At 41.3% G+C, this 72,089-nt stretch overlaps 4 protein-coding genes across 6 annotated transcripts in view; 2 read left to right on the forward strand and 2 right to left on the reverse strand.

Annotated features, from left to right (window-relative positions):
- The first annotated feature begins 1,371 nt into the window (after positions 1-1,371).
- LOC135932651 (tripartite motif-containing protein 16-like) lies at positions 1,372-2,841 on the forward strand. Its single transcript, XM_065470173.1, has one exon. The coding sequence runs from the start codon at positions 1,372-1,374 to the stop codon at positions 2,839-2,841; it is 1,470 nt and encodes a 489-aa protein (XP_065326245.1).
- A 6,974-nt stretch (positions 2,842-9,815) lies between these two features.
- LOC134616569 (tripartite motif-containing protein 16-like) lies at positions 9,816-13,245 on the forward strand. Its single transcript, XM_063461444.1, has 2 exons — positions 9,816-10,370; positions 10,632-13,245. Exon 2 carries the CDS (start codon positions 10,665-10,667, stop codon positions 12,339-12,341), a length of 1,677 nt encoding a protein of 558 aa, XP_063317514.1. The 5' UTR covers positions 9,816-10,370; positions 10,632-10,664; the 3' UTR covers positions 12,342-13,245.
- Positions 13,246-29,938: 16,693 nt separating this feature from the next.
- On the reverse strand, positions 29,939-59,797 carry LOC134624467 (insulin receptor substrate 2-B). The gene is made up of 2 exons (XM_063469443.1): positions 54,934-59,797; positions 29,939-35,685 (listed from the first exon to the last, which is right to left on the reverse strand). Exons 1-2 carry the CDS (start codon positions 59,165-59,167, stop codon positions 35,681-35,683), a joined length of 4,239 nt encoding a protein of 1,412 aa, XP_063325513.1. The 5' UTR covers positions 59,168-59,797; the 3' UTR covers positions 29,939-35,680.
- Positions 59,798-69,203: 9,406 nt separating this feature from the next.
- gc2 (guanylyl cyclase 2) overlaps positions 69,204-72,089 on the reverse strand; it is an 18,485-nt gene continuing 15,599 nt past the window's right edge. For 2 of the 3 annotated variants that reach the window (XM_063469444.1, XM_063469446.1), the window contains one exon: positions 69,204-70,822. In XM_063469444.1, the coding sequence (XP_063325514.1) occupies positions 70,678-70,822 (145 nt within the window). In that variant the 3' untranslated portion in view covers positions 69,204-70,677. The remainder of the gene's footprint in view (positions 70,823-72,089) is intronic. The other variant, XM_063469445.1, reaches the window with a different exon arrangement.

Here is a 72,089-nt window from a genome sequence, read left to right on the forward strand (position 1 = left end):
TACTTGACAATTTTTGCATCAGAGACACATGAAAAGCTACTACTTTTTTCCTTTAAAATGTATGGGGTTTTTTATATTAAAAAAAGCAGTGCATCAGTCATTACTTCAATCTGCTTTCGTTTCTGCATGAAATCAAATACTGGATGATCTCACTAGGCGTGGCTCAGGGTGATGTACCAAACCCATAATGGTATTTCCTTTTTTTAAAATGTTCATGTCACCTCAGCCCCCATAGAGAACGGAGTGGGTAGTAGTCACACTAAGGAAAACTGGGCAAAATATGAGAATTTTTCATTCTAAAATTGGTGCTGCACTTTTACTGAGATGCCCAACAAAACACCTGCAAAATATAAAGTGAATCAGGTAAACGGTTTTTCTGGGTTTTCTGAATAACTGTCAGTGTTTTCACACCTATTGTTCATATACTCTGGTTTGAATCAGTTAATGAGTTTAGCAGGAGACACAAAAACGGAGCTGTTCTGTCCTTAATTTGTGAATAACAATGAGAGTTTATATTCATTTCCAAGCTAGTTGCTGTAGTTTGAGTGCATATCCCAGAATATGTAGTATACCCGCCTGTGGGAAGGCAGTTTTTTCGTATTTGCAAAGTATGCTGTATGGTTTCTTGGGCTTTCTGGAACCAGAACCTGTTGGAGAGATTATATGTCTTGTGTGGCCTGAGAATACTTTGGGATCCCAAAGAAGGAACTGAACTAAAAGTGCTGCTTGAGAGAATGACACCTGGAATAGCCTGCTGTCACTGTAGACCAACTTTGAATAAGCAGAGGTTGTGGATGGATGGACAGATCAGGGGATGGTTGGCTAACTGGATAAACAGTTGCTGTGAGCGGTGAACAGCAGATGGACAGACATGCAGAGATCTTGGAAATTATTTGTATGACAGTCAATTTACGTTTTGTCTCTGATTTTTTTTTATTACTTTTTATTGTATACTTTTCTTTGCTATTTAGTGTTTCCTTTTTTTTCAACTTGTACAGTTTTAGTTTACACCTATAATACTATCGGTGTATCAAATACTTATTGGTTCCCACAGCTTAATTTGCTGCATATTCTTGCTGTTCAATGACAATAATTAAGAGTGTGACGTATGCCTTACTGGAATGACGCATAACCTGATACATACATCTTCTTTTCACAGTGGCATTTGGCATTCACCTTATCACACAGAATGGCACAATAATGAAGCAAGTCAGTAAAATTCCACTGTTCAGTCTGTCTGGATCTACTGAAGGAGCCGGTGACTATTCCCTGTGGACACAACTACTGTGTGAGTTGTATTAAAGGACAGCCTACAGCTGTCCTCAGTGCAAAAAGAGTTTCATATCGAGGCCTGATCTGGAGAAAAACACCATGTCAGAAGGGTTAATAGAGGACTTGAAGACATCTGGACACCAAGCTGCTTCAGCTGATCTCTGCTATGCTGGACCTGAAGATGTTTCCTGTGATTTCTGCACAGGAAAGAAGCTGAAAGCATTGAAGTCCTGTCTGGTATGTTTGGTTTCTTACTGTGAGCAACACCTCCAGCCTCACTATGAATCCTCTGCCTTTGACAAACACAAGCTGATCAAACCTTCCAAGGGGTTGAAAAGTAACATCTGTTCAACTCATAATGAGGTGAAGAAGATGTTCTGCCTTACTGATCAGCAGTGTATCTGTTATGTCTGCTGCATGGACAAACATAAACGCCATGTAACAGTTCCAGTTGAAGTTGAAAGGGCAGACAAAGAGAAAGACCTTAAGGTGAATCTGCAGGAAGTGCAGAAGAAAATTCAGACCAGAGTGGAGGAAGGTAAAGTCCTTGAGAAAGAGATGGAGGGGATCAAACTGTCTGCTGATAAAACAATTGAAGACTGTGAGACCATCATCAATGAGCTGGTGAGTTTCATCAAAGAAAAAGGCTCAAATCTAAAGCAGCAGATTAAATCCCAGCAGGAAACTGAAGAGAGTCGAGTTAAAGAGCTTCAGAATAAACTGGAGCAGGAGATCACTGAGCTGAGGAGGAAAGAAGAGGAGCTGAAGCAGCTTTCAGACACAGAGGGCCACACTGAATTTCTACTAAGTTACTCCATGATGTCAAGACTCAGTGAATATACAGACTCACCAAGCTTTAAAATGTGTCAAGTTAAGTACTTTGAGGATCTGCAAACAGCACTGTTAGAAGCCAGAGAAAATCTCAAAGCATTTCTAAGTGAGGAATGGAGGAAGATCATTCTGACAGTGAGATCAGTGGATGTTTTATTGCCACAAATTGAACCTAAGACCAGAGATGAGTTTTTAAAACATTCATTTCAACTGACGATGGACCCAGATACAGTTCACAAAAAACTCTTCCTATCTAATCAGAACAGAACCGTATCAGACAATGCTCCAAATCCAAATATCTATCCTGCATATAAAAAAAGGGACAGGTTTTCCATCCAGCAGCAGGTCCTGAGTAAGGAGAGTCTGATTGGACCTTGTTACTGGGAAGTGGAGATGAAAGGGAGAGGCCTTTCAGTAGCCGTGACATACAAGAATAAAGATAACTTGGATCAAAGTGATTTTGGAAGTAACAATAATTCCTGGGCATTAGAGTGTTATGGCGACTGCTACAAATTCAGACACAACAAAATCACAACTTCCATCGCAGGCCCTCTGTCCTCCAAAGTAGGAGTGTACGTGGATCCCAGAGCCGGTATTCTTTCTTTCTACAGCGTCTCTGACACCATGGCCCTCCTCCACAGAGTCCAGACCACATTCACTGAGCCGCTCTATGCTGGACTGTGGATTTGGAAGAGTTTTTGGGCAGACAACACTGCTACATTTAATGAGATAAAATAGGCTGTCTTCATTGGTTTGTGAACCCATCTTGTTCTTTTCTTTACTCACTGATCAAATGCCAATCAAACAGAGTTAGTGGGAGTGCCACATATAACATGTCTAGATAGGTGTCACCTTTCTTTCAGCCAGGTGTCACGGTGAAATATGAAATATTGATTAAAATCTGATATATTTCTTTGTGCACAGGAACTAGAAATCAGTAGCAGCTAGGTATGATGAGTGCCAGTGTCTGCACATGTATCATTAATCAAAATGTAAAATGTGAGATTTGTTTTGTACAGTTTATACTGTTGCTGTGAGGTTTTCTCTTTTACTGTATGAATCATTCATCAACTCTGTCAGGTTGACTAATTTTAATAATGTCTTCAGTATTTATTGTATCGGTGCAGCTGTTACATGATGTCATTAAATTCTTTTTGATTTTTTTTTTACTTTTATTGACTCCTTATCATGTTTGTAACATTTGTGATGACCACAGGTATGACACGGTGTTCTAATAAACATGAATTTCATTGTATTACATCCACCTTTTCACACCTTGAATATTTATATAATTCAGTGGAATAATTTTATAGTGAGCATCTTGGAGTATAATGCAGATTTTTCTCTCACCACACAAAAACTGAATACAAATGTTGAGTTCGTTTTTTTATTTTAATGCACTTTTTAAGGATCCTTTTAAACAGCTGATTATTTGTCGTGCCCTTTTGTACATTTTTTTCTTCAAAATACCAACTTTGGTTTTGAAACTGTTGAAATACATACGACAAGACAGGCTTTATAATTCCCATTGTTGGGAAATTCTCATTGAAACAGTGATTAACATTCAGATAATATGAATTCAAACAGAAGTGTCAAGCCTCATAAGATGTTTTGTGTCCTTTTCTGTGTGCTTGTGGGTGATCCACTGGGCCCACACTGCCACCTCATGGTAAGTCAGAGTATTTGCATTCTAAACCACTACGTCTCGTGTCCTTCCTCAGGTAAAGATGCAAATTAGCATGTTGGAGCTTGTTTAATCTGTTTCAAAAGCAAGAGCAGCTCAAAGCAGACTGTGGGTTTCCTCCAGCCCTTACCAGTTTCTAGTAGGTCCTGGTTGCATATAACTGTTCTTACTGGCCTGGCCCACTCCAAAAGCAGTCATTCTGTTAGTCACGCCATCCCATTGCCGTAGATTAGTGTTTGTCAAAGAGTTATGCGCGTACCACTAGTGGTACTTGGGCTCTCTCTGGTGGTACGAGGGAAATCTCTAAATTTTTTTTTAAGATTAAATAATATACCATTGTGGAGTTATGCAAAGATGACACAAGAGTTCCCGGGGCCCTTCTGGGAGCCGGAGTCAACCAGAAAACGTGTCCCCGAGCGTGAGTCCTCTAAAGAGTAGCCTTATCGCAAGTGGTCACGGCCACTACGGAGCGCTGGCGGGTTTGTTCCCCTGCAAAGGCGGCACAGCGCTGTCACGCTGATGGTACAAACACAGCCGTTTTCCGCCGTGCTGCCATGCCGCGATCCCAGCCACCATCGATGAGTTGGAGGCCCCCGGGAGAATCGGTGGGGGCACGGGAGATGCCGTCGGTGAGTCGGGGCTCAATCGCCTGGATGCCAAAGCTCCTGGTAGCTAGGAGAATGCGATCCGCTTCTTCTGCGAGTGGTAATCCTTCCCACTGCTCTGCATCGGAGAGGTAGCAGCGCCGCAGCAGCAGCGCCTTGACAGAGGTTTATTTCCCTTGGGTGAGGGGATCCCAGAGGAGGGTCATCACACAGCGGGTGGACAGCTGATCCAGTGAGGCCACCACATGATGGTATTTCGTGTCGTCGGCTGAAACGCCACGAAGAGCAAACTGAGTTTCGATGTGCACGAACCATGAAGGAGGGTCGTGAAGCCAAAAATCCGGCAGCTTAACCACCTTAAAAATTAAAACATACAGCTCTGCTATCACAAAACTAAACAGCAGTGACGTTTGTAGGGTTACTGAAGTTGGGCTAACTGGTATATAATGATGTGCTGCGTGGTGGCTAGCTACACAGCTATGGTAGGCATAATATAAACACAATGAAGCTGGAGGATGAACGCTAACTTTTTTCCACTTAATGAGGGTTCGCGATGGTTAGGAACAAATGTAACTGCATGGCAGGATGCTGTTAACGGACCAAACTTCAGTCAGGAGAATAACTGCAATATAATGTTAGTCATTAATATACTGCTGCATGGGCTGAGCTGTAGCTACATTGTAAGGTTTTAAAAACTGAGCTTTAAAATGAATAGTGATGATAAAAACCGAGAAAGGCTGACAGTGATCACTGACTTTTTTAGGGGTTTGTTGAAATTAAATAGAACAAAATATAAAACATTAAAACATGTTAAAAACACAACAGCTTAATAAATGCAGAGTAGTTTGGACCCAGAAGCAGCTTTCATCAGGTCATCACTTAAAGATTGGATATCCCACCTGCTGTGAATGTTTTAATGCGGTACAGTTGTTATTATTATCACTTGTCACATCCTGTTTATGACAGTTAAAATAAATAACATTCATATAAGAAATAAAAATTGTCTCGTGTAAACTGTATGTGGTGTTAAATAGGCCTATACTACTGTACTTTAATGTCGGTCATAAGGGTGGTACTTCAAGAGCCATATATTTTATGAGGTGGTACTCATTGTGAAAAGTTTGAGAACCACTGCCGTAGATAAACTCCTCACAGCCTCTGAAGCAGGTTTAAGAGTAAAACATACATTTCGTCTCATGGTATTCCCAGTAAAGGAAAGAAACTCTCTGACAGAGTGCCCCTGTTGATAAAACAGGTCTGTAAGGCCTTCTGCTTAGCCTTAGATAAAAGCACCCCTGGGGGGTGAAGTCGTAGATAATCAGCTAGGTGCTATCCTTTTTGGAGGATTTATTTATTTGTTTTAGTTACAAGTGAAAGATGGCCATTTAAATGTGAGACAAGCAAACTGTTTATGTAAAAAAAAAAAAAAAAAAAAAGCTTTCACAAGATAGCGCCTGTGTTTGGCTTCGCCACTCGTGCAGCTTGCTGGTATTGTTTTTCACTGGTCGCTTGCAATATTATTTTTAATTTTTTGTGTCTAGACTTTGTTTTTGCCGGTAGAATTTACGATCGGGGCACGCTGTTGCACATTAAAGATTCAATGGAGAGCTACTTTGACAGCTGGGACAGTTACAGGAGAACTTTTCCTCCCCCTTTTGTGTGTTCCTCGCCTGAGTGCATGCCACTGTACATACCGGTGGGACTCAATCAGAAGAAAAGGAAAAGGGGAACCAGGGCCGGTGTCCAGGTGAGACTGAGAAGGTACCAAAGGTTAGCTTCTTGGCTGTGGGTGCATGCGACCAGTTCATCTATTGTCATCTGGTGGGGACGCTACCCTTAAGTCTGCAGCCCGGGATCCATGGCTTAATTGCAGCATGCCCATCCTACGTCCCTCATCTGTCCGGCATTTTACCAACACTAGCGATGTACCATCATGGATATTAACTTCGCCTAGCTTCGCAATCACCGCCCGATGTGGCAGGTGTACAGGTGTGCACAGGTGCTTAATTCAAGTGCCATTGCAGTCAGCTGTTGAGTGCGCCAACCAAATGTCATCGATCCGGTTTGCCCTGCTTAACGCTCGCTCAATAACAAACAAATAGTTTATTTTAAACGATCTCTTCATGAAGGAATCCCTAAACTTCATGTGTTTAACTGAGACGTGGCAGCAAAGCATTGATTATATTTACTTGAAGGAAATCTGCCCGGCTGGCTGCTCCGTCATCGGAACTCCACGTCTTTCGGGACCTGGTGGAGGTCTCGCTGTTGTGTACCAGGACAGATTCACAAGCAGGCTGATGAACTCAGACTCCTTTTCTTCATTTGAGTTGCAGATGATGAAGGTCGGTTCTTTGCAAACCTTTTATTGTACTTTAATTTACCGACCTCCTGGACCTGCCGGCGTCTTTTTAACTGAATTTAATGACCTTCTGACATCCATTATTAAATTGGAGAAGGTTGTAATGTTGGGAGATTTTAACTTTCATATTGATGATGCATCCTGTAACATGGCTACTGAATTCATCATTATCATGGAGTCTTTTAACTTTATGCAGCATGTTTCTGGCCCTACACTTATAAAGGGTTACACATTGGATCTAGTCTTCTCCATGGGTTTAAATATAAATGATGTTCGTGTGGAAGATATCCATGTGAGTGACCATTGCTGCGTATTTTTTAATTTGTCGTTTTATTTGGATCTTCCGGCTCCTAAATTGATGATTCAAAGGCGAATTATAAACCAGGACACTTCTGAAAGGTTCTCTGCCATGTTTGATGCTGACATGACTTGCAGTGATGTAGACTCACTTGTTTCATCTTTTAAAAATCAGTGATACTCCATTTTAGACATAGGGCAGTACTCTTTTTCAGAGGTGCCACTATGTTTGATAATCTCGTCCTTGGATAAATGAAAACATTCGTAATTTTAGGAGATACTGTTGCAAGCTAGAACGTTTGTGGAAGACTTCCAAGCACGAGGTTCACAGGTTACATCTTAAAGAATCTATTTTCATACTAAATGACATGTGGAAAAATGCCAGAACAGAGTATTTTGCACACCTTATAGCTTGCACACCTTATTATCATTAATATTATTAATAATAATAATAATAATAATAATAATAATAATAATAATAATAACAATAACAATAATAATAATGAAAGATCTAACCGGTCATAAATAAATCAATGTTTTGGACACTCAATGATTCTTGTGTCAATGCAACAAGTAGATGATCTATGAAAACTCCTTCTGCGTGCTCCCTTTGTCACAGGAGTGGCCACAACAGGTCGGTCCACATTTTTCATTTAACACTGGTTGCCTTCCTGACTTCCTTCTTATCTGGCAAATGTGTAAAACACCACTTAAAAGAAACATTAAGTTTGACACACTTATCCAATATACAAACTGAAAAAAATATGGTCTCTTATTTTTATGCGGACTGAAAATGATTGCATTGCCACATTGCCTGTGGTTGAATAAAATCAAAGTCTTTAATGTTTTAATTATGTTTTACTTGTTAAATATTAGCATCAGAGACCCATGAACAGCTACTACTATTTTACGTTAAAATGTATGCTTTTTTAAAACAAGCAGTGCATCAGTCATCACTTGAGTCTGCTTTCGTTTCTGCATGAAATCAAATACTGGATGATCTCACTAGGCGTGGCTCAGGGTGATGTACCAAACCCATAATGGTATTTCCTTTTTTTAAATGTTCATGTGACCTCAGCCCCCATAGGCAACGGAGCAGGTAGTAGTCGCACTAAGGAAAACTTCACAAAATATGGGAATTGTTCATTCTTAAATTGGTGCTGCACATCGATGAGTCGGAGGCTCCCGGGAAAATCGGTGGGGTGGCGGGAGATGCCGTCGGTGAGTTGGGAACTATCGCCTGGATGCCGAAGCTCCTGGTAGCCAAGAGAATCCGATTCGCTTCTTCTGCGAGTGAGCGGTAATCCTTCTCTGAGTTGCTGTCGGATTAAGACGTGAGTGAAGAGGAATCCGCCATCATCCGTAGCAAGGACAGCGTGCTCTCCATGAGCTCGAGAGCGGTACCATCATCCAGGCCCGAGAGAGAGAGGAGTTTCTCTGCCCACTCAGCATCAGAGAGGGAGTCGTGTCGCAGCAGCAGCGCCTTGAGAGCGGTATATTTCACTTGGGTGGGGGGATCCCAGAGGAGGGTCATCACACAGCAGGTGAACAGTGGTTCCAGCAAGGCCACCAAATGATGGTATTTCGTGTCGTCGGCCGAAAACGCCACGAAGAGCAAACTGAATATCGACGTGCACTAACCATGAAGGAGGGTCGTGAAGCCAAAAATCCAGCAGCTTAAACGCCACAGTAAAAATTAAAACGTACAGCTCTGCTATCACTTCCGACATAAATGAAGACAGAAAACTAAACAGCAGTGGCGTTTGTAGGGTTGCTGAAGCTGGGCTAGCTGATATAATGATGTGCTGCATGGTGGTTAGCTACACAGCTATTTTAGCATAACATAAACACAGTGAAGCTGGTGGATGAACGCTAACTTTTTTCCACTCGAAAAAGTTAACGTGAGGGCTTCTGATGGTTAGAGACAAATGTAACTGCAAGCTTCAATCAGGAGAACAACTGTAATATAAGGTTAGTCATAATATACTATTCATTTTAAAGCTCACTTTTTAAAACCTTATGATGTAACTACAGCCCAGCCCATGCAGCAGTGATGATAAAAAACCGAGAGAGGCCGACAGTGATGACTGGCTTTTTTAGGGGCTTGTTGAGATTAAATAGAACAAAATACAAAGCATTAAAACATGTTAAAAACACAACAGCTTTAATAAACGCAGAGTAGTTCGGACCCGGAAGCAGCTTTCATCAGGTCATTACTTAAAGATTGGATATCCCACCTGCTGTGAATGTTTTAATGCGGTACAGTTGTTATTATTATCACTTGTCACATCCTGTTTATGACAGTTAAAATAAATAACATTCATATAAGAAATAAAATTGTCTGTGTAAACTGTATGGGGTGTTAAATAGGCCTATACTACTGTACATAAGGGTGGTACTTTAACAGCCATATATTTTATGAGGTGGTACTCATTGTGAAAAGTTTGAGAACCACTGGTGTAGGCTACTCTGCATATCCCAGAATATGAAGCATACCTGGCTGTGAGAAGGCAGTTTCTTCAAACTTGCAAAGTATGCTATATGGTTTTTTTGGGCTTTCTGGAATAGAACCTGTCACGGTCGGACAGTCCTCCCCGGACGACCTGCTTGTTTATTTGTGATGTGTGTGTGCCTTCCTCTCTTTTCTCTCTCTCCCTCCCTATTCTCCGGGCCTGGCTATGCCTAGGAGCGGCGCCTCCGAGAGAGTGAGAATGGCCGACCCCTGACCCGGAAGTGTAATCTTCCGCTCCAGCTGCCGCTAATCATTCCTCACGAAGCGGAGGTATTTAACGGTGTGTCCAGACAGCAGTCGACGCTGGATTGTACTCGGAGCTCGGTGGAGAAGTACGGGACGGAGGAGTGGAGAGAAAGGACTCACTGGTGTTTTCGGGAGGAGGAACTCACACAGAAGGAGTGCACACAGACTTCACGGGGAAACTCACCTACACCACTTTTGGGAATTGAGAGAAAGGACATTTTTGGATATCACGCTGTTTAAAGACTGTATTTCAAGCACTGTAAATAAATGCACTGTCTGCTTAAAACCCAGAGCTCCGCGCCTGAGTCCACACCTTCCATTAGCTGTGACAGAACCAGAGCCTGCTGCAGGGATTATATGTCTTGTGTGGTATGAGAATACTTTGGGATCCCTCAGGAGGAACGGAAAACCTGGAATAGCCTGATGTCACTGATAACCAACTTTAAATAAGCAAAAGTAGTGGGTGGATGGACAGATCAATGGATGGTTGGCTAACTGGATAAACAGTTGCTATGAGCATTGAACAGGAGATGGACAGACATGAGGAGATTTTGGAAATTATTTGTATGATAGTGCATTTAAGTTTTGTCTCTGATTTTTATTATTACTTTTTTTTTTTTACTATTGGGTGCTATTTGGCGTTTCTTGTAGTTTTTAATCTTGTGCAGTATTAGTATATAATATACTGTCGGTGTATCAAATGCTTATTGGTTCCCACAGCTTAATTTCTTGCATATTCTTGCTGTTCAATGACAATAATTAAGAGTGTGACGTATGCCTTTCTGGAATGACGGATGACCTGATACATGCGTCTTCTTTTCACAGTGAAACTATTTGGCATTCACCTTATCACAACGAATGGCACAACAAGGAAGCACGTCAGTAAAGTTCCACTGCTCAGTCTGTCTGGATCTACTGAAGGATCCAGTCACTATTCCCTGTGGACACAACTGCTGTATGAGTTGTATTAAAGGACACTGGAATACAGAGGATCCAAAAGGAATCTACAGCTGTCCTCAGTGCGGTAAGAGTTTCATACAGAAGCCTGATCTGGAGAAAAACACCATGTCAGAAGGGTTAATAGAGGACTTGAAGCCATCTGGACACCAAGCTGCTCCTGCTGATCTCTGCTATGCTGGACCTGAAGATGTTTCCTGTGATGTCTGCACAGGAAAGAAGCTGAAAGCAGTGAAGTCCTGTCTGGTATGTTTGGTTTCTTACTGTGAGCAACACCTCCAGCCTCACTATGAATCCTCTGCCTTTGACAAACACAAGCTGATCAAACCTTCCAAGGAGTTTAAAGGAAACATCTGTTCAACTCATAATGAGGTAATGAAGATGTTCTGCCGTACTGATCAGCAGTGTATCTGTTATGTCTGCTGCATGGATGAACATAATCACCATGTAACAGTTCCAGTTGAAGTTGAAAGGGCAGAAAAAGACAAAGACCTTAAGGTGAATCTGCAGGAAGTCCAGAAGAAAATTCAGACCAGAGTGGAGGAAGATAAAGAGCTTGAGAAAGAGATGGAGGGGATCAAACTGTCTGCTGATAAAACAATTGAAGACTGTGAGACCATCATCAATGAGCTGGTGAGTTTCATCAAAGAAAAAGGCTCAAATCTAAAGCAGCAGATCAGATCCCAGCAGAAAGATGAAGAGAGGCGAGTCAAAGACCTTCAGAATAAGCTGGAGCAGGAGATCACTGAGCTGAGGAGGAAAGAAGAGGAGCTGAAGCAGCTTTCAGACACAGAGGACCACACCGAATTTCTCCTCAGTTACTCCATGATGTCAAAACTCAGTGAAAATACAGACTCACCAAGCTTCAAAATGTGTCAAGTTAAGTACTTTGAGGATCTGCAAACAGCACTGTTAGAAGCCAGAGAAAATCTCAAAGCATTTCTAAGTGAAGAATGGAGCTATATCACTCTGACAGTGAGATCAGTGGATGTTTTATTGCCACAAAGCAAGCCTAAGACCAGAGATGAATTTTTAAAACATTCATGTCAACTGACAATGGACCCAGATACAGTTCACAAAAAACTCTTCCTATCTAATCAGAACAGAACCGTATCAGCCAGTGCTTCAAATCCAAATATCTATCCTGCATATAAAAAAAGGGACAGGTTTTCCATCCAGCAGCAGGTCCTGAGTAAGGAGAGTCTGATTGGACTTTGTTACTGGGAAGTGGAGATGAAAGGGAGAGGCCTTTCAGTAGCCGTGACGTACAAAAATAAAAATAAACTGGATCAAAGTGAATTTGGAAGTAACAATAATTCTTGGGCATTAGAGTGTTACAAGGACAGTTATAAATTCAGACACAATAAAATCACAACTTCCATCGCAGGCCCTCTGTCCTCCAAAGTAGGAGTGTACGTGGATCCCAGAGCCGGTATTCTTTCTTTCTACAGCGTCTCTGACACCATGGCCCTCCTCCACAGAGTCCAGACCACATTCACTCACCCGCTCTATGCTGGACTGTGGATTTGGAAGAGTTATTGGACTGATACCACTGCTACATTTAATGAGATAAAATAGACTGTCTTCATTAGTTTGTGAACCCATCTTGTTCTTTTCTTTATTCGCTGGTCAAATGCCAATCAAACATCTTAAGCCAGGTCACGGAGAAATATGAAATATTGATTAAAATCTGATAGATTTCTTTGTGCAGGAACATGAACTCAGTAGCAGCTAGGTATGATCAGTGCCAGTGTCTGCACATGTATCATTAATCAAAATGTGAGATTTGTTTTGTACGGTTTATACTGTTGCTGTGAGGTTTTCTTTCACTGTATGAATCATTCATGAACTTTCTCAATCATTTTCTCTGTCTTCCTTTCACTTTTAAGCATTTTAAGAAAATAACTGTAATGATGCGTTCATTACACCCATAATAATATAAAATCAATTTTACATTCTTAAAAAAATCATGTTTAACAGTAATTATTGAATGTTAAAAATGAATTAGTGAAGACAGTGGCTTAAACAGGTTGACTAATTTTAATAATGTCTGGCGTATTTATCGTATCAGTCCAGCTGTTACATGATGTCATTAAATTACTTCTGAATTTGTAACTTTTATTGACACGTTATTGTGTTTGTAACATTTGTGATCAACACAGATTTATTTTATTGCATCCACTTATTTATATAATTCAGTACTGGAGTATAATGCAGGATTTTTCTGTCACCACACAAAATCTGAATACAAATGTTTTGTACTTTTAAAGGATCCTTCTATAGCGTCTCTGACACTGTGATCGTCCTCCACAGAGTCCAGGATGTTTACTGAGCTGCTCTATGCTGGACTGTGGATTTGGAAGAGTTGGGCTAGCACCACTCAATGACATAAGGTTCACTGGTTTTATCAAAGACCTGATGAGAAAAATGTGTGTCAAGTATTTTGTTGCTTATTACTCAATAAAATGATATCTGACCAGTTTCCAGTGTGGGCCGGGCTGTGAGTTCTTTTATTTCCTGTTGATTTAATTTATTAGGATTTTAAGAAGCTGACTCCTCAGGCTTTAATTAGTGAGTGACATTTGAATTATATCCATATAAAAATGTGAAATGAATATGTATTCATAGTTTATATCTATGTTGTTTCTGTATGGTATTTCTGTTCTACTGCACGAATCATCGATGGAGTCCGTCACTCTTTTAAGATGCTGAGAGATTTGTTGCTAACATAAGGTCAATACTGTGATAATCAATAAAAACTCAAGTGTATATTCTTCTTTTAAAATTGTTTAACAGCCATAACTGAATATGACAAAATGAATGCAGGGATGGAAAAATTGCTTTACAGACTGCTAATGTAACAAGAGTGTATCTACTTTGGTCAAAAGAATCCACGCTTCGTACTGATATCTACATTTCTTTTTCATTCCTCTCACAATCATGGAGCACCGTGAAAACTAGAAACTAGTAAAATAATAACAATAGTACATATGACATCCAAGTGCTTAACAAATTAACCAGCATAATGTTTTTACCGTGTACGCCTTGTAAAACCAGCAGTAGAAAAGTATGGGCTCAAAATGTGGTCATAAATATTATATAATTGTAAATCAGTTTTGTACTTGTAAATCAGGATTTGTATGTGTAAAAAGAATTTGTGTGTGTGTAAAAAAGATTTGTATGTGTAAAAAGAATTTGTGTGTGTGTAAAAAAGATTTGTATGTGTAAAAAGAATTTGTGTGCGTAAAAAAGATTTGTGTGTGGACTTAGCCAAAAAAAACCGTGTGAATCTCTGCAAGTTACAAGTACAAATTTTTCTTCCTTTCATCTGATTGGTCAATGTCATGTCAATCACAAATGTAACAATCCAATCAGAGAACAGATGGGTTTGGCTGTCGGAGGGGCGCTTTTTTGAACTGCAGGTTCAAATGGATATATCCATTTGTCATATTTGTGGCCTCTGCCTACAGTTATTTCCTATCCAAATTCCACTGGACTGTCAAAATCACTGTTATAGTGTTTGGTGAGTGGCCGTTTCAAAAATGAATTAATGTTAATAGTGTTAAGTCAAGGTAAACTCAAGAGTTTCCATATATGACCAGCAGATGGCAGCATTAACTTACAGACAGACTTGTGTAAACTACTGCTGTAGGTGCACCTCGACTGCCACAATGTCTGCGTTATGCTATGTAACGTCAATGAAGAAATGAGCAGGTCCTCTAACCTACTGATAAGGTGTCTGCTGTTACAACAAATCTCATCAAGTTTCAGAAATGCAGAGAAATACATAAAAAACATTAAAAAACAAAAGTGGGAAGGAAAAACTCTCTTTTAACAGGAAGAAAAGAAACCTCCAGCAGAATCAGGCTCAGGGAGGGGCAGCCATCTACCAACACCGGTTGGGGGTTAGGGGAGGAAGGATAAAAGACATGCTGTGAAAGAGAGCCAGAGATTAATAATAAGTAATTGTTAAAAGCAGAGAGGTGTATTAGGACATAGGGAGTGAGAAAGGCGACTGAAGAAAAAACGATCATGGCATCATGGGAATCCCCCAGCAGCCTACACCCATTGCAGCATAACTAAGGATTCAGTGTCACCTGGTCCAGCCCTAACTATATGCTTTAGCAAAAAGAAAAGTTTAAAGCCTAATCTTAAAAGTAGAGATAGTGTCTGTCTCCTGAATCCAAACTGGAAGCTGGTTCCACAGAAGAGGGGCCTGAAAACTGAAGGCTCTCCCTCCCATTCTACATTTAAATACTCTAGGAACAACAAGTAGGCCTGCAGTGTGAGAGCAAAGTGCTCTAATAGGGTGATATGGTACTGCAAGGTCATTAAGATAAGATGGGGCCTGATTATTTAAGACCTTGTATTAGTGTGTGAAGAAGACTCTCCATTTACATGAACAAATTGGAGTCTATTAGATAGATATGATACAAACCACTGCAGCGCAGTACCTGTAATACCTACAGCATGCTCTGATCGCTCTTATAGGATATTATGGTCGACAGTATCAAACCCTTCACTGAGGTCTAGCAGGACAAGCACAGAGATAAGTCCAGTGTCAGAGGCCACAAGAAAAAGAAGCTGTTTCTGTGCTGTGATGGGCTCTGAAACCTGACTATGATGATTCATATATGTATATTAAATGTTGTGATGTGTTTCAGTCATGTGCATTAAGCTGTATTAATTGATGCAGACATGCCTTGAAAGACAAAACACATGAATAGATAAATATGATAAAATCCCACCAACACATTACTTCAAGTATTCACATCATTAAGCAGTTTCTGTGATAATAATGCAGATTTACAGGTGTGCACTCAAAGAGAAAACACATTAAATTATTCTCTGACTTATATCTGTGCAAACAGAATATTACTATATGTAAATTAAGTTGATAAATAACTCAGAGGGTTTCTTCTTCTCTTCTTTTTTTTCCAAGCGGTAACTCCAGCTATTGTTTTGTTTTCATAAGCCATTTTAGGCTTTAAGCTGTCATGACTAATCTACTTCCTGATTCTCTCTGGCTGAGCTATAGAACAAGAGAGGATCGGAGGTGAGTTGAGGTGGTCTGTGTGTCTCAGCTGCCTAAGCCTTTTAGAGCCACTGCTGCTTCTCGGAAACGCACACTGATCTTTTTATCTTTTTACAAAGGTAGGTTTGGGACGCACAATCAAAGACAAAGCACTGCTGTGTCAAACGCCTGGTGGTAGCTGGGAGACTCCCTGGTGCTTTGAGAGGCCATCCCATTACCAAAAAACCGATTAAAAGTTCCCTGCTCTCAAAGGCTGAGGTGTCCTGCCAAAGTGGCCTTAAAGCAGGAGGCTGAAGCTCTGCTCAGAGAGTGCTTCTCTCAGGACAAGTGCAGCAGCTAAACGTGCTCACCTACAGGATTTACACATTACATCAATGTAAGCTCACAGTTTATATTCACAGAATGTGACGATCTTAACAACAATCTTAACAACCACTAATTCAGGTTTAATGTCCTGTATTAATTACTTCAGTGAACTAAATCCACACTGCGGGTAAAAGTGCAGCACGTCTGATGTTTTGTGATTAGTGTGAATGGTAACAGCTGACAAAACAAAGAACAAAACAAGCTGTTAATATGATCAAATTGTAACAGAGAAGTGCCCGTTTTGAGAAAGTGTGAGTGAGGTTGTGTTTTTTTCCAGCTACAATTTACAGATTTCCTCTAAACATGCCGCACAAAGGAAGTCTTTCAGCTACTGCTGAGAAAAGAAGGACAGCTTAAAAGATACATTCGCTAAATATGTGTGTGTGTGTGTGTGTGTGTGTGTGTGTGTGTGTGTGTGTGTGTGTGTGTGTGTGTGTGTGTGTGTGTGTGTATTCAAGATTGTTGGTCCCAGCTCTTCCTGTCATGGGCCCTGTGTTTTGAGGTTTCACAAGCTGCTGTTTCTCTTGGATCGTGAGAATGTTTTATGTTTAGGTTTTGTTATTCGTCTCTTTGGTGTATTAGGCTGTCAGCTTCATTGTTATTTATTATTACTTTGCATGCAAGCCTGTTTGAATTTTGCTGAAATTATTGAAATCCTGTATTCAGGTGATCCCTGGTGGCTGAGTTTCCATATTCCTTTGCTTTTCTCTATCTTATGCTGTGTATAGGTTTTGTTTTATAGCCTGTTTATTGTTGTTTTGTTATAGAAATAGAGATAAAAGTCTTAATATCATCCTCTTCTTCTTCTTAAAAAAAATCAGAAAACATTTGTTTCATAGATTGAGAATAGTCTGACTCAGCTCTTTAACCCGTCAGCTCCATGGTCCAAAGTCCTTGTGACTGAGATCATGTAAGAAAAGTACCAGCAAACAATTTGCTGAATTCACAGCTAGTGAGTGGACATCATGTTCTACCCATGCAGCTCTCTCACCTAAACCACCAAGTATCGAGTATATCCAGTAGTATGAATGCATCATGTGAGAAAGGCCAGACTCTTCTAACACTCGTGTGCAGAAGCAAAATATCAGATTAGCTTCAAGACTGAAAACCAAAATGTCAGTTTCTCAGGCAGCGACTAAGTTCATTCATAAAAGATGGCATCGCTGATGTTTGCAAGTGGAACCATTAGTGAAATTCCTGAGAACTGCTCGTGGTAAGATAATATCCTTTGTAATTACATGGATACCTGGAAAGCCTTCTTACTGCTGCCTAAATAGGAAACATTCGAGGACATGAAGAGGAGGGAAAGCCGAGGCTGTCGATGGAGTCACCTTTAAAGATGAATGCTGTTGTTGAGCGTCAACGAGGTCAGGCATCCCACTGAGGTCCCGCCAAGTGACACAGAAATGAGGTGCAGTCAAATGAAGCTCTGACGCATCATTTCTCATTAGAGAAAGTATCTGTGTGTGTGTTTGAGTGTACTTGCGTCTATGTGTGAGGGGTTAGTGGTTGGGATTCCAAAGGCTTTTGGTAAACTGACTGACGAAGATGCTAATAGCTTCTCTAATAGCTTTAAAGCCGTGTACATGAGACATAGGATCCAGTCGGGCTCAAGTGAACTCCAAAACTTTGCCCTATATCATTCTCATAGGCACATATGCACTGAAAAGCACACACACACTGGGTTGTTTTGAAACTTTAGCACCCGTCTACATCCCCAGTGAGCCCAAAGCGTCGTCCATCTGTGATGAAACCTTAGCGGGTCACATGCTGGTGTTGAAATACCCCCTGCTTGGTCCACTGGCCTGACTCTCATCATCCACATACACACATCATACCTCTCTGCTCCTCCAGACCTCACTGTGGAGGCGTTGTCAGTCAGCGGGGAATCAGCGGCCGCTCCTCCCCAAACAATCAGAGCTTGTGTAGAATTACAGGCTGTAGTAGGAAGCGTCCCATCACCTAAATGTCACAGTTTCATGGTGTAACAGCTAAACCTGCTCCATCAACTCCTGAACCTTTTCTCACATTCTCGCCGAATGATGTGAAGGACTTTATGCCCCTTGTGAATTAGGCAACTTAACTGTCGTAGCCATTTTGAGCAGCTTTGATGCAGCTGCTCAGTATAGTCAGCATGTGTTTTAGGAGTTTTACCTACTTATCTTACAGCTTATCTTCTGCAATTTAATGATGAACAAAAGTGGATTTTTAACAGTCACGTACTCCTGCAGTGGTGCTTTTAGTAGACCGCTACAAGAGGAGAACAGCTATGGTTGCACATGAGTTTGCATTATTAGTGAGTTAATAAAGTCGTAAATTGTATTTCAGCGGCAGGTTCAACACTTTTTGGATGTACTGTAGTACAGCACCCTACCAAACAATAGTCCCTGCTAGGGGGCAAGGGGACTAAGGTAAATTAGTCCTAAGAAGGGAGCTCATCAGCAACAGTCTGGTGGCTGTGCCTTGACCCATGCAGCTTGAAATAAGCCAGAAAAATAACATCTGCCACTTTGTGGGCCCATCATCCATAGGAGCAGGCATTGGGGTGGGCTGGATGTAAGGCAAAAAGAGGGGCCTGGGCATTTTGACCGTTGGCATTGCAAACTGGTGTCTTCCTTTTGAGGTTTTCAGGGAACACCGAGGTAGATCCAGAACCAACTTTCATCTCATCTGGTCTGGGAGGGCCTTGGGATCCCACAGGAGGAACTGGAAAGAACGGCTGCCACCACAATCCAGCTTTGAACAGGTATAAGAAAATGTATGTATGTATGGATGGATAGCTAATTGCAATTCACTTTCTTTGCTATTCTCCTGCAGGAAGAGCACCCGTAATACAAGCTAATGGAACCTACTTGCATCTTGAGACATAAGGCCACAAAAAGCAGACTGTAAGACAGTCTAAACCCAAACCTGCTGCATACATCAGCATGTTTCAGGGTGATGAGTCCCCCTTAAGGTAAATCCTTGTAAAAATTTCCCCACAAAACCAAATCTGAACATCAAACCTTCTCCCCATTTCAGCACCAACACTGATCCATAAATGCCACAAAGACCTCATGGGTTCAAAAAAGATAAGCTGTTTCTAACAGACTGTCCTATGTGCCTATATACCCCAAAAGGTTGATTCTGTTCATCTGGTTGTAGCGTTTTCAGTGGGAGAAACGTTTCGTCATTCATCCGAGGCACACCGTCCAGGCAGCAAAAAGTCCCCAAGATGCCCAAACCCCTTCCGCACCCCGCACCCCTCCACATGCCTGATGATGATAACGCTTTACTTTATACATATAAAAAAAAACCTCAATACATACACATATACACAGATGCCTGCATAGAAATGTACATTAAAATATGAATAAACTTCAGCAACTCAGGTACAATAATACAAAGAAAACAGAGAAAACATTGAGAATCCTATGACCCCATATGACTCCCCTTTAACATGAAGAACCCTCCAGCAAAACCAGGCTCACAGAGAAGCAGTCATCTGCTGCGGCTGATTGGGCATGAGGGGAGAAAGACAGATTAATAATAACTAATGATTAAATGCAGATATATAAACACACAGTGAGTGAAGAAGAAAACTCACTGCATCATTACAAGCCCACAGAGAGTGTCTGTGTATTACAGTAGTCATAAATAAATAACAATAAAAATAGTAAATGCATTAACTAGTTTTCAAAACATCATTTCAAAACAATGCTGGTATCAGCAAGGTATTTTCACCCAGAGAAGCGGTGCTCACTGGATAGTTTCTCCTTGGTAAACCTCAGAGTTGATGGTGTGGGAAAATCCCAGTAGATCAGCATTTTTTGAAATACTCAGACCAGCCTGTCTGGCTCCAACAATCATGCCACATTGACTTAAATCACCTTTCTTCCCAATTCCGATGCTCAGTTTGACCTTCGGCAGGTCATCTCAACCATATTTACATGCCTAAATGCATTGAATTGCTTCTCCCTAATAAAGTGGCCATAAGTGTATATCCTGAGCTCCATCACAGCTGTTTGGGAATTTTTAATTTTACGTATTACATATTTGAAGTATTAAAAAAGTAGAGTTTACTGTAAGTTGTTCACAGTGTCTAAAATGCCTGAAATGACCACATTTATGAGAAAGGCTCGATATCCCCAAAACACTCAGCTGACGTAGTTAAATGTCGCCACAAAAACTTACTAATTTAACAATCTTAGTGCAATCAGAGGGGAGCTGTACAAAACATATTGAAGCCTGAGCCATACAGTTTTATGTTTTTTAAACTAATGTAACTGAACTCTGATTATATGTGCAGGAATCAAATGTAGCATTTTAAACTAATAACTTCATAGAAGTCCTTTGAGTTTGACTGCCTCCTGACCTTCGTGGCCACAAAAGCCTGCAGTTTCTTGAAGGTTGTTAGTCAGAGATAATCATATTAGATTAACTGATTGCCGCTGATCAGTATTGTGCACCCTTAGGCTGAACCTCGGCACTTCAACAGGGTGCAGAAAACAAGTTTAGGGGGAAATTCCCAGCACAATTTGACACTTAAGTCATTATTTTGCCAAAGTGCAATTTAGACTGGTTTGGCAGCATGTCTTTAAATAACATAAACAGACCCAGAGGCTATCACCATCTAGCTGAAATCTTTGAGAGGCAAGCAAGGGTCAGTAACAGTTTGACTCGTAGGTGACTCTATGACAGTTTTAATTTCATCCAAGAGGCTTGGGGCATTGCATTTAAGCGCTTTAACTGCTGAATAATAACATCAGATGCCTATTTATAACCCCCCAAACTCGATGCACCCATCAAATTATGAAATAACAGCAGACAGACTATTGACTTCTTTTCTCTTCTTATTACATGATGTCAGTCAGTTGGAGTTTATCGCTGGAAAACTGTTTGGCTGAGTCTAAACCCTGATGTCTCTTCTATGAAAATAAAAAAACTTGTTATTTGCAAGACATTTGTCAAGAATAGACTCCATGTAGAGCAACAACATAAAACAGCTTGCACTTAAATTTAAAAAAAATGTTTTGGAAATCACTAGTAAGGAGGAATAAAAAGTGTCTGTTAACCTGCTTGAAAAGCCATAAAATGTTTGTTTTGTTTTTTTGACATTTTAACCATGGTGCTTCATGGGTATTTTGTGCAAATAAGGTCAAGAAAATGTCAAAAACGGGTCGCCTTGTCTGAGCTAAAATTTGCCTTGAAATGTTCTGAATAAAAAGTTTAAAAGTGACAAGAAGACTCTTGTTTGAGCTCTTTTTGATGTTTGTGGACAAGGGAAATCGCTATCAACTGCACCCAATGAACTGTTTGAACTTGACACAGTGTACTTTCGATGCTACTGAATGGCAGTGACAATTAAACTTAGACGGCAAATTCGATGTCCTTAACACAGAAAATAAAACCATAAAAAACTGTAGGTTTACGATGCCTTAAGGCAGTAAAAACAGCAAAATTACACTTCAAAGAAAAAGTAAACACACCCATACACTATAGTGAGTGCATGTACAGATGTAATTGTTCCAAAGAAGGGGACCACAGTAACTGAAAGCACCCTCAGCAGACTGAGGTCTGATTCTGGGAACAGTTAAAAGACCTGCCGCCGATGACCTGATAGGTTCTATAAACTAATAGAAGGATTTTAAAGGTGTTGACCTGAGATCCAGTGAAGTGCCTTCGGTACTGAGGTGATACAGTCAAATTTCAGAGCTGGTGTTGTGATGACTTTGATAATCCAGCAAACTGAGCATTACAATAATCTAATCTTTGTGATATGATTCCATCAACAAATTTCTCAGACTCAGTTCGAGACAGAAATTTTCTAACTATTGATTTATTTTTTAAGATATAAAAAGGAGCCCTGGTGACCTCATTGAAGTGATTATAAAAACTGAGATCACTGTTCAAGATAATGCAATGTTACTTGTTTACTGTGTTTTAAAGACAGGGATGAGGAATATGAACACATTTTGCGCCTCTGACTTTTACTGCAACCGTCACTGTGAAGTCAACAACAAACTAATGACACTTTTGAAAGTTATTAAAAACCCTTCAAAGGTACTTAATGTGAGATCAGGATTTTATTAACAGTATAAAAGTGCTTTATGTAATTAGCGTTTAACCACAAAGGGACCGTGAGTATGTTAAGCTGTTTTCAGATGTGTGCTGCTATTTAACCCTCCGCACCCCATAACAGCAACGGACAGCCAGTAGTTTTTGTAGGTGAATAACATCAACATTTGACAATAATATTGCTCGGTTATGATAGTGAGGTGAGCTGTTGAGGATATCTGTTGGTAGGTGCTGTTCCTGACAATGTAGCTGCTGTTAGCAGAAACTTGTATAAGCTTTGGAAGTAATGCCACCAGACTTGGTCAATTACCCAGAAAACAATGTGAGACTATAATAAAACTTGGGTGCTTGCAATGTCTCATTGAGAATTATTTTCTAGTTTGGAGGAATTTGGAACATCCTAAAAGGATTCTCAGGAATCTGGAACAGTCTAAGAACGCTCAGGAATCTGGAACATTCTAATAGAACTCTCGAGAATTTGGAAAATCCTAAAATAGCTCTTGTGAATTTGGAACATTCTAAAAGAATTCTCAGGAATAGAGGGTTAACTTTTGATACTTCTTTTTAAATACTCTCATTTCTACCTTTCCCTAGCCCACCGTTGTAAATAGGAATATCTTTGTAATGACTTATTTGGTTACCTTGTGGTACAAATGTAACACAAGTTTGTGTCACATGAGACTACATTCTAGCCCTAGTTCCATTTCAGTTAATATCTGTTGAATACAATTTACAGATGTTCAAGAAATGAAACTCTTAAGTCCAATCCACTTTAAGTCCAACTTCAATAGAAGAATCAGAGCTTTCCAGAGACGGTCTCACAGTCTCTCATGGTCAGTGATTTTGACCTTTCACTAATGATGTTGAAGGACAGGCAGATAGGCAACAATAGCTTCAGCTTTTGTAAGGTATCAGTGGAGAAGAAGATTAACAGAAGAGTGAGCAGGATATTGTTTGTTTTTAGCCTAGCACTGCCACATTTGCTGCATTCCCAGCAAACCACTTAGGATTTCCCAGAGGATTTAAAGCCAGGCCCATGCAGCAAAGCAAGATCTTGTAGGACCTCCACTACATGTTTATCAGGCAGTGGTAGATGCAAAGGCTGGTTGATCCAATGTCCAATTATTGCAGAAATATAAGAACATTAAAAAAAAAGCATGAGCATCACCACCTAGAATTGGGAGAAAAGGTAAACCTCTTCTAGAATGAGGTACTCTACATATTGCACCTTTAACATATATATTTTTTTTTTTCATAAAAAAAATTGACTGTAAGATAATAAAAAGCACACCACGACAGGTTCAAAATTTAACAAGTCATAATGAGTTCAACACTGGGCAAACCTGTCTTCTTATATATAAATCAGGAGGCGCAGCTGCCCTTTAACAATACAGTGGCAACAAGAATAGATTCAGCCTCAAGGTAATGAAGCTGAGAAAAAAAATGCAGTCTTATGATCAAATACACTTTATTCAGGGCCTTCTGGCTATGTATCATACAAGGAAAAAATAAATAAATAAATAAAATAACTAAAGGAGACAGTATTGCAACAGTCTTAGATCAATGGACTTGGTGGTCAATTTCAAAAAGCAGCTAAAAACATTTAAAATTGCTTTTGTAGAACATTTTGTCTTCATGTTCTAGTATTTTTGTTCTGAAGCACTTTGTGATATTTATCTTAAAGTAGTATAGAAATAAAAATTTACTTACACTGCCTAACAAATTAATTAGACCACCTGTCATAAAAACACAAAACAAATAATTAGGCAAAGGAAAACTGAATTTACTTTAAGACTCACTGAAGACAAACTTTAAGACAAACTGAATTTACTTTTACCTCCTAAGACCCGAACTTTTTTATGGCATGTATTTTTAATTTCTCTTTGCTATTTGGGCTAATTGGGCAAAATGTAGTATTGTGGTCTAGACAAACTAAAATGTGATGTCCACATATGTGGACTCCAGGTCCTAGCAGGTTAAGAGACTGGTATGTGGGGGGATGTTGTTTCTTTTGTATTTTTAAAATAAAACCTTACATTTAGAAATTATTTTAGCATTGTTTAACTTTTGGAAAATTACCAATACAGTTAATTTAGGGCAGCTGTGGCATAAGCCTTACACCTGGTGGTGGTCTAATAGATTTGTAAAGCTCTTTGCTTACTTAATTACTTACTTCTAGTTTAAAAAAATGTTTTACACATCCATTACGTTTCACTTTTGCAAAGTGAAGTAGAAGGCACTGGACCAAACCACTGTGAGGCACACTATGTCCACTTTTAAAAACATTTAAAAAGTGTATTTTGCATAATAATCACAAAAGATTTGAGTGCATATTGTTATATAGTTTCACAGAAAATATTGACTCCATCCTTGGTTGCACTGATATGATAATTTTGGGAATTAACGAATGAAAACTAATTTCAGGAAGGGCAGTAGCACCCCAGATACCCTTTTAGCTACACTTCTGGTACAAAACTGGGCTTTTATTGCAAAAGTAATTGTTGTCATCTAGGTATTCTTTTTCCCTAATTTGATTCATAATGAGTCAGTGCCATTCAAAACTGGTGGAAAGAATTCATCTTCGTTAGCTAATTGACTTACAAAACGTAAACCAGTGGATCAAAACTCAGCTGACCAAACCTTATGACCAAAGTGGACTTTGGTTTGTTTTGACAGTTGGACTTTGTGTTGTTGAGGCGGACACCTCAGTTTGAAAAAAGCGCTTGTCATCCTTTGAAAACCTCTCATCTGCAACAAGAGCTTCAGGAATGAGGAAACAGACGCTTGTTTTCTTGTTGGCACCTATGTTTTTTAAACAGAGTTTAATGGGGTGAAGGGTCAATGATTATGGAGCTGTATGCTGGGGTGAGAAAAACAACACCTCTGCAGTCACATGGCTCAATAACAGCATGAATGTCTGTATGCATTCATTCATTCATTCAAAACACAATCAGTAACTATTTTATGACAAGGTTTAATCTGTATTCCCCCAACAATAAAGACAGAGAGATTTGAGTTTATGGCAGGACACTAAAACAATTATATCACCATATTACCAAGAGATCATGTGGGCGATGACTGAGATTAACCAAAGCTCATTCTACACACAAAAACAGTACAAATGATTGTAAGTCTTGAACTGTTTAAAAGGTTGCCAGCTGCTTACTGGGTTTTTGGTATGTTTGTGACAAATTAAACATCCTGTAAAGTTTGGGAAGTGCTTTGAGTAAACCTGAAAAGTTGGTTAGGGAAGATAAAGGAACCACAGAGCACACATTGCAGGGGTCAGTAACCAGGTTCAGCCACAGGCCAGTTTTTTTCCACACTGCCTAACAGGGATACCGTGGTAGTTACGCTCACAGTAGAAATGTACATATCTGCTCTATGATGGTTTGAATTATATCGCTTAATACCTACAGAAAAATACTGCGTACAACTTTCTTATTGTTGACTCAAATATAGATATTCCTGCTTGAAATATTAACTTTTATCAATGTTGCAAGCTGTATTCACTGGGATTTACACCAGGGGTCTCAAACTCAAATGAGCCGCGGGCCACTGCTGACACCGTCATCTCATTGGAGGGCCACTTTAGTGTTCAAGTAGTACAAAAAACAAACAAACCAGAAAACACCCACTAATATTTCCTCAAATGTTGTGCTTTGTTTGTTTGCTTGTTTTTTAAAATTTCAAATATTGTATAACAAGACAAAACTGCAAACGTGAACGTAATTTTTTCTCACTCTTAACTAACTGAAGCCTTGCATTGAACTACCATATAAACACATTGGTACTCTCTTTCTGGCCAGACACATGGCACCACTTTTGCTATAATTCCGTTTGTATTTAAGAAAATAAAAATGCAGACATAAGTGCATACATTAGTTTTTGACTGCTAGCGAAAATTGTTTTCTTTTTGTTTGTACTCTCTTGTTACCTCGGCCAGTTCTGCGGCTCCGAGCCGTAGTAACCTCTGGCTAATATGTCGTGTTCCGTGTCGGGCTCGTAGCTGAGAACTAGCTTTACTGTCTGGTAGTGGTGCAACGGATCAAAAATCTCACGGTTCGGATCGGATCACGGTTTTAAGTCACGGATCGGATCAATTTTCGGATCAGCAAAAAAAGAAACAAAGACAAAATTTTAACATTTACTTATTAACTTATTTAAGTTTTTTTTTTGCCTATTAAAAACATTCAACTCAAGACTTATTCCACGCAATTATTTAAAAACAAATTAAGGTGCAATATAAGGCAGTACAGGGCTTTGTATCTACCACTCCGCTGTGATATAATGAGCGGTCACGGTCACGTAGCTTTCCGTTGCCCTGGAGGTCCACACATTTGTAGTTGGGCAACAGAAGATGCCTGGGACAGTTCAGCCATAACTTTAAACTTTTCCTGCTCATACATGCCTGGGTACGATCTTGTCACTGAAGTGGACGCGCAACGGGATATCATAGCGTGGCTCAAGCACCTTCATCATAGTTTAAACCCCTTGTTTTGCACAAGGGATTACGGCCTCCCGTCTGCAGCTAAACACCCCAGTAGCTTTTGTAATAGCTTTAGCCCGGTCGGACTGGGCAGCAAAGGGCTGCTTAAATGCCGCAAACTCCTCTGCTCCTCCACTTGGACCACCAGCACTGGCCATAACTATCGCTTGACAGACTGACCACGCGCACCATACACATACTTTTTTCCTTCTTTTTCGAATCTTCGGATCACGTGCGTGCCGAACCGTGGAGTGGGATCGGTTCGGATTACGGATCAACCGTGATCCGTTGCACCACTACTGTCTGGGTCAACTTGGCTAGCGAGAGACAGAGAGAGGCGTTCTAGTGTACAGTCAAGTCTTAACAGTTTACTTACAACTGGGCTCATCAGGCACTGCAGTGGTTTTTACTATATTTACATGCTTCCATCTCCCGTTTCTGCTCGGTGACAACTCGTACTTTTCGACTCTCCTTTTACTCCCTCCCTCGCGCTCACACACATAACAGGAGGGGCAGTCTCACACATTCTCACTGCAGCATGGACTACATTGCCCATGAGGCTACATTCTTTAGGGCTATGCTTGTTACACTCTGCTCATATTGCCTTCATATTAAATAATTTTTTGAATAATAATTTAAAAAAAATATTTCTTCACATCAATACGTGAACCGCAAGTGGCCCACGGGCTGCAAGTTTTAGACCCCTGATTTACACAGTTGTCATTTTAATGTTTTTTTTTTTATCATATAAAAAAACTGAGACGTGCCATTAAAATTGCACTTTGTTTTTTCTATATGAATGTATCTGAGGGATTAAATGCCTCTATACTGACAGAAAGGAGTTTCACTGGTCTAGCCCACTTAAGGTCAAAGTGGGATGTATGTGGCCCATGAGAAACAGAAACAAGCTCTGGTCCCGTGGATACATCATCTCTTTTCTGGTCGACTGGGGAAAGCTTTAAAAAGTGTGTTTTGGGCAAATATTGAAGAAGATGGTGGTGAAAACCAGTTCTGACATGAAACATCTCCTTTTAATCTACATATCTGATACCAGTCTCATCTTCTAGCTGTAGTTCCCGCTAATACACCCATGACCTACACTTGTAAGTGTAGGTCATGGGTATGAAGTGAACAAATAACATTGGTGTCCACGTGTTAGTTTAGATGTAGCACACTGATCAAATAAGTTTGGTTCATGAAGAAATTTTCCTACTCCCTTCCAGGGTCTGGATTACACAGCTCAGGAAGTAAAGCAGGTAATCTACTAATTGGAAGGTTGGTGATTCAATCCCTAGCTGCTCCAGTCTGCATGCCAAAGTATTCCTAGGCAAGACAAGGAAAAAGTGCCTGTGTGAATGAGGCAATCTGTATAAAGCGGTTTGAGTGCTCCAGTAGAGTAGGACCACACTGCATAAGAACCAGCCCATTTACCAGGTCTTGGGACCGATTGCAGTTTCGTAGCCTGTTCGATTTATTTTGGCAGGAGATGGCATGTCCCTTTAATTTACTTTACAAAAAAAGGGAACATTCAGTTACTGACACTTGTACTCATCACATTTAAGCATGCTTTCATTTAACACACTGAAGTTACTGTCTGGTGGGGGGTCAGCTTGTGGGAGGCATTATACCTCCCACTGCAGGCTTACTTGTTGTTCCTAGAGTATTTAAAAGTAGACTGGGAGGCAGAGCCTTCAGTTTTCAGGCCACTCTTCTGTGGAACCAGCTTCCAGTTTGGAATCAGGAGACAGACACTATCTCTACTTTTAAAATTAGGATTAAAACTTACCTTTTTGCTAAAGCAAATAGTTGGATCAGGTGACCCTGAATCCTCCCTTAGTTATGAGGGCACCTGCTCATGGGGTGGGAGTGGGGTAATATGATTATTGGGGTTTTCTTTGTTTTCCTTATATTATTATAGGGTCTTTGTCTTACAATACAAAGCTCCTTGAGGCAACTGTTGTTGTGATTTGGCGCTATATAAATAAAACTGAATCGAATTAAGTTTGTTTTTTAACATTTCTGAAATTTGTTGTAACAGCAGACGGCTTATCAGTATGTTAGAGGACCTGCTCATTTCTTCATTGACACTCCACAGCACAACGCAGACATTGTGACAGCCCAAGTGTCAACCCAGACATGCTACACATACAGCAGTAGTTTACACAAGCCTGTCTAGGCCATTATGCCCATGATGCATGAGTTTTCCCGTCAGTTACCTTTTTTTCACTCACAATGTTTTAATTGTTATTATCAATCTCTTCCACAGCATGTCTTTTGTCCCGTATGACTCTCCTAACCCCAAATCAGTCATGGCAGATGGCCGCCCCTCCCTGAGCCTTGTTCTTCTGGAGATTTCTTCCTGTTAAAAGGGAGTTTTTCTTTCCCACTTTTGCCAAAGAACTTTGCTCATAGGGAGTCATATGATTGTTGGGGTTTTCTCTGTATTCTTTGTATTACTGTAAGATCTTGTAGTGCTCTGAGGCGGCTGTTGTTACGATTTATGCGCCGTGTTAATAAAATTGAATTGAACTGAATGATGCGACTTATCCTGGAATCTCCCAGTAATAAAAGAAGCCTAACCCTGACACACAAAGGATTAAATACCTTTTAAAATATGACAGTTGCATCAATTTCTTGTTTGAAAACAATGATTTAAAAAAAGTCAGCGTGAGCATATGTGGTCCCAGTGTGTGCTGCTTACATTTCCTCTAAATGAGTTTGGAAATTTGGCCTCCCTGTGGGGGTCAGGAGGTTATTAAAGACAAGAGGACTTATCGTAATCCCGCTTGCTGACGTCACTGGTGCATTCTTTTAGACATAATCACAGAGGTTCTCAAAGAGGTTTTTATCAGACTCCAGAGTTATCAGGGAATTTCTCAACCTCGTGGCCTTTCAGAGTGCCCAGAGGAAGAAAGAAAAAATATTTCCTTCATCAGATGGTTGAAATGATTTAGCTCACACTTCATTGGCTCCTCCGGGTGGGTGTGTCGCAGCATATTTGAGAATCACGTGCATCAGTGTGCTGAGCAAACCCAGACACAAGCAGATACATTTATTTGGGTCTTTAGTGACGTCAAAGTCCTGTTTGTGTTTAGAAACTGAACTGTTGTGTAACGTAAGACAAACACAGATCTGCAAAGAAACACTCAACCAAGGAAAAAAAAGAAAAGAAAAAAGGAATAAAGAGAGGAAGGAAGACAGCCGAGACCAGGGCAGCTACATGAACACATTTTTATTGCAATAGCTCTATCGAAAGCAAAAAAGTTTTGATAAATATAAACACTATGCCGATGCTCAAATCGCCTCCGAGTACCCCCTCCGACCCCCCTTTTCCCTCCGCGAGGAAATAAAATAGACAAGGAGAAAAGGAAGTTAAAAAAAAAAAAAATGGGCGAGGGGGCGGGGCACCTGCAAGGCGCCAATCATAACATGAAAAAAAGCAACAACTCGAGTTTTCCTTATTTACACAAGGAGGATTCCCACCAGTTCTCTCTTTCTCTCTAAATTTTAAGCTCTCTTCACCCCCCCGTCTTTGTCGCATACAGGACGCTGAAAAATAATGCACGTACGAAGGATACACACCTCCACAGTATTGTTTTTGAACTCTTTCCTGTAAAGCTAATGAACAACAGCATTCAACTTGGAAAAAATAAAATAAGAACACAGGTAGCGGGGGTGAGAGTGGGATTTTTCCTGACCCACGCCTTCGTCTTCTTAGTTCGCCACTGACAGCATTTTCAACTGTTATAACTGTACTACACAGCAGCAAAAAAACCCAAAAGAACTGTGATATAGTTACAAAAAATAAACATTAGGCAGGTTGTAACCCATTTCTTTATACAAATAACTGCAAAAAATGCCTATGTACTCTTAAAAAAACCCAAAAAAAACCCTCTATCCTTGTGTCGCTTTGTATTCAGAGAAGCCTCTCCGATGAGACAAAACAACCAGGAATAAGATGAATTCTTCCCTCTGTAAACTAGAATATAAAATAAATCAAAGGATTAGAGGAAAAACAGAAGTTTGCATAATGATGCCGTACCCTAAGTCTTCTCTGTCAGGATTATATATATATATATATAGATATATATGTATGATGTAGGTCTTATTTCTTTCTTAATTCTCCACCCTAAACATGAAAACAGGACAGTTTTGAGGTTGAATTGTTGCCAAAATAAACACAGATTCTGTGTGAATTAATTCAGTTATAACAAAGAATTAAACAGGGGATCAAGTCTGACGTTTACAATTTTCAAATAAATTATGTGGGGGGGAAAGAAAAAAACTAGCTCTACCATTTAGCATGAAAACCCCAAAAGCAACACATTGCTGTAGCAAAGTACACAAAAAAGAAAAATAAACAACCAAAAAGGAAAAAAAATTCTCATTTGTCTCAACGGGCCACTGATTTAACTCTTTGTTCACTCAAAAGGAGAAGATGGGGTGGGGAGGTGGGGGTGCGAAGAAAATCGCTTAAATTGTTCACATAAGACACGTCATGTTTAAAAAATAAAAACAAAATAATATCTGAAGAGCATTTTGTGGATTTTCGTATGTGATCTGCTGTGGAGCGACCGTGCTCATTTTCAGGGGTCTGTCATCATCATTGCACGAGTCTGAAAACAGAGCCAGGGGTGTTGGGAAAGCGTGGCCACGGTTTTTTAAATGTTTGTGCTAATCGAGACACGTTTGCTAATTGCAGGATGTTAGGAAGTTGAATCCTCCTGATTCCACGCTGTATGCTATGAAGGATCCTTGCAGACTGTGGAAGACTCGCTTCATCTTTGGCCACTTCTCTCTGCGTGTAAATGGAAACGTAGCATAGCAGAAAGAGCGTTTTAAAGTGGACCTCTGTCTCGTTTGTACTGGGTTAAATCTTGAATATTCATACTGAACACCGACAAACTTCCAAATATTGAGATCAGACGCTCCGTTGCAAACCAGCGTCTCTAGTCTTGGGTCTGTGTGATGTCACTGAGTAGAGAAACCTAATACAGCCATCTCAGACCAGAAGCCCTATCCAGTTGCTCACGATGGGCAGCCAATCACACAAAAGCTGGATTAAAAACAGCTTGCGTCAGACAGTGGATAAAATTAGGGGCTCCACCAAGGCTTGTTATTTTGATCTGTGAATCATGCTAAGCTACTCTAATAGACTAATAGATATGCAGCTAGAAACTAGCAGAAACGGGCTTGAAGTAGGAGAGATGTAATGCTGCTTTACACCAGCTGTACCGACTGATCCAGGCCTATCGCCTAATAAGTTTACATTTAATGAAACACGTTTTTCTGTGTTTATCCCTATTTGCAAAGAAATCATTTAAAATTCGTTGATAGTTTCGCACACCACTATTACATTAAATTAATTTAAACACTGATATCCATTCAGAATGTCACTGCATTTAAATAGATGAGAGGAAAAGTAAGTTTAATCACAACTCCTTCAGTGAAACAAGATCAACTAGAATGCATTAAAAAAAAAATGATATTAGTGACGACTACAACAAGGCATAAGAAACGAAACCCTTCAGAACTTCAGTGAACAAAGCAAGCAGCTTTTTTATGGGAGCCGACCTGCACAGGTTTTTAACTTTGAGGAGAAGCTTCGACAGTCTGCATGGTCAAACGGCTACAAGTCAGCATCAGGTATCAGGACAATGAGAGCAAATTGGAGCAAAGATTATTCAGTTAAACTAGTCGAGGCTGCTTTCAAAACCAAAGTCAAACACGCCTTCCCTCGCTCCTGGCTCTGCTTGGATAACAGTGATGATGCATCGTTAAACAAGTAAATTCCAAAACATCAGGAAAGGTGGGATAACAAAAAAGAAAAAAAATCATAAGAAGAAAAAAAAACACAAAATCAGGATGAAGATTGCATTAAATACTGAAAGAAATCATTGAAATTCTGTGGACCAGTCTAGCTGTCAGTCTTTGAGTTTAACCACATCGTGGGAGAGCAGCGCAACTATAAATGCTAAATACGCGTGTATTAGTGTGTGAAGGTGCCAAAACGAAAAGAGGAGGCAATTTGTGCGCCACTATAAGTGTGTGTGGGTTGGGGTGTCACAGGGCAAGTATGTCCAGTGCGCTGCACCTGGGGCTGGAGCTCCGGTTACTGGAAACCTCTTTACGTCACGCGGAGCCGCTGACGAACACCCCGGCATTCATATGTGCGAGAAAAATCCCGCACGTCATCAAGAGACGCTCACAAAGGGCCGAAACGGAGACGCGCAGGAGGTACCCTCGACTAAAAAGGGCTGCATGACTCCTCTGTGCCCGTATGCAATATGAGGGCGTGTGTGGAGGGGGGCACATGACCGAGATATGTGTCTTATTGACGTACGGGTATGCGTGTGTGTTTGTGTGTGTATGTACATGCCACTGCTTACAAAGTACAGTAAATGGTTCACTTGCATTTCATGTGTGTGTGCATTATTCCTGTGTTTGCATCTCAGTGTGTCAATACTGTACTTTGTGCTTTTTACCTTTCACAGCGTTTTGTCTGTGTTTGCTTTGGCGCCACTCTCCCTCGCTAATCTGAACTGTGCTACGGACCGCATGAGGTAAAACTGAATGAAACAAACAAACACCTACTACTTGGATCTACTCAACAGTTATTTGTGCAGAAAACTGAGGAAGATGAACCAAGTGAAACAGCAGGGCGGGGGGAAAAAAACAAAACAAAAAAAAACAAAAAAACAACAAACCCGTTTTTTTGTTGTTGTTTTGTTTTTTTCAGCTGAATTTTCGAACCACATAATCAGATTTTCTTGCTGAGAGTTCATTAACAACACCCAGATATCTGTGAAGGCAGCTGGTTAGCTTAGCTTAGCATAAAGACCCGAAAAAAGTAGCAGACCTATCCACATAGATAAAGCCCGTGTTTAAACTGGTTATATATTCTTTAAGGAACAGTCATGACATAATGGCCTAAAGCTGCTTTTACAATTTGGTTTAATGTGTCAAAGTTGATCTGTTATGCTTTTTCTTATTTTCTGTCACATATGCACACAGTTATGAGGATGAATGCTTATTTTAAATGGAACAAGGTTTCTATCCTGTGTGTATGCAGCTCTTTGAAAGTCAAAAGCTCAGGCTTCAGACTGCTCCAAACGCCTGGTTTCAGACACTTTTTTCCTACTTTTGGCTCTCCATGATGCCATGGAAACCAGACAAAAGCCCCACTTAATTGCTTCTTAAACCTATTAGAGGGGCACCCAATCAGAAGTTACTTAAATCAAACTAAAATGGCTTTTTTCTACTTTTAGCTCTCTTTGATGTCACAGAGAGAAGACTTCTCTTATACAGTCATTTCAGGCACAGGAGTCCCATCTATCTGCTGAAGGGCATCAATCAGGAGAAAGTTGGTTTAAAGGGAGCTAAAATGGGTTGTTTCAAACAGGATGATGTAATAAGGATTATTGCTAAGTGGCTCTAGTAGAATCCAATTAACCAAAATACTGAAACAGAAATTAGCATAACAGGCCCACTTTAACAAGATGGCATGTACTGTTGTATCTCTGTATCTTTATTTATGGCCTTGTTCATATTAACAACACTTTTATATTTTTAGGTGTATTTTTTTTGCCTTTTAGTGATATACATTTCCATTTTTGTGCAAGTAGAACTAAAGAACTGCTATTTTAGTGACTTTCTGTGCTCTGTAGTGCAATATTTAAACACCTAGCCAGCATTAAATGGATATAAATTGGGTTTAAAATTTAAAGTTTGAGCAGAACAATTTCTTTTAACTGGACTTTGTGTAAAATTACTTTTGAACACCTTTTGGCTCCTGTTCTGAGTTTCTATGCTACTCTTTGCTAACCGACTGCTAGCTGTAGCTTCACTTTTAAGATTATCAAACTTCTAATGAGTGGATTGTAAATGACACCGAAAACTTTGCAGTGTTCGACCAGTGGCCATAACAATTCCCTGCCCTGCTGAGTACCATCAGTCAGAAGAACAAACAAAGTGAAATGTACCGAAACATTTGTACCTGCATTAACATATAAATAATCAGCACTATATAACATGAGGAGTAATGCTTTAAGGTTGCATTGGTACTCTGACAAACCCACACTGGCGCAGTACTGCAGCTGATTTTAGCCCTTTGGAGCAGGCCCGCTCAGGCAATAGGTGCTAACGTGTCGCTGAGGCGCAAGCGCCCTGCTACATGATGATCCAAAGGGTGCCGGTACTGCGTCGTACCTGGGATCAAACGCGATACTCGTACAATGCCACTCTGAAACTGAAACGGGCCCAGCCGCGAGTTTGTACCATTAAAGGGGGTTAAGGAATTAAAAAAATAAACACTTTATCCAATATGTAATAACTATACGGCATTCAGGATGGATTACACAAGGGGTTAAAAAAATTAGAATAATAATAGTAATAATAATAATAATAAATGATGAATATTTAAATTCAAATCAACATAAAAAAAAATCCAAGTCTGTGCCGTAATGCCTTTGAATTTCATTTTCCCTTTTTTCTTTTTTAATACTATATGGAGAAGCAGAACCATCTGATACAAAGGCTCTGTGCAGATGCAAGGACGCCCCTCAGCCAAAGTTCACCCTCTGTTTGTTGAATAAGTACGAGCCCAACTGTCTCTGAGAGGGGGCGGGGAAGCAGCGCACGCTGGCAGCGTCGGTCAAGAGAGGGAGGATTATTTGTTAATTTAAAAAAAAAAAGAAAAAAGAAAAAAAAGGGACGATATGCATATAAAACAGAGGAAAAACAAAAAATGAAAAACACTTTTTAAAAAACTGCAAGCATTTTTTTGTGTTTGTTTTTGACATTTTGTCTGCGATCAGGAGGGAGCAGCTTCTCAGTCTCAGTGAAGGTCAGAGGGCACCGGCGTTGGAGGCCAAAGGTCACAGGCAGAGTCAAGTGCCGCGAGCAGAGAGATGAGGATGAAGAGGAGGGGGGGAGGGGGGGGGGCTGCGGCGTGCGGTGAACCTCCGTCGCTCAGTCTGAGACACAGAGAGAGGGGGGAAAAGCTCGTTAGTGAAAACATGAAGACAAACACAAAAACAACAAGCTAGTGACAACATGAAAAATGACACTGACCACAGGCAGCCAAATACAAAGAGGAAAAAGAAAAAGGACAATCTGTTTGGGAATTTGGGAAGAATGTATTTTTTTTTTCTTTTCAAAAAAATCAAGACAAAAACCAACAACTTCAAGAATTTACATGAACCAATCATCAGCCTCCAAATGAACAAACAGGTCGAGATTACGTGTCGTTAAAGGCATAAACCTGTGAGGTGTGGAGTGTCAGTAAGACACAACAACACAGTTTACTAAGCATGGGCACCGGGATAACTAGTTAGGTCAGGAAAACATGACAGTATCAGTGCCAGATACTTGTAATTGGCATTACTTCATATATTTTTTACTTATTATTTGACTGACTTGTTCCTTCTTCTATATAGTAAAGGTTTTCTTGTGTGCGGGAGCAGCTGAACAACAAGACGAACGACTTTCCTTTCTGTCTCTACACAACTGAAAATAAGCTCCACCTAGAAGAGGCAAAAGGACGTTTGCTGTAATCATTAATTGTAACTTTCTCCTCTCCAAGTATATGCAAAATACTTTGTGACTTTTCAGCTGCCTCTCCATGGAGGACTGGATTGCAGGTTGGAGCCCTTGTTAAGCATCGTAGTCTCAGCGAGTTTGGCATAGCTCCACATAAACAAGTTCTAGACCTGCAGCTCGCAGAGGATCCAGAGCAGAATGAGAAGCTGCTGTGCAGAAGAGGTACGTCCCGTGGACCGCCACAACAGCAGCCTGCCCGGCAAATCAGCCCATAGGAAAACACTAGACTTTCAAAACAAGAGCTAGGGTGGTTTTCCCTGCCATACTTTGGCAACTGTTAAATTCCCTGGCTATACTTCCCGAGTAAAAGTTTATTGTGTGAGGAAACGCTGTCATATATTGAAGTGAGTATCTCTGGATGTGGAACTTTTGTTTAACCTTGTAGTGTTGACACACGTGCCACCGCGACCAAATCACATGACCGATTTAAGATGATGTAACCCGCAGAACGCTGGCTCGCCGAGTCTCCGGCTCAACTTGTGTCCAAAGTGCAGACTCCAAAATAAATTCCGGTTTTTAAATTGTCTTGACAGGCCGAGTAAAGACAAGTAAAACCAGAGTTATGATAAACAATTTTAAAATGCCAGCTGTAAGCCCTGTGATGTGTCCCTCTGTCCTGTGGAGGACAAGAACTACTGCACAAATAATTTGTGTGGCATCTTATGGAGACACTTGATTGTTTTGTAAAAACCCCTGAAGTATTGATTGTATGGAACTCTGTTTGCTCTGTGTGTACACAAATATTTGAAATTTACATCTTAAATTTGCATTTTAAATGATAAAAGTGATTCGTTAAAAATGTTTGTGGTAATTTAAGATGTAGTTAAAAACAGCCAGTTGCACACTTGACTCCAGACGGTTAAGCAAAAGACAGGAAGCACTTAAAAAAAACAAAAAAAAAAAACAACTTTAAAGCGTCACAAGCATTTTCACTGCTGTTTGTACAAACAAAAAAAGCAAGATGTAAAATGAGAAAAATTATAATGAGACCACTGGCTAATAGAAAAACTATTACACATTATCACACACACACAGAAACAGGAATGTGTGTGGTTCACTGATTGGAGGGGGGGGGGCTGTCGATATTATGTTTTTGGACATTTTGAAGCCTAGCGGTGCCAATTTTGACTGGAACCAGACCCTGTCTGGCTTTGGGCTCAGCCCCCCAAACATTTCTCCAAATCCTGAAAAGGTGGGGGTGCTGGTGGCTTCTGAGGGGTCGTGCGCTGCAAGACACTGCAGGGGTTGCAAAAACACTCGACCCTCTTCTGCCAGCTCAGGAATGGTTATCACCACTCTTAGAGGTTGCCCAACAGTTTGGTAATCTTAAAAAGGGCACGATTAATGACACAAGCCGCAGGTTTACAATCACAGAAGAAGAAAGTAGAACTACAGCTGTTGCACAGTCACAGATCACCGCCTGAGAGAAGCAGCACAGATGTGAGACATCTCTGTCGGGGGGGGGGGGCTTGGCTCAAACTCCTCGTTGTATAATAAAATCTGTTTGTCTGGTAATAAGTGAGCGTGGCCGGTGAACTTTGGATTCTGCTCGCTGCCAGCAGACACACACACACTCGCTCACAAATAAAATGTTTGTTTCCTGCCCTGCTATCATTGCTGGGCCGGGCCGTCAGGTCGGCTGTTGTGGTGCGGCCCAGCGGCCCCGAATGACCCGTGGCGATGGCCGCCGTCCAGCTGGGTTATTCCACTGAGAGCGAGCCTTTGTCTGACACAACAATGTGAGCAGCACGCCACAATACAGATGCTTTGACAGGGGGCACTGCTGGAATGCTGCCCCTCTGTTTGCTAGCCATTGGGAGGGAGGGAGGGATGGACTGATGGAAAGGCAGGAATACACGGATAAGAAGAGAAGAAACAACAACCTGATGCAACCAAATTACAACCAAAAAAACAAAAAGGTGTAGCACACCCTGGAATTCTGCTATGAACAAGGCCCTCTTTAAGCTCCCTGAAAAGCCTTCGGCTGATCTAAAACACTGCAGTGAGAGAACTGACAGGACTTTCTCTTAACTGGCGCCTGTTAGATCCAGAATCAAATTTAAAATCCTCCTCCTTACACACCAAGTCCTCAATGATCAGGCCCCTTCATATCTGATATATATTTTAGTATTAAATTACCCTAACAGAGCACTTTGCTCTCAGACTGCAGGCTTACTTACTCTCACATTTCTAAACATACAATGGCAGGCAGAGCCAGCTTTCAACAGGAGTGGGTTGGGTTGAGAGGTGGGCAGGTTCGATACAGCATAGTATTATGATATTTTGCTGTATTGTAGCAATACAGGGACACTAAATTTTCATATTCTATTAAAAAAAAATGTAAATATTCTGGGAATACTACGAACAAGAGGGCTTATCTCATGCACCGGCATCCTGGGATAACGTGAGCCGAGCTGCAAATCCATCTGACACTGGGCACACTGAGCTTGGAAAAGTTACCTGCTAATTCAGACCAAGCTAATGGCTCAGCCACACAATAAAAATAAAGATAGGAACGCACATCATAAAAAAAAAAAATGATGGCTCTCTGATAATCATATTGGATTTTTTCACACTGTGACTGACCAAATAGCTGCCCAGAGGCTGAGGGCGATGCACACTTCTGACTGCAAGGTGATTGCACAGGTTGCCTGATGGGAGGCAACCTTTTTAAAAACAGTTGCAGTTTGACTCGGCAGTCACTCTCAGACAGAGTGTGAACGACTCTCGATCAATGAGCACAAGTCGAGAGGACTCAACTTAACTGGCTGTATTCCTGGAGAACAGGAAGGTTTGCTGAGAACACATGTAATAGTCAAATGTGAATTTACTGCAACAACTGTGACAAATCATCAAAAATCACGCTAATTCAAACAGACTGCATGCAACTGCCAGCTCGACCCTGTTGAGACTGAAGTTGTTGAAACTGTCTGATGGTGACATTTATGGCAGGTTTTAGTGATGGTGTTGGTATCCTCGACAATCTCACTCTGCGACTCTAACTTTGAAAAAAGGTGATAAATCAAAATATACAATATGTTATTACAATACTCAACATGTTGCAAAACATTAAAGGCCGCAAAAAATTGTATTGTGAGTTAAGCATTGTAATAACATCGTATGGTGAGGCGTCTGGTGATTCCTGCCTCTCTCCTATGGAACCAGCTCCTACATTAGATTGGGAGACAGTCTATTTTTAAGACTAAATTAAAAACTTGCCTTTTGATTAAGCGTATAGTTTGACCTAAATCAGCTGACCCTGAACCATCACTTAGTTATGTTTCTATAACTAAAGAATGCTGCTGGGGGGCTTCACATGATGGAATCAGTACTTATCCTTTACTCCCCATGTGTTTATACACTACCACTGCATGACATTAACAATTGCCTTCTCTCCCGTTCCTCCTCACCCTCTAACCAGTCACAGCAGATAGCTGCCCCTCTCTGAGCCTGGTTGTGCATGGGGTTGCCATGTATTTGCTCATAAGGGTGTCACCCGATTGTTGGGGTTACCGCTCTAATATCGGAGGGTTTTTACACATCTTTGCCATATAACACCTTAGTCACAAAAGCCTAAAGAACAGCTGACAGCTGCCCGGCAGCCACTGGTTGTGTGTATATTATGCAACCAGTTGGTGTGTGGTTGCTGGAGGTTGCCAACATTAAACTCGTCACAAAGAGGTGCTGCCTGAAAACCTGCCTGTAGTTTATATGGAAGACTTTTGTGCAACATTTGCAAACTACTCTCCAAGCAGTGATAAACTACAGCTCAGAGAGTTAATATTTTTGCAGACAAGCTAGTGTCTTTAGTGTAAACCACAGGTGACTGTGGCAATCTGCTAGTGATCAAAGCAGTCAGAAAGAGTTTTTTTTGTATAGCACCCGTCTGTGTGACTGATTTCGCCTATTGACAGCAGCCTCCAAAAATATGTGTCACATTTTTAGTAATCATATAAGCACTGTGGGTCTGCCAAAATCCTTTGTATGAATGAATAGCTAACACCAAGGCAACGAACAACACGTAGTGGATAGTTTAAAATAAAGATAAAACTGAATATTTAAAATAAGTTTGGTTATTTGGTGTTAGAAGTTGTACAGGTGAGATGCCGTTTCCAGTGTTTGCATAGGTACAAACCGTGTTCGGGAGTTCCAGGGAAATTAATACTATCCTGCCAGCACTCACTTTGTTAAAGTGTTAAAAACAGCCTCACTACTCCTCCTGTGTACAGCAGAGGCAGGGCTGTTTATAGAGATCAGAGTGAGTACACTGACATAACCGCACTATTTTGTACATTTACAGTAAGAAACTGTTGCTGTAATCTATGACACCATGCTGTAAAAACAACAGCTTAATGCTGCCGAGTCCTGTTACCGGCACTTTACTGTCATTTAACAGTAAAAGCTTTCAGACTGTAGTTTTATAACTTATACACAGTAAAGTACAGAGCATTCTTCAGTCAGTATTATATACGCAGTATTATTTTCTCCATTGAATGACTAATACTCACAAACATTTCCTTTATTGAACTGCAGATTGTTTCATTCCTTCCTGAAATTCTTAACATTTTGAAACCTGTGAGTTCTGACTGCTTCTCATTTGTGTTTGTAGCAAATGTGCATTCAAATTGTCCAGGAATTAGAGGAGTATAATCAGACTAATATCTAAAGGGAGATGATTTTTTTAAACAAAGAAAAAAAAAATAATAGCATGCATGGAGATGAGGGAAAAAAGCTTCAGCCACCATTGGTGAACAGCACAGTTATGTGGATTTGTATCTTTTCTTTTAACTTTCTGAATCATTATACTTAACACTACATACAACAAGCTTTGGCAATACTGTACTTAATTATGGTCAACGCAAGGCTGAATCTGAATGTGGGCGTGTGTGAGAGCAAGAGACAGACAGAGAGAGAAAGTCTGAGGTCTCTGGGTTTCTCTGCAGTCCAGGCGTGGACTTTGATCAAAACAACACTCTTAGGACACGAGCCCAACTGACCCGAGCTGACCTTGCTTAAACACACACATACACACACGTACCCACACTTACAGGGCAAAATCAGGTTATAAAAACACCTGCATTAGCTAACAGATTGTTGTGTTGTTGCAACACACGCAAGTGCTCAGACCCGCCGCCCTCTGTCTCGTTCCCTCTGCCCTCGCTGACCCTCAGCTCGTGTCTCTCTCTGTCCCCAAACCCCATTCACCCAGCTGGGACAAGAGGTGAAAGGCATCATGGGAGTGAACAGCCAGCGTAACGTGTTGACCTGACATGGGCTTGCGCAACAGCTCGACCGGCGGCCTTTCAAGTGCAGCTCGAGGAACGAAAAGACGCACTTCACTTCACTTTTGTGTGTCCAGTTTGGTTCTTGTTCTGTTTTTTCCCCCGTCTCTACCCCCACCCTTACAACAGCAGCTGCACGGAAGACAAAGAAGAGCTGTACTTGAGGCAAATATCAGCATCAACAATGCAAACGGTCAAACTCTAAGGGGCCATCCTGTTCTACAGTGTGCCCATCGATCAGACTTTACTAACCCTCGATGTCCGCAATTTGGTCCAACTGCGATAAAGGACATTTTCACATAAAAGTGCAACTGTGACACAGGGCCAACAATAGGAAGTATAAAAGGATAAATCTTCTTAGTTTGACAAGTCAAGCCAATGCAAAAGCGACTTAAAACTGTATTTTATTTTGGCCACTAGACTAAAAAGACTATAGAGGTCAACAGTTAGATTCCAGGAGTAAAAACCACCTTCATATTTTCCATAGAGATTTGGATTATGAGCCATAATGCTGAAACCATCTAAAGCAGACTCGCTGTGAGCTACGACAGACTTTATGAACTTAACTTGTTCCTACTAGCACACAGCCTTGTTTTTAAAGTTTTAGAAGAACTACTAGTGAGACCTGCTATGATGTTTTAGTTTGGAGAAAGGATGCAGAGCTGAAGGTGCTCAGATTTTCCTTGGGAGTCACCAGGATGGATGGGATTAGAAATGAGTACATCAGTGGGACAGCTGGAGACGTGAGGTTGAGAAAGTTTGGGCTTGTACAGAGGATGGATGGTAGAAATATTGGACAAAGGATGTTGAAGAAAGAGGAAGAGCTCAGATGAGGTAGTGAAGGAGGACATGACACTGTGATGACCCCTAAAGGGAGCATCTGAAAGAAGAAAGACTCTACCCACAATCCTAACTTGAAAGCGTAAGGCCTCTGGTTAAGGTCGCCGTTTCTGTGGAAATGTTTAAACCTGTGCCTATCAGGTCGTTTCGTGAGTGCAAAACTTCAGAAACCACAAGAGTGGCATCTGCAGTCAGAAAAAAAGCACTGTAGTATTTCTACACTACAAAATGTATACAAATTTATTATTATACAGCGCTATCATTAACCATATAAACGCGAAGACGGCTGGAAGTCGTTAGCTGTGGTATTTGGGGTTTGCAGTACTTTGCCTGCCTCAGTGGTTCACCTCTCACTATTGAGATCTATAAGCCTATGGGATAATAGCTCTCAATTCCCCTCACTGTGCGACCACAGTAAATACTTCAGTGATGAGTTTATGGGCTTATTTGCTAGTTCAAGGTCATATTTAACAAAACCTGATGCTCATTTTTTAAATTACCGTCAAAATTCAAAAAGAATCAAAAAGAAGAACAAACCAGGACATGCTCATCAGCACATGCCAATCACAAGTCATTACCGAATGAGTGTGTGGTTTTGCAGTCAGCCCCACCCCTCACTCAACACATCCAGTTTCCAAACACCAAGATGGCAATGTTGAAAACTAGAGGCTTCGTAACAGGACATTACTAAACAGATGGATGATGTCACATCAGACAGAGAAACCCATTCAAAGACAAACTAGAATTAAAATTGTTGTCCGTCTAACTCAATAATAAAACTTCACTAAAATGTCCTTCGCATTATGTAAAACTCTTAAAGTCGCTTTTAAGCTTTCAGTAAACTTTTACATTCATTCTGTTTAGTTCAAACAAACTGCGACGCACTCGGGGTTCCTCTTAAATGCACGTTCGCGCACACATTCAGACTTTGACTAATAAAGCTATCTAACCTCACATTCCAGCCAGTCCAAGGGTATTCCAGTAAAATCATGCTTTACCACTACCGTGTGTCTGCAGGAGGCGGTGAAGTAGACAAAAACACTGCAAAGACACAAGAGAAAACTGCAGCTTTTCTCTAAGTGTGAGAGCCTCAGGAACCCCGATGATTAAAGTCCGAGACCACCTATGAAATCTACGCGCAGGCCCAGTTAAAGACTCACGATGTTTAGGTCCATTTATTACTGACGAGACACAACATTTCCACTTGAGTAAGCACTGCAGCTCTTTGGTCTTGTGAAGCTTAATCACTGCCTGCGACTTTATTTATACTGCATGATTCACAACTTCATTAATAATCGCCACTTTATAAATAATTATAACCTAAAAAAAAAAAACAAAAAAAAAAAACAGTTGATGAGTTGCAACAGCTGCTTGCAGCATGCAAAACATAGGAACAAAACCGAAGTAGACAAGATGGAAATAACATTTGATTAGGCTTCTGTCAAGCTGTGCTGCAGATTTCATTAAAGACCGATTTGAAAATGTTCTCAATTAACTGTTTCTCAGATGTGCAAAAATATTTTCTTGAAGCCAAATGTCGAAAAGATATTCTCCTTCATGTCACATAAGATAAAAGCATATTTCAGACGCTAATTCAAGAGCACATTTGGATTGTGTTTTGCTTAGAAAATGGCTAGTAACCATTTTTCTCTGTAGGGACCTAACAAAGAGCTGCTCTAAACTGATATTTAAAGCTCCGAGAACCACCTCTTTCAAATCTTCAATGTTGTGAAGTTAATTTATTTTGTTCATTTCCACTCCCTATATTTATTCTTGGACTCTACTGGAGTAGCTTTTTGTGTTTATAAGTTCAAAATAATCCTTTTTTCTCTTTTATTGCAGGCTTTGGGTTTATCCACTGTTTGAAATGAGTAATTTTAGCTCGCTTTCCCCTGATTGGTGTTCAGAGGTCTGACCAGCAGACAGGTGCTCTCATAATGTGTCTTTGTTTCTAGATGCCGCAGTCACCTGGGGTCCGTTCTTCGTACCTCGCTTACTACATCCAAGATCAAATGACACATCCAAGATCAAATCATCGCGCCAACTTTGAGCTCGCTAATCCGGTTCTCCGAACACACCGTGCAGGGTTCGCAAAATCGCTAGCCCGACGTCCCGGGGCTAGCGATTTTTCCAGTCGGGCTACCAGAATCTATCCCTGCCCTGCCCGTCGGGCTATCATAGGAAGGAAAAATATATGTCAGTGCTGTTGCATTCTTTCGGAAATGTAGCTGGGTAAATATGTCATTGGCATCGGTGAACCACTGTCAATATGTGACTAGGGCTGCTCAATTAATCGAATTTTAATCTAAATTACGATCTGGGCTTTCAACGATCATTAAAAATGACTGAGCTGATTATTAGCACCTCCCTCGTGCTTTACTCCCGCGCTGCTCCGTGTGGCAAATCGAGCGCACCTCTCTGCGTTTCGAACACGCGGCACAACAATTAAGAGGAGCTAACAGAGGGAAGCTCGGAAAGCTAAGCAGAAGTTATTTGGAGAGGAGAGTGACTGCCGTTGGCTGAAAAGAGAGGTAAAAAAAAAAAAACCCTTCAGTGGTGTGGAAACATTATGGGTTCGCGGAGTCAGACGTGGATCAAGTAGACATAGTGTGTAAACTTTGGTGTCGTAGCTGCACCACAGAGCGACATGGCAAAGTTCACTAAACATAGATGTTTACATTTTTTTTTTATATTGCAAACATTTGCACTGTTATCAGTATTTGCACACTATTTTATACTATTTTTGACAATCTTTAAAGCCATTATTCAATACATTGTTATTGTTAAATAAATATCATCAAATAATCGAGACCTCAGTTTCAGTGAAAATAATCGTGATTATCATTTTTGCCATAATCGAGCAGCCCTATATGTGACATATTGAAATCGCATTTGAATTTGCGCTTGTTTTTTGCTTTCACTTTGCAATCGCGCAAACTGTGTATAGAGAGCGACAGTACTGATTGGTGAGTGACGATAATTTGCGCACCAATTCCTCTGACATCGTCTTATCAATCGTTAGTTTACTATGCAAACATGACAAGTGAAATCTCCCGCAGCAAGCTTAAACATGTGAGAGGTTGATCGCGCAGAGAATCGCTGAGCGTTATGTGAGTGCGTGTGTAAAGGCAGCAGGATATATATTTTAGTTCTGCTGAGCCAAATAAGACCGGTCAGGGTGAAGAAGTGACAGCCAAAGAAAAGCTTACCACAAAACGGAAATGTTATGACAAATCAGACTAAGGCAAAAAGAAAGTACAGCTTTATGGTTTCATGGACAAAAGAATTTCTGTGGCTGGAATATGACAAGCTAAATAACCAGGGGTGCACATAAGTGGTCCGCAGGTGCGCATTCGCTGTCAAAATAAAATACGCACACAAGATAAGAAGTTGCACCCGTGTAAATAACATAATGTTCTGCCGGGTGTGTTGTTGGTTTCCCTCGATTTCTGAGTCGACGAGCGCCTTTGTTACTGGGACCAGTAATTTTAAGAAAGGCCCCCATTAGAACCCATGAGAAATGCAAGAAATGGATTATTGCTCAGTCTGCAAATAACATACTAAAAATCAACCTGAAAAATCTGTTTAGAACAGCCTACTATATTGCAAAGAGTGAACTACCACTGGCAAAATTTAGCAGTCTTTGCAAACTTCAAAAAGCAAATGGCCTAGATCTTGGTTCCACTTGCCTCTTACCCGTGACTTCAGTGGAAATTTCAAATTCAGGATCTGACACAGACTGATTCCTGTTGTACAGTTCTTACAAGTTCATAGAAATTTCTGTTAAATTACAACCAAGTATTTGAGTTGATGATTGTAATTTTTATACAATATTGTAATTTGTGTTTCAACAATTTTTTGATTAATGTTTTGTTTCTGTTACAATATTATACATTAAAGTATAATATTGTAACGGAAACAAAACAGGAAACAAAACAAAAAAAAATTGCCCCCTTTTTTATTCGGGCTACTTAAATTTATTTTGGGCTACCAAAAACTGAAGAGTCTCTGCCCGAAGGGCTACCAGGGATTTTGAAATTTTGCGAGCCCTGACACCTGTTGTTGACGATTAGTATAGCTGGATGAAGTAATGTGAGATCACTGGGTGGCTTAAAAGGGGCTACGCATCGATAGTAGAAACATTGATCGGCAACCCTGTGATTGGTCGGCGAAGATGTCGAAGGAGCGCGCTCAGTATTTTACGGCAGCAGAGCAAGAACTCTTGATTGAGGGATTTCAGGAGTTTCGGAGTTTAATTAAAACGCAAGGGAACACTGCAAAGGCTGCAAAAGCAAGGAGAGAGGGCTGGCAGAAAGTTGCTGACAAATTAAACTCGTAAGTAATTTATTATATTATATTACATTATATCCTCTTTCACATTAGAGCCACAACAGGACCCACTAGAACATGGGAACAAGTAAAAGTGAAATATAAGAATATTCTACAGAATGGTAATATTTATCACCTATATTGCTTTTAGTCTCTTGAAAAGAGACCCTGAAATAATCTGTTTGTTTGTAAATAATACCCTCACGGGAAAATCGATATCTCTCTATGAGCACACTGTCGCGCTGAGCTAAAGGATCCTGTCTATCCCGCAATATACGCTGAATTCTGAAAACTCCCCTTATCAATCTTGCACCTTCCGCAATGGGTTGCTCGCGTACAAACGGACAGGACATGGCTGCGACAGACTTCCCAAATCCACCTTCGCTTTTATAGCCGTGGTCTCTCATCTTGATTACACGAAGTATTTTTACTATTACTACTCTAAAATATGAATTACATCTGAAATAATCAAATACATGAAATAGAATGATTAATAGTACATTTCCCTTTCTTAGGAAATGACCTGTATGTATCTGTATGACATCAATAAAAGAATCAAATACTGCATTATCTTTAGTTACATTGATAATATTTATTTATGGAAAAACAGTGGAGAAATGTCGCTGTTGCTTTCGTATAAATGCAGCGGACATACCTGAGTGGCCGCGATCTAATCCTGTTTACATAAAGTAAGCCTGCTCCCAAGCAGGTTTACGCTTACGGATCTGTTGCTATGACAGCAAGCCCCGGATGAGCTTCGGAGAACCGAACGATCCAAGATCACGCGAAATCGTCAACAATCAAATCCAGCTAACTTACTTAGCGAGGTACGAAGAACGGACCTCTGTAGTTGCATGGAAAAAGCCAACTTGTCTACAAACACTCTGCAACTACTTGCTAAGTGGTAGGTAATCTGAGGAATGTGACACAAACCAGAAACTGAGGCCTTTTGCCTTCAAAGTAAAAGCTGCGGCTTTTGAAATTTGTTGGCTTTAGCAGTAGCGCACAACTTTTACGGTGAAGATGAATGTTCCCCGTTCTGCATGACACGTTGTCATGCTTCACTGCCGCTCAACGAGCTCGAGCTGGTGAGTGTTTGCAGACAAGTTGGCATCTTCCATGGTAACCTGCTAGTGACCAAAGTGTTCACAAGAAAATCTCATAAAGTCTTTTCTTTGGGGAAAAACCGTTCCGTCAACACTTGGATGAGCCCAGATGAACAGAACAAACTTTCTGGGATTTTCTGACCTGGATGATTGAGGATGCATCCAGACATCTGCAGGGAGCTTTCTGGTGCAGGTCAGTTTCACCCAGCAACCACCCCCCAACTAGTCAGAGACCAGTCTCTTCACCTGTATTGCTCAGGCCTGAGATGACATCCTTGCTCTCACTGACATCATAAAGAGCCAAGAATTTGACTCATAGGGCTAACCTGAACTTGTACTGATAGAAAATTTTAAGTAGGGCTGTGTGATTACTTGAATTTTTATTTAAATTACAACTTGGCTTTCAACAACTATTAAAACAGGCCAGCTGAGATAAAACGATAGTTCATAGTTTGCAAAAATGATGACCTTGTTTCGTCTTTCACCCCCACCTCCATTAAAAGCCTAAATTCATCACACACCAGGTTCTCTAGCTCAGTTCACATATCTCTCTTTCTTTCTTGTTAACTTTCAGGTGATTTACTATTGAATTTCATTTTTACCTTCAGCAAATGCACTATTTTTTACCTAAACTCTCATAACATTTGCTAAAACCCCACATTTAAAGACTTTATTGATCAATGGGAGCTCTCCAAGCAGTCATTTGCCCAAAGTTTGAGGTCCACTTCCCTGTTTCTCAACAACACTGCCAGCTCTATGTTCCCAAGCCTCTTAATGCAGGCCACCCATGCTCAAAGCACATCGTGTCAATCCTGTGAATTAAGGTGCTCATCAAACAGCACACGTTATTTTAAGGTTATTTATTTGCCGAATGTACACTAAAACAGGCATAAAGAGCAAAGAGTCCATCCTCAGGGGGCTCTCAGAGAGCCACAAATACTTTCTTATGACAGTCACAATGGCAGCTTAAAATCAAAATTGCCTTGTGTGCACGCCTGATGGCTAATAATTCTAACATCTGTGGGAATACATGTCTGGCCATTTAGGATGCAGAGAGACCTCTGCCTGCAACACACAGTAAAAGAGAAGTTGGGGGGGTCCTGTTACGAGCAGAGCCTCATACCGGCCCATAAATTCATGTCAGTCTGGAAATAGACCTGTAAATATAGAAGGGCACAGTCGTGGAGGTGGGAACGAGAGAGGAAAAGGGCATCTTACTCTCCCTTTCCGTCCCATAACCCTGCCTCGCACTCTGTCCAGCCCTTTACCACCTCATCGGCACTTGGCTGGGAAGCGAGAGCAAGAGCAAGGAGAAAAGGGCAGCTTCCCACTGCTGTCACAGACATCTAAAAGTCACTTCTGACAGGTTTAAGGGCACATCTCTCTCTCCTGACCCAACTTTCACCATTTACCACCTCTGCCTGCACGCTTAAAGCTGTGCAATATATTACCCCCCAAAAACAAAACAAAAAACCCAAAAAAAACCAACACTGCAGGAACATTTTTTTGTTCCCAAAACAGCATTTAAAGATTTGAATATGATGCATATCAGAAAAAAATATATATAAATATATATAAAAATTTAAAGAAATTTAAGACCGACTTAAACCCAATTTCCCTCGGGATGAATAAAGTATTATCAATCAATCAATCAATCAATCAACTAAAACTTCCTCAGGGTTAGAGACGGCTTGGTTTAGTTTCTATGGTGTGTCTGAGGCTCTCGTTGCACAATAATAAATCGATGTTGGCTTTTAATGTAGGCTGGCATGTCTAAACTGCCCGAGGTGGAACTAAAGTGCAGGCAGGTGCACGTGAGTTTACGCGTAAGGTTTTAGAGGGGTTGGCGGTTATGACATACCTACAGCTTAGAGTTAACACAGACGCATAAATCCCCAGTAATACTGCTCAGTTATGGCGGAAAAATCATAACCACAAAATCTTGATTATTTAACCCTTTTTTCAGTAACAAAAGTCGTGCTGTTACTGAACGCAGGTGCCTTTTCTTTTCTTTTTTTACCTTTTCCCTTTAAAAACAGAGCAATGAAGCCACCAACCAGCTACTGTTTCCCACCATAGGGAGGACCTGGGGCTGTACTACGAAGAAAACTGAACATACCCTTTTTCATACCCATACCATCTTTTTCCTGATCGGGCTAAAATAAAGCTGCATTCAAATTCAGAAAAGTGAATGCGACTTCGAGCAAGTACAGGAGAAACAACTGCTGGTGACAGGAAGTAGACAGGCGAGCCCAGGTGAGCAATTGAGGAATGAGAGTGCTGATGAGGGTGAAGAACACTGTTGACTGACATATGACTTCATAGTAAATACATTAGAGGGTTGCCAAAGGAACTGGAGCCTGGAAGAAAGCGACACGCAGCTTTACCCCAACATCAGCAGTCAGCGTCAATAAATCAATCAAGGCTTCAATCTAGGCTAGCAGTTCGTTTACATGAAGCGGGGAGGTGCTGGTGATATACGACCAATTGGAAACATTGTAAAATCAGCTGCCCTGCCTCAAAGCAAGAAAAAAAACTATGATGTTAGAAAAATATGAATAGTGGCTAAAGTAAGAGGACTCTTATAGTGCGTGCACTCCAATAGCTTTGGTCAGTAAAGCCCCAATCACCAAGGCCTAGAACCAGTCAGCAACCCCCAGGCAACCACCAGTTGCTAGGTATAGATGTGGACTCCCTAACACCAACACCAAGTAAATGAAAATTTGAGTTTTAGATGTTCAGCAGTTGTTTGAGGTTGCAAGGGTTTGGGGCTTGAATTGATGAGGTCGTTGACCAATCTGTTGGCCTATGTGGTGGGCTTTAGACTGGAAGTTATAATAAAGTTTTGCCAATTTGAAACTAGGAAGGAAAGCCAGTCAAAATGCACCTCTATCAATAAGACATAGGAGAATCTGATGGATTACAGCTGTTATTTGATTACATTAACATTTAGATGTGCATTAGACAGTTTTAGTGAGAGCAACTAAAGATTAAATCACTACTTTTCTTTATTGATGCTCACCAAGGAAAGAGATAAACTTCCTACTGGTCTCTAAAGACCATCCCACTACCTTTTCCTATCAATGAATCATTTTTTTTCAAAAGATCTGATTGATTGGTGACTTTAGGTTAGGAGCAGATTAGGTGTGCATCATTTGTTGCTATGGTGACGTGAGTATAAGGTTAACTACCTTCATTACCGAGAAGGCTCTGAGCTTCAGATCTTGCCTCACAGCACAGGCCGGTGACAGACAATGAAACCTAGATGAAGTTGAGATGCTGCAAAGCCTCTGGGTGAACCACTTTTGATTAAAAAAAGAGAAGCATATTTGAGTTCCAGCATCGAAAATGCGATGACTTTGGTGCTGCTAAATGTGAATTTGTGGACAAAACAATTAGAGGAAATTATTAACAGATTTCCCAACTTAAGCGTTATTTCCTGCAGATTTTCCTTTACCCCAGCTGATCTAAACATGCCTAATTTGAAATATTTATAGCAACATTTCACAGACGCATGCAAGACTTCCTCACCAGCTGGATATGAACCCAGCCTGATTCTCCACCTCCTGCTCCTCCTCTGGGTCAAGGATCCAGGTGTGCCTCTATCCGCGCAACACCGCAGCTGAGGGGAAGCGCATTCCTGAGTGATGATGATGCGCTTCCTCTCAGCCCTGCTGTGTGTCTTGACATGCCGCTGCTGCAATTACACTGCCACATCAAAAGCTGCCTGCCATGACTCAGCACTTACAAGCACACGCGCACCTACCTAGATGCCCGGCACAGACTGTAAACAAGCCAATACACAAGACTATGTGTCAGGGATTAACATTTCCGATTGTTACCTTGAACTGCATGAACGAACTGCATGAACTAACACACACACACACACACACACACTATTGATTAATGAACCTGCTGGCAGCAGCTGAAAACACAGCACACACAGACAGACGGACAAACTCAAACAATAGGACGGGTTTGAGTGTCAGTTGATCTCCCGTGTCGGCGAACACAGATTCAGCAGTGAATAACCACACACACAACGACGATAAACAAATGAATCAGGCGGCGCTCTCAGAGAGTCCTGACTCACGCTCTTAGGGAAAAAAAAAAGAAAAAGGAAAAAAAAAGGAGGTGATTGTGGGAGGAAGTGGGTGCAAAAAACTGAATTAAAAGAGAAGAGGAAAGAAAAAGGGAGAAAAAGGAGATCCTCATTTACAGACATAGCCTAACTTTGTCCTCTAAGTGTCAAATGTTTTCTCACACAAACTCAACCCATCATCCTGAAATCCCCTGCTAAGCATTCTCATCTAAAACCTTTGTTCCTGTCTGCGGATGTTCACCTACACCTACTGGAGCTGCTTCACAAAGAGCTGTAAATATGGAAAACATAAAGACTTAACGAATATGAGCTGAATCATTACTTAATATTACTGCTAATCAACTTTTAAACAGGAAGTCTGAGGACTTCCTTGGTCTACGATGACCTGGATAACTGAGAACCTTCACAGACTTTTAACAGGAACCACAGCAGGAAACAAAGACATTCACAACTGATCTGATCTTGGCTGAAAAGCTGGTATCAATGATAATGCAGTTTGATGTTCCACGTTTACTTCACCATACAGCACCAACAGCACACCAGTCAACAGCAGCAGAGCTAAAGTAGGTAACAGCAGAGGGTCAGCAGTAATATAGCCCAAGCAGCTTTTTAAAACTGTAAATCAGTGACCAAGCTTTGGCTTCTCCCTTTTGCGTTCATTACTTTCACTTATGGTCAGTTACAGACTTTATGAAAGGTAGAAGTAGAATTAAAAGCACACGGTTTAGCACATATATATAAACTGTTAAATTTATAAGAGGGAAAAAAAACAAAGTAAGCAAATTTACACAGAAAACACAGAAAAATAAGGTAAATTTGCTAGAAATAAAAAAAAAGGAACATTGGGGACAAATGCCAAATTAGCGAGGGGAAAAGTCTGAAATATTGTATGAATATATGAAAAAAATAGGCATAGTTATTGTCAAACTGACAGGAATAAAACTGACAGATTTTTTTTTAATCAAAACAGGCAAATGTAAGAGAATAAAAACTGGAACATTTATGTCAAAAAAGGCAATTTTATTAGATGAAATGAGCAAAATTTACAAAAAAAAAGGAAAATATACTTAAAAACGACTAATTGTATGAGCAAAAAATGAAGAAAAAAGAAATTAACTTTAATATTATTATTAATATTTATTACTAATATTTACAGGAGGTAATTTTGTTAAATTGACAAGAATAAAATTTATGTAAAAAAATTAAATTTTATGCAATGAAACTTGCACAATTTCCAAAATGTACATAATAAGATGCAAACTGATTACAAATGGGCAAATATACTTACAAAAAATGGGAAATTAAAGACAAATAAACTTGTAACTATAAGGAAAAAGAAGCCAAATTTACTAAAAAATAAATAAAAATTAGAAAATACGTTTAAAAAAAAAAACTGAATATCTGAAAGAAAAAACTTGCAAAAGGTAAGAAAAAAAATTGATGAGGAAACAACTGATTGATTTGATGAGGAAAAAAAAAACTTGAAAATGAACAAGAAAAATACATTTCTAAAAAGAAATATGAGGGAAAAAAAGAAGATAAACTTACTGTTAAATTGACAAGAATAAAACCTTGACATTTATTACCAAAAATAGGCAAATTTTAGAGGATAACACTGGAAACCTTATAAAATTGCCCTTTTTTGGTATGAGACAAAACTTTATCCAAGTTTAATAAAATAATAAATAAATCAAAGCTACTACCACAAAAAAAAAAAAAAAAAAACATTGTGTGATTTTGCAGACACTTTAAGTTACTTTGGAAAGAAAGTCATTTACTCCTAGGGTCAATCACTTAAATGAAATGCTAAAAGGTGCTGTGGGTGTTCTTATAACAAACCCATCACTGAGGCAGACAAACTGCAAGCTGATTTTCACTGAAACAAGCTCTGACCTGAGCCAACACCACAGGTCTCTGTGCAGCTGGCTTTAAGACGACCATGCAGGAACAGCCTATTTAAATAGAATCTAAACAGAATGTTTTTACAGACAATGTTTAACCTCATCTATTAAATTCTACTCAATTTTTAGTGCTTTCTCACATCAAGTAATCTAGTGATTATTTTTCCTGTAATTTTAAACAATCATTTGCCAGGAACATCCCTAGTAAAAACATGTTTCACCGAGTGACTGCCAGCTTACTAGACTATAAAAAGGTATTAAGTGTATTGTGCTGCCACATTGAGTGTTCCTGTTGGCACTGGATTCCTTCGTGTTTAGTATAAATAAAAATAATTTTTCATAGATGTTGAAAAGCTTCTCATGTGACAGCCTTCCAGCAGACAAAAGAGTTTATACACCCACACATTAGTACACTCTGCATACATGCTGACACAAAGAAAACAGCGGCACGTGCACAGACAGGCAGAGAGAGAGAGACACACACACCACCACCACCAAGCTACAAAGACAGGAAGTCTGAGCCATTTTTGGGGTGATTCAAACCACACTTGACCTCAGATAAACTCTCTGTTCATTCAGCGAGCTAATCGTCTACCAGTGTGTTTGCACACAGCATGCGCAGACCTCAAGATGAACCGCATATTGGTGCCACTTCCTGTACGAGCACTGTTATAGCCTAGGCTTCAGCTCCCTGCGCAGATGCCTTCAAAAGACTCAGAGCGCGTGAACGCTGCCTTGTCAAGATCACAGAGACTTGATTCAAAATAGATTCACTGAAGGAGCTGCAAATTGATACAATGCAGCTAATAATAGCATCCAGCACTCAAGGGTTATTTTGGATTTCAGTGAGAGGGGGAAAAAAAGAAGAAGAAAAAAATACACTTTTTACTCACACATGAAAGATCACTCACAGACACACACACACACACACAAAGCCAGACACTGTGTTTTTCCACACACAGGGCTGGCTGCTACATAAACTCCAGGAAAGAAAGTGAGGATGTGCAGAACAAAAATTAGTATCTATAACACTAACACAAAATCATCACTTATGCTGACTCACCCTTGGTTGTTGCAGTGACGCCGTCTGATTTGGTGAAGTCTATACTGGCGTAGGCTCCGTTCTCTGGCAGAGGCACCGTCCCCCCTGCAGCCGCCACCACCGATGCCGTGCTCCCACTGCTGCTACCTGCTCCCGACGTCACAGCTCCCGTATTACTCCCATCCTCCCTCAGCTCCAAGGCGATGTAGTTGAGGCCATTTTGGTAGCCAACTGACATGTTCCTGCACATTCTGCCAGCTCCGGGCCCCGTGGAAGAGGAGGAGGATGCTGCTGAAGTCCTGGAGGCCGTGCCCGTTTCTGTGGTTCTTGCCGGGGCGTGGTGAGCTGGAGAGTCACCCAGACCCTCCACAGACATCCACACACTGTCAAAAGACGCCGAGCTGGCCCATCTAGACGCCTGTCCCTCCGTTACATAAGATCCGTTGGGGGCCAAGGGGTTAGCAAGGGTGGGGTGTGTGGCCGAGGAGCCAAGACCTCCACCAGGAGGAGTTGAATTAGAGGAAGAGGTGGAGGAGAATGTCTCTGAGCTGTGTCTTCTTCTGCCCTGGGGATCAGCTCGAACCACCTTGGGCTCCATCGGCTGCGTTGGCGCCCTATCTGGGCTCGTCGGGGGCAGGGGGGGAGAAATGGATGAGGAGGTCGTGTGGGGAGGGTGGCCGTAACGCCCCTCTATCACACAGAGATGCTGCAGCATGGCTGTAGGGCTCGTTTGTGTCCCATCACCTCTGCTGAGGTTAAACGTCATGTCTGTGTAGTCGTCCCCAACTGGCCTCCAGTGACCTCCGACCTGCACTCCAGGGGAGGCCACCGCCCCGGGATTGCTAGCCAGTGGTCGGATATAGCTGGGTGGGTTCCATGGGGCAACTAGGCTCGGTCTGGGTGACTGGTTTTTGCCCAGGCAATCAGAACTATCCTGCTGGTCCGCCCCTACCTCCACACTCATGTAATCCTGAGGAGGGGAGCGACAGTGGTCACCGGATCCCAGGGAAGGCGCTTCGTCTTGGGCAGAGTGAGGGTAGGCGGGTGGCTCTTGCTGGAGAGGGTAGTGATCACCGAACTCTATATTAATATACTCTCCAGGACTGGAAGGCCCTTCAGAGGAGCTGCCAGTGGCAGGGACTGAAGTCAAGGTGCCTGCAGATGCTGTTGAAGGCTCACTAATCCGCAGCGGTCCATGGAAACTTCTTCGGCCTAAAGGGAGGCGGTTGGGCCTCACAATACGCCTGTCAGCCATTGCTGCAGTCGTATGGTGAGCGCCATAAGGCGGAGGTGGGTGAGAGGGAGTGGAGGTGCTACTACCTCCCCCACCCCTCTTTTCTGGTGTTGACACTGAAGATGTGGCGACTGATGAGTAGACTGGTTTAGCAGGAGAGCTCATAGGAACGTACTCCCCATACTCTTTATCCTTCTCTTCTCTTTCTCTGCTGGGGGCCTTATAGGAGCGAGGGAGAGAGAAATAAGGGCTGTAAGGCTTTGGGGTGTTCTCAGGTGTGCCAGTTGTATAATATCTGCTGCTCCCTTCATTTGAGACCTTGCGCCCCCCACCACTACTGTACGACATGTCCATATATTCCCCATTCTCGGGTCTTTCTGCAATGCTGTCGCTTGCACATGCCCCAATGAGGCTGGAGCTGCTGTGAGGGCTGGGAGAGGCCTGCACTGGGGAAGGGGAGCTACAACTGCCCCCCGGGAGCATCATCATGTAGCCGTGGGAATCCGTGGAGGATTGGGATTGGAGCTGGGGGTGATGATGGTGGGCTGAGCGTGTAGCTAAAGCTGGACTGTGAAACTGAGGAGAATGGGAGATGTGGTGGGAGTAAGAGCTGGGTTGCATAGGCATGTAGTCAGGGGGAGTGTCCCTCGGCGACACCGCCACGCCGCACATCATAGGCATATAGCCGCTGTCTTCCTTGGCGGAGGAGGAGAGGGGAGGGCGCTCGGAACTGGCCTCCGTTCGGGAGAGTGTGGAGGGACGGCTCTGCTGGCTGTGTTCGGAGCAGGAGCTGTAGTCGGAGCGCAGTGAGGAAGAGGAGGAGGATGGCCCCCCACGGAGCAGGCCGCTGCCAAATGGCAACACCACATCCGACCCCTCGTCCAGTGAGAAGTTAGTCTGTGTCATTTTCTGATAGACTGCCACTCCGGTCGCGCCGCCAGTCGGTCTGGTAAAAGAGTGCGTCCTCCTCCTCAGTGATGATGAAGAAAAGCGCTCATCCTCTGTCGTTGACGTGCTCTCATCCCGCGGCGTGTCAGCTCCACTGTTGTTTCCGGAGCCCGCACTGGTGCCAAAGACCTCCCGGTTCCAGCCCATGGCCATGTAATCATTTAAACAGTTCTCTTCTCTGATTGGTGGGGTGTTGCCGAGAGAGTCTGGTGTGTTGCTCCGCACCCGGAAGTAACGGAAGTCACCTGGGCTGGAGCCGTACTCATCTGACGAGTTGAAGCCACCGTCTGACGGGGAGCCGCATATTGAGGCGCTTGACGGGCGGGTGAGCGTGTCGGAGACGGAGCCGTGGCCGCTGCTGGAGGAGACGCTCACGGGGCTAGTGGTGGAGGGAAAATGGGAGACTGGCAACGAGGCAGAGCGGGCATGATAGGTGGAAGTTGCCCCTGGGATAGCTCTGACATAGCGTCCGCTGCCGGTGCTTGTACCAGCGTTTCCTGTGGCGACGCCGCTCCCACTGCTGCCGCCACCACTGCTGCCCATATCCTGACGACCGTGATGGGCCCTCGCAGTGTTTAGGTGAACCAAACTTCCAGTGGCAGAGCGGAACGGCCGGTTCATTGTGCCCTCGCCCTCACTGGATGTCCGAAAGCGATAGCCACTAGCCATGTTGCTTTTAGTCGACGGCGGCGTGCCAACCACGGACTCTGTCCTCGACCGTCGCTGCAGCCCAGTCTGACTCGGCGGAAGGTTGCCCAGGTGGCGCCGCGTCGTGATGAAAGGCATGTGATTGGAGCCCGACGACTGACTCTTACTCCTCGGCCGAAACTCCGCAAACGCTTTCAGCGCTTTCATCGTTTCCAGGATGGTCTCATGCATGTTCTGGGCCACAACAGAGTCATCCACCTGCATCCATATCTCCCCAGGCCCGATGGAGGAGGAGCGGCCCACCTCGATGAAAAAGAAGCTTTCCGAATGTCCGCAGCGCCTGATGTTCATCAGCTGCAGGTTGACACAGGGCGTCTCAGAGTTCAACTTAACGAGGTGAATGGTTTTGGTAGAGAGGCATAGCCGGTAAACACCTGTGAGGTTTTTGGTTTGACCCAGTCCTTTGGGTTTTACATTCACCTGCCACACCTCTTTAAACACAGTACCAGGGGTGACCGTACCATATCCATCATCTAAATCATCAGAATCTAAGTGTCCTTTTTTGCCCTCGCTCATCAGCTCACTGATAGCCACATACCAGTCCTCCTGCTCCTGCTCATTCTCAGCCACAATGGCAAAGTACTCATCCTTGGTGTAAAGGGCAATGAGGTGTTTGTTTTTGGAATCCGCCCTTTTGTTCACGGTGAAGCACTGATAGAGGTAAATCACTCTTTTGGGAGGAGAAGGGAGGACGGCTCCACCACTGCTGGAGGCGGAGGAGGAGGAGGCTGCCGCGGCGGCAGCAGCAGCAGCAGCAGCAGAGCGCAGGCTGTTCCTGAATTTCTTCTCGCTGTCGTAGTACTCCAGGCGGCTGGGGCCGAGGTGGCTGGCAGCCCTCAGCACGAAAAACCTCTTGTGTCCATGCTTTTGCTTTCTTAAATAGCCACACTTTCGTATATCATCCACCACGTCTGAGGTGTTTACGACGTTCACTGCCGCGTATACATGGCTGTTGCCAGCGGCGGGGTCCTCGGCGGCGTGTACCTGGCTGAAAGGCGAGGAGGAGGAGGAGGCGGCGGTGGCTTTCCTGCCCGGAGACTCTGCGATGTTTTCCCCGGAAAGATGCTGCTGCTGCTGATAGTGATGGTGCTGCTGTTGATCCTTTGGCGGCTGATGGTGGCTAAGGTGGAAGTGGTTTGACGGAGGTAAATGGTGGAAACGAGAGCCTCCTCCACCACCACCACCACCTCCGGCTCCTCCGCCGATATTAATTAACGGGGAAGGGGGTTCCCCGACCGAGCCGTCTACGTTTGCGGTTGCAGCGGTGGCGGCGGCAGCCGCAGGTTTCGTCCCCACGTCCCTCTGCTGTGTCTCCACCATCAACATCGCTGCCTTGCCTTCCTGATAGTTCGTGAAATTTGCCATCAGAGAACACAATCAAAGGTCACTTTACTAGCAAGCTAATCCGAACGGACCTAGACCCCATTCTTGTTTTGGGAGACGAGCTCCTGAGTCCGGCTAGGCCAGCTAACTGACTCACAAACACACACACACACGGCTCAGATTTGCAGCACTCACAAACCGGCTTTGCTGTTCCGTCTGAAGAAAATAGTCCCTTTTGCCCCCTCAGCGGCGAGGCAGGTACTCCAGCGTGAGCTTTGCTTTTTTTTTTTTCACGAAATAAAGCCCACCGTGTGCAACATGACCACGTTCAGCCGTGTTTCTATAATCGGGAGGATCCAGCTAGCTCGGTTAGCACTGCTTTCCCTTCTCCTCTTGTACACATCTCTACGGGCCACAGCACAAACAACACATGACCCCCCTGCGTCACCAAACGAACGGGAGGAACAAAGGGGTAGAGACGGGCTCTGATTGGTCCGTCACTTTGACTGTCAGCCGTTGACAGAAGTCGAAACCAATCGGTGCGAGATACTGGAGCTTTGCGTCAATAGCTTTGGCCAATCGCGTAGCGTGGAGTTTACTGAAGTTTTCAAAATAGGCGGTGACTTTTTCGGGCTTATCTGGAACCTGCTGTTGAGCTTTCCAGCAACTGTTTACGCGTAGGAAACTGTTCCCAGACCAGCAGACTTGGAGTCCCCCCCCCCCGCGCCGTGATCAGACAAAATCTTGGGTCAAGTTCCATTTTTTTGGGTTATTTATGTTAGATCGTATTATCAAATATTATGCAAACCCCAAAAAAACAAGCGTAAATGAGCCATTACTGAGTAATTCTTACAATAATCTTAAATAAAGTAATCTTGAAATAAAAAAAAAAAGTGAGAAACCGAGGTTTTTATCAGTGGTATTAAAGTATAATTCGAAAACACTTTTGTGCAAATCTGTGGTTGTGATTCACTGCATTTTAACTGGAAATACTATATTTTGCACACCACTGTATTTATTTATAGGGAGCAGCATATCTGGTTCGTGTGTATTTGACAGAAAAAAACGTATGTTTTTAAAGAGAATACAGCATGTGGAATGATCTCCACCTTAATTGGTGGCAACACTGAACAGCTACTTTAACAATAATGCATTCTTAACAGTGAAAATGCATTTCTAATGTCACTGTGTTTGCCTGTTTATAATCTTAGGAAATGTTATCATATAGCAAATTTCACGCAGACGTGCAAATTATTTTTGCTTTAGAGTTGTTTTAAAAAGACAGATGCACAAAAAAGTGGAAGATACATTTCAAAGCAATGTGAGAAACAAGAAATTAGACATTTAGTGTGAGTAAAGTGAATACAAAGAACAAAATTCACTGAACATACTACACCTGCTGGCACCACACTTGCATTCCCTCTGACCTGAGATTGATCCTAAGATTTTTGCCTAAAGGCAGCAACTTGTCACTAAACGCTTATTAAGAGAGCATGCATGTGTGACAGCAGAGATTTAAGCTCCTGCAACGAACTTAGATAGAGTAATCAAGGAGGACTTTCCCCCTATGTCCCAGGGGAGGTATCTGTGTTCTTACACACTGCGGAGAATGCCACGCTCGGCTTTCTTAGCCTCTACTACACTTTGCATGTGACAATTTGCTGGAACCTTTTATCCCAAACACCTTTCAGTGTCATGAGCGGGATCATGTTTAGTGCAGCTGGCCCTGGTGGGAATCATACCCTTAACTCTATGCGGGGACCACCTGTTGGCCTCTGAATGCGTCCCTTTAAATGGCAAAGACCTAAAGAAAACTCATGCTGCAACTCTGCTTTTGATTTTACAATAAAAAAACAGAGAAAATATTGGACCTGTGTATATCTAAAACATGTTTAGTTTGACACATATCTCTTTAAACATCTCAAAACAATGCAAACACTTTTTGAATATTCACCACTTACATTTGGTCAAATCAAACCCTTACAAACGCACTGGTGTAATCTATCCCCACTGTATGCCAGGTGCCATAATATTAATTAAGTAAAGTCTGTTTTTATAGCACTTTTCGGGGCTAAGAAAAGTCTTCATAGCAGTCACAAGAAGCTCTAAAGAGCCGGCTTGAAGAGAAGATGACATGCTCTAAACCTGACAGGGAGACAGTGCAAAAGCTTTAAAAGCTGGGTTATAAGTGAAGACTTGTGAGTAGTTCCTTGAAAGCCTTAAAGCAGCATGCTGGATAGATTGGAGGTGATTAATCCAAGTGAGAGGAGATGAAGGCATCGACACGCATTTCCAGTTTACTTTTCAAGACAAAGACATACAGTTTAGCAACACGGCTGAACGTGGTCATTTAATAAATGGGAAAACAGCAAGAGTCGATCAGAGTTTATGCGAGAACACACAATGAAAATTGTATATTCTCCCATAAATGTATATATGTTGTTTATCATGGCTTACTGGTTAACATGCAACAGACCCCTGGGTTAAGACTGGAATCAGACACAAACCCACCCTCACCCAAGCTTGGGAAAATGGGGAGGGTTAACCTGTGCCAAACTGAACATGCAGATCCATCTGCTGTAGACCTTGAGACATAAGGGAACAACTGAAAGTACCTTCTGTCATTAAAAAAGTTTGATGTAATGAAGTAATCCTTGACAATGTAACTATTACGCTTCTTTTTAAATGTATTCTAAACTGTAAAAATGATCACAATTACTCATAAGTTGTAATTTAAAGCTTGCAATCCTGATTAAATGTTATCAATTACTACTCAACTGGAGCATGTAAACAAAGAGAACTCTTCTTCTTGTTTAATGTAATTTTTATGTTTCATGTTTTAATCAGGATCATCAAATTAAAATGTTTTTCTGCTATCCGGTGTGATTCTTGCTTGTCTGCAATTTCTGACAAGGTAGCATTACATGGTTAGCGGTCACCGATCTGGAATTAAACCTGCCAAATCTTAATTCTCCCGAATGAAAGAAAACTTGAGTACAGCTTGGGTACCTGAGCAATAAATTATTCCTTAAGCTGTGTTGCTAAAGCACTGTGCTTTCACCCTCTTATACAATCTATATGTGGAGGCTTTGGTCTTTCATTCTTTCACCTCTTTAACCTTTTGTTACAGGAAAGAAGCTGGACGGCATTATGACAGCCAAAATATCAACCTGCAGTCTCTCGCACAATGGGGGCTAGCTACCACTCGAGCCTACAGGCAACCTAACTCTTCCCTGGGGAAATATCAGCTGCTTTTCAAAGGAAGGCCGGTTCTGCTAACCTCTGTCTGGCATGAGACCAGTCAAACCTGTGAAAGCCTCTGAACCCTATCAACCTGTTAACTCTGCAGCTGTGAGAACACATGAACTTATGTAGCCTTACACCTTTTGCCCTTTTTCTGACTCATATACAACAGAGAGGGAGGAAAAATGTAGATCCTGCTACCTCTGAAATTCTCCAGAATCTCAAACGTTGTTTATTTGCTTCTCAAAAACACAAAGTTCTCTTTCAGTTAATGGTAAGAACATGAACATTCATGCACTGTGGCTGAGTAATGTTCCAGATAAAAGGTGTGGCCCATGACTTTTAAGTAAAACAAGCTGTTTTGCGATGTTTTTAAAAGTCAGTTTGCATGCATCTATCTGCAGAAGGCAGATGTTGTGTGGGACAACAAAGAGACTTTTACAGGTATGCTTTTGCATGCGCACAAGTGTCAGTCAAACCAGAAGCCATTGTGTCACGTTAAAGATGCAAATATTGCTCATGTGCTTGCATCAGGGCGTTTATTTAGTCCCTGCGCTGACGTCAGTTGTCTGGGTTTGCAAATACACGCAAAAAGGAGATTAGAAACTGCGGCAGGAGTTGATTATTTCACACACAAGCAACCTTCCCCTGAATAAGAGTTTAATAGGGATAAGAGGCACCAATCTAAGTGTTTTAATAGAAATAAATAATAGTAATAGTAATAAATATTTGGCTCAAATGTGGCTATCATCTGTTGTTTTTTATGGGCTACATAAAAATATGCGAGGTGAGTCTGGCTGTGTAGACTCAGCCACAGGTCCACCTTATGTGGACCAGATGTCAGATGTGCTGTGACTAAAGCTTTATTTATACTCCTTTAAATCGTTGCACAGCTTGTGCAAGCGGCCGACGCCATGTTTCAGATCATGACATAAGTTTTAGCATTACACAGAGATAACCCGAGTATATACAAAATAGTTTTTAGATGTGGATTTCATTCATTAATGGAAAAATGCTATTAAAACCTACCTGGACCTGCATGGAAAAAATAGTTATCAGTCTCTGACAAAGTGAAGTAGGCTAAAAGATCTTAAAAAGAATGCCAAAACTGGGACATGAGGGCCAAAATTAGCTGTGATTTGTGGGTTTTGTTTTGTTTTGCTTTTTAAAATTTAATCTCTATCTATACTAAATAGTTATACTCGAAACCGAAAGGTTATTTGCACTCAATTTTTACATGAAGAGACACAAAACCCATTGGGGCACAGCCAGGAAGGGCATCAAGCATGAAAAATCTGCCAAATCGAACATCCAGAGCTGCCTGCTGTGGTGACTCCTTGTGATTAAAGGAGGAGCAGAAAGTAGCTTTCTTTTTGTATTTAAGGGTATTTTTTTTGTTGTTTTTTGATTGTTTTTTAAATGATTGATTAGGTTTATTAAGTGTAATAACAAACACGACAGTTGCTTCCTGTTCAAACTGTCCTTTCTTGGGTCTTTTGGGGGCTGAAATGATCGATAAATGTGTCATGCACATATATCTGGTAGAGCAGTTTATTCATCCCTGCCAAGTACCAAAGTGCTGTGTGGCAAGACGCTGAACTCCATGTGTTCCCGCTGACAGGTGAACAAACAAAGGAAAGAATAAGATGAGCACAAACAACTATTTGGCTTGTTATTAAATGTAGAAAACATCAAAGCTTTCAGAATAACAGAACTGTGTTGAAAATGTCCTTCATCATAAATCTGTAGCTTAAATATTGGTGCCTGCTTTGTTTCTCCTGTTTCTACCCTCTTGATGACAGGCTGAAGCGCTCTCTCTTGATTGATAGTTACCGTGACGGTGCTCCCTCTGCTGGACAGGACTGCACTCTGCAGTAAATCCTCTGCCGCTATTGTGGTTGTAACAAAGGAGCAGAGCCAACAAAGCTGAAACACACACAGAGGAAACACAAAGGAAAGCATGCTTCCCTTTGTTATCATCTCAGCCTGTTATTTCAGAACAAGCACAGTTGCGACATTGCTGCTACTGCAATTTAAACAGACACAGAGTCGGTGTATTAACGGAACTGGGAGCAAATTGCTGATATTCAGTTCTGCTTGCTTTAATGCTATTTTGTGATATAAACAGTTGTGTCAAAGTGGTGGCAACTTAGTGTGAAGATAATGCTGAAAGTATAAGACATTGGACTTTTCATCTCTGTGGGGTCCTGTTCAATGGAGACATAAACGTTCTTGCTCTGGTGCCTTTTAAACAATCAAATAAGAAAAAAAAAAGCAGCCAAGTTTGCTGATTAAGTGTCCTTTTATTTTTATTGTACTGGCATTTCAACACTTTTCCTTCTTTCTTCTTTATCACTCCAACTTTCTGCACGTCGTCCTTCACCACATCCACAAACCTCCTTTGTGGTCTTCCTCTTTTCCTCCTGCTTGACAGCTACACTTTCAACATCCTTTGTCCAATAAATCCACAACCCCTCCTCTGCACATGTGCAAAACATCTCAGCCTCATCTCCCTAACTTTGTCTCCAAACCGTACATCACAGCAAATTGTCAGCAAAGTGTCGGAAGATAAAGACAATGCATAACAAAACTGTGGTTCCTCTCCTATCCACTAGAGGCTGGTTCCAAAAGTGCATCATCTCCATTGACTCTCATTCTAAAATGCCCAACTTTACAGTGGAAAGAAACATGTTTACAGCCTGGTTTGTGCTCTACACTAAGTGTTTTTTTTATATTATTCATCCATTTGAATGCTGGAATAAGAAAAGGTTCAATATCTGATAAAAAAAAAAGGACCTTATAGCACGCCATTTATTTGGAGTTCGTACATCAAAAACTGCTCATTAAACAACATTTTTCAGACATTCTAAGAGATTTTTGCAGATGGGGAACTTCAGATAACAGACACTGGAAATATTAGTCTGGTTGCTCCTGACCTTCAGCAGCTTTTCCTGTGCGACATCACATGTTGTTCACAAAAGGCTCCTGCAATCTAGTGTTAACAGACACTTTACAAACCAGTGTGTGTCTATGATGACCATTCTCAACAGACAAATTGTTGCTTCTGTGGAATCACACTGTTGTCCAAACTGTTGTCTTTTCCCCCCAAACATCCCTCTGTTCCACATTTCCATGCTTTTGCTTAATGTTTTGCAGGATTTTCACTGACCTGATGTCAGTTATTCTGTGAGATAAATTTCCCTGGGGGAAGTGCAGCTTCTTGGTGTTAATGCGTGCTACTATAAAAGTGAGATCACACTGTTTCCGCAGAAGAGTTGTGGCACCTTTGAGCGCAGATAATGGATTAAGTTCAATCCTCAGTACTGTAAACACAAACAGGAGATTATGTGAATCCCTGAATTATTATTACAATAATTATTTTCTGACATATTATTTGAACTCTAGTTTTTCTTTATATTTAAGGTTTCTGAAAATATCCCTCTGGATTCAAGCATTTCATTGTATTCTATATATATATTTAAACTTAGCACGACGTGGCTTCTACCAAATCATAGTTTTCAACAATCATAGCTTTCAGCAACCATCTACTGCATGATAGAAAATACCGCTTATCATTTGATGGGGCGGATCCCATCCCATTACATGAGTAATCCTGGTCTGGTCCTGGTAATCTGACCATCTCCCATTCCTCAGTATCCTCTAATCTTTCCAATCCACATCCCTCCTTATTCTATATCACTATACCATAATCTATAAAAATGCCTCCGTCCCCCCCAAACAAACTGAGGATTTACACAAACCATGTAAATCCTCTGATACGGCTGTAATCAGCAGCTCTATAGTCTGGCATATAACAGCAGCATGCTGGGTAGTCTTCGCTGTCTGATGGAGGAATCAAAAACACACATGCATACATGAACAATACAACATCAGACACCAAGAAAAACTTACGTTAAACCGACTCAACCAAAAAAACTGCACTGGACACACTTAGGTTGACGCAGCTACTTTCGAATTCAGGTTACCCAGAGCTCGTTGCGCACTCACAACCACTTTTGACTGCAAGGTAATTGCAAAGGTCGCCTGAGAGGAGGCAAGCTTTCTGCAAACAGTTGCAGTCTGACTCAGGCTGACTGCAGTCACAGATTCCCAACATGATTCCATCAGTCTGAAAGAGCCTTATTTTAATGAGAACAACTTGAAGCGACTCTACTCAACTGGCTGCCAGCTGGTCTTATTCCTACAGAATGTATGAGCTGTGTAGACCGCTACAGATCAGGATTTTTGAAGATTTGTCACCGTTACTGAAGTGAAATGAAGTCGGATGACATAATCTTATTGGATAAAACGAACAAAGTTTGCAGTTTTAAAAAAATGTGATAAATCACAATACATGTTATTTCAATGCTCAGCATGTTGCAAAATGTTAAGAATCACTACCTAATCACAGTGAAGTATTGTGATAATATACTGTGGGGTGTGTGGTGGTTCCCTCCTCTAATCTAAATCAATAAAATGAAGGGATGAGGGCAGCTTAGTCCAAAGTTTTTGAGCCACTGATACTCAAAAAGCCTGATGAGTACGAGGCACTGGCGGAAATCTCTGCTCTAAAGATCCAAGAGACCAGCTGGAAGTGTAGGTCGGTAAAAGTCCTGGGATGTACTGAGGTGCTATACCATTCAAAAGGGAACTACTCGAGGTAAATTCAGATAAAATTATTACATTTTGTGCATTTGTTTTCTCATTTTGGATCCGTTGTAAGAACTGTGGTGATACACAGACTTTTCATTTACTGAAAAAATCATGTTAGTACTTTTTGTGATTTTTTGTGGTATATTAGCTAAGCCAACCACTGCCTATGAAGTTTCAAAGAACTGCAGAGATTGGCTCACCCGATATCAAAAATGTAAATGTAGGTAGAAAGGTGTGCTTGTGTGGGACAATCTGGGGCATGTTACCAACGCTGTGAAGTAATTCTGATACTGGTACTGTGCAAAAGTCTTCTGCCACGCCTTATTGCTTTATATTTTTCTATCAAAATGTAAAATACATGCAGGAATATACGGAAAAATCACATGGAAAGTGTAGTATATAAGGTAAAAGCAGAGTTTACAATTGTAACCAGATTGAAGGTTAGTATTTGGTACAACCACCTTTATTTTTCAACACAGCCTGAAGTCTCTTGGTGAAGATTTCTTCTAATTTTTTTAAGCAACCTTGAGGAATAGTTCTCCAGGTTTCTTGAAGGACATTCAAAGCTCTTCTCTGGATGTTGGATGGCTTAGATCCCACACTGCTTCAATAATATTAAGGTCTGGACTTCGATCCATGTCTAATACTGTTTCGCTGTGTGTTTTTCTATCCAGGTATACTGTCACTGCCATGCCAGTGTATTTGGGATCATTGTCATGCCGAAAAATGAAGCCACTGCCAATTAGACACTTTGCAGATCCATTTATAATTGAATCAAATTCAACAAGATCCTCAACACCACTGGCTGAAATGCAGCCCCAAACCATGGCATACAGTCATACATAATATGACTGTATTTTGAGGAGACTCAAACCATGAATGTCAGGAACTTCTGCTGTAGAGTGATTATATCGACGTGTGTGTGTGTGTGTGTGTGTGTGTGTGTGTGTGTGTGTGTGTGTGTGTGTGTGTGTGTGTGTGTGTGTGTGTGTGTGTGTGTGTGTGTAAAGAAGTGAGAGTGGTAAGCTGTCTAACAATTTATGGATTTTAGACCACACATACACAGTGAGGATGAGCAAGGATAATCCTCCAAAGCCTCCAGGACACCATCTGTACTATCGCTTAAAAACCCTTTGAGTTTATGCTACAGTGGGCCACTAGAGGGCACTGTAGGCTTGTTTAAAAACACATGTGTCACTGATTGACAGAGCGATTTCCTGTGTGGGCAGGATATACCAAAAATCAAAGAGCGGGGTGAGCAGATGGTGAGGTGCATAGTGTGTAGAGGTTGGCAACTTACTATAGAGTTAAACGCTACAGACCTCCAAACTTCATGTGGCCTTTAGATTAGCTCAAGAACAGTGTGTAGAGAGCTTCATGGAATAGGTTTCCATGGCCAAGGAGCTTCATACAAGGCTTACACCACTAAGAGCAAAGCAAAGTTGGATGCAGGGGTGTAAAGCATGCATACACTGGACTCTAGAGCAGTGGAGATGTGTTCTCTGACTATTCCAATTCTCTGGCAATACGAGGGTTGCCATGAGAACAGTACTTGTCTGACTGCATTGTGTCAAGTGTAAAGTTTGGCCAAAGGGGGATTATGGTGTGGGGTTGTTTTTCGGGAGTTGGGCTTGGCCCCCTTAGTTCCAGTAAAAGAAACTCTTAACGCATCAGCACACCGAGACATTTTTCATACTCCCAACTTTGTGGGAACAGTTTGTGGTGGGCCCTTTCTGTTCCGACATGACTGTGCACCAGTGCTCAAAGCAAGGTCCATAAAGACATAGATGAGCGAGTTTGTGTGGAAGAACTTGACTGGCCTGCACAGAGTCCTGACCTCAACACCTTTAGGATGAATTAAAGTGGAGACTGTGAGCCAGGAAAACGTCCCATAAACACTCCAAAACCTTGTTTGAAGTCTTCCTAGAAGAGCTGAAGCTGTTACAGCTACAAAGGGTAGGCTATGATCATAGTAAGCCCTGTGGATTCAGGATGAGGTGTCCCTCGAATTCATATTCGTGTGAAGGCAGACGAATGAATACTTTTGGAAATATAGTGTATGTACCTATTTAGAAGCCATAAAAACTTTATTGGAGTCACTGGGTTATAAAAATGTGATAGATAAAAGTCCAGTTAACACTGATTTTAGATATGACCACAAATTAAACTGTAAACTGTGAACTTGAACAAACATATGTAACATTTATTTCAGGAAAACTCTGGTAAACAAAGGGAAACAGCTTCAAGATGGAAAATCTCAGAAGAAGAAGTAGTGCATGCCAACATAGTGAACCCTGCATAGCCCTAAAAACTAAAGCAGTGCTCAACTTAACTAACGTAGACATTTACATACATAAAAACTACATGCAGCATCATTGCAATCACCACACTCAAAACAATATTTATACCCAAAACGTTGACTTTAAGCAATTTGATTATATGTAATTTTTGTTAGATATGTATAATGTTAAACATTCAATTTAAAAGAATCTGGTCAAATGAAGTTGGTTCAGTGCTTTACATTCAGTTTCTACCAAGCATATTGTCCATATTAGAAATTACTGTTTATGAGGGCCAATAATCTTTCTTTTTTCTTTTCTAGTAACCGAAGGTAAACCAGATGTTGGAGGTGGGCATTGGTACTGCAATAAGCATTAGTAAAGTTTTACCTGACATTATTTATGACACCAGTAATGGGGTGATTTGGAGGGTAAAATCAGCTAACATGGGCAATATTTTTTTGTAGTTAAGTAATAAAAGCTGCCTCTGAACTTTTTTGAAGGTTATTATTTTTATAAGCTAATGGTGATAAAGATTGGTTGGAGGGGCTTCCTGTGAGGGGCACTAACACACTATAGAATCACCATTGCTCCTTATCCAGACTTAATTTGAGGAGTGTTTCCTTTGTAACATAAGATTACATTAATAATTAAAAAAAAATCCCAATCCAAGTGTTTCCTAGTTTTATATATGTAACTTTAATATCTTTGGGTTTTATATTAGCAGTAAAACAAAGCAAAGTGTTTTTAAGATTTAACCTTTAACTACCTTTATATGATTTTGGCAAATAAATAAATAAATAAATAAATCTAATAATCTACCATTGCTGACAATGACTCACTTCCTCTCACTTTTCTAATTCCAAGTAGGGACTGCAAGTACCTAAACATAAGTATTTATTTCTGGGTGTTTTTGTGCTATTCAAATACAAATGCAGGGTTCTCCTCACCCTCTTCCTCCTTCAGACAGAAACCAACTGAAGGAGGAGGAAAGGAATGGGATGTTTGGATTAGCTCTGCTCCTCAGCTGCTGACAGACAGCTTCTGCAGATCCCTGCTTTGCTGAGTCTAGACTTGCTGGCCTCTATTCATAGCTCCATATTGGACTACATCTCCTGGCTCAAGCCGCTAATGCACACAGACTTAAACACAATCTGAAATTATACTTTCACTAGCCACATCCTCCTCCTGTCAACTGCCCTCTGTGGAAAATCACCATCAGATTTTAGTGAGGACATGAAAAGTTTCATGTTTTATGTCCCTGGAGGTTCAAGATGGTACTCGTATCCATTTTCTCTACTGCTCTTCCCCACTGGAATAGCGCAGAGGCTGGAGACACTGTCCGGTGTTGAGGGAAAGTCATGAGTTACAGGTCATTCAGTGATGTGTCATCATGACGTTGTCGTCGTCTTCGTGCATGTAGAGCTGCGTCACGACACGGACGTGCGAGATTTTTTTCACTGCCTTGTGAAACATTAGCTTCATATCCTTCGACTGCTTCCTCGGAATGCAAATGCTGGTGCTGAGAGGAAGAGGAGAAGCAATCAAAGGGGGAAGAAGAAGGAAAGATGAACAGAAAATTAACACAAGATGGGAAAAGATTACTTCTTTTAATGTTGGAATTAGCTTCAGCTATGAGTAAATTATTACAAAAAAGATATAAAAGAATCTTTAAAGAAAAAATTTAACATTTTGGGGAATACGCTTCTTTAGTTTCTCGCTATGAGTTAGACGATGAAATCACTAACACTCGTATCCATGAAAGTCTAGGAGAGCTATAGTCAGGTAGTGATTAGCATAGCTTAGGTTTAGGTCTGGAACCAGAACAAAAACTGTTTTATTAATTAAAACAGCCAAATAGATGACTTAAAAAGTTAGGCTAAATTTGCATATCTTTTAACATCTGCATAGCCTAGCAAATTGTTTAGCTCACTTCAGCTAACCAGATATTAGTTTGCTAAAGTGCTAAAATAGCATTAATCTGACTTTTTAACAGGATGTTGAACAATACCTTTAAAGGTACTTTATGCAATTACCATCTGCAAAATCTAATTACTGTTATGTGTTTAGATGTTTTTGGGTGTGTACTGTTGCTTTTTAAACCTTTTAACTAGCTACACCTGTTTCCTTATTGAGGCTTTGTTATGCTGCCATTTTAAAAAGCAATGTGCTCTTAATGGCTTAGTTTGCATTCTAGAATTACAAACTGGTAATACATGAAAGTATAGGCCAACCCCAGTTCAACCTGTATCTATATATCTTCAACACAGTAGAAACTTTGAGCATGAAGTTATAGTAACTGTTTCTTCACAGTCTCTTGATGGCTTTAGTTCATTTTGGAAGGTTTTAAACACAGGAATTTACAACAAGTACAATCATGCGAAACAGAAAGTTTTTACAGGACTCTCTGAAATCCTGCGAAAAACTAAGTACACTGCTTCCAATAGGAAGTATCAGAGAGCGGAAGTTTCGGTAGTTTGGTGGTCTGGAGTATTCAGGTGCTTGTTAACACAATGCCATAGTCTTCCCAGGAGTGGACACCCCAGCTAATTCACCTCAAGGTCAGACCATGTTCAATGTTCAAAGAAACTGCGAAAAATCCAAGAGCTACATCTCAGACTCTACAGGGCTCGGTTAGTTCAAAGTTAAAGTTCATGACAGCACAATTAGCAAAAGACTCAACATGTATGGCTTGTTTGGAAGGGTTGCCAGAAAATACCCTTTCTCTAAAAAGAATAGCTTAAGTTTCCAAGTCGAGTAAACCACAAGACTTCTGGAACAATGTCCTT

This window comes from Pelmatolapia mariae, linkage group LG3_W, assembly GCF_036321145.2.
Source record: "Pelmatolapia mariae isolate MD_Pm_ZW linkage group LG3_W, Pm_UMD_F_2, whole genome shotgun sequence".
Lineage (NCBI taxonomy): Eukaryota > Metazoa > Chordata > Actinopteri > Cichliformes > Cichlidae > Pelmatolapia > Pelmatolapia mariae.

Coding starts and splice junctions, on each gene's coding strand:
- LOC135932651 (XM_065470173.1), top strand. CDS start 1,372: ATGTCAGAAGGGTTAATAGAGGACTTGAAGACATCTGGACACCAAGCT.
- LOC134616569 (XM_063461444.1), top strand. CDS start 10,665: ATGGCACAACAAGGAAGCACGTCAGTAAAGTTCCACTGCTCAGTCTGT.
- LOC134624467 (XM_063469443.1), bottom strand. CDS start 59,167: ATGGCAAATTTCACGAACTATCAGGAAGGCAAGGCAGCGATGTTGATG.